Source organism: Amblyomma mixtum, chromosome 3 (genome assembly GCF_055824585.1).
Source record: "Amblyomma mixtum isolate Tamu chromosome 3, ASM5582458v1, whole genome shotgun sequence".
Taxonomy (NCBI): Eukaryota; Metazoa; Arthropoda; class Arachnida; order Ixodida; family Ixodidae; genus Amblyomma; species Amblyomma mixtum.
Genome location: NC_143014.1, coordinates 379,693,933 through 379,765,136, shown reverse-complemented (window position 1 = coordinate 379,765,136; position 71,204 = coordinate 379,693,933). Strand labels below are relative to the sequence as shown.

General features: G+C 45.9%; 3 protein-coding genes across 10 annotated transcripts; 1 reads left to right on the top strand and 2 right to left on the bottom strand.

Moving 5' to 3' along the window:
• Positions 1-38,627: 38,627 nt before the first annotated feature.
• Positions 38,628-43,584, bottom strand: LOC149356969 (uncharacterized). The gene is made up of 3 exons (XM_089584378.1): positions 43,230-43,584; positions 42,917-43,138; positions 38,628-42,393 (listed from the first exon to the last, which is right to left on the bottom strand). Exons 1-3 carry the CDS (start codon positions 43,350-43,352, stop codon positions 40,213-40,215), a joined length of 2,526 nt encoding a protein of 841 aa, XP_089440504.1. The 5' UTR covers positions 43,353-43,584; the 3' UTR covers positions 38,628-40,212.
• An 18-nt stretch (positions 43,585-43,602) lies between these two features.
• On the top strand, positions 43,603-49,335 carry LOC149356968 (BEN domain-containing protein 5-like). The gene is made up of 8 exons (XM_089584379.1): positions 43,603-44,183; positions 45,151-45,248; positions 45,337-45,568; positions 46,192-46,337; positions 46,816-46,954; positions 47,061-47,135; positions 48,820-48,940; positions 49,191-49,335. The coding sequence occupies exons 1-8, from the start codon at positions 44,000-44,002 to the stop codon at positions 49,213-49,215; spliced, it is 1,020 nt and encodes a 339-aa protein (XP_089440505.1). The 5' UTR covers positions 43,603-43,999; the 3' UTR covers positions 49,216-49,335.
• Positions 49,336-59,680: 10,345 nt separating this feature from the next.
• Positions 59,681-66,928, bottom strand: LOC149356967 (uncharacterized). Of its 8 annotated transcripts, none has more exons than XM_089584370.1 (6): positions 66,840-66,928; positions 66,582-66,751; positions 66,075-66,202; positions 64,889-65,165; positions 63,646-63,804; positions 59,681-59,962 (listed from the first exon to the last, which is right to left on the bottom strand). In XM_089584370.1, the coding sequence occupies exons 4-6, from the start codon at positions 65,154-65,156 to the stop codon at positions 59,880-59,882; spliced, it is 510 nt and encodes a 169-aa protein (XP_089440496.1). In that variant the 5' UTR covers positions 65,157-65,165; positions 66,075-66,202; positions 66,582-66,751; positions 66,840-66,928; the 3' UTR covers positions 59,681-59,879. The 8 variants fall into 8 exon arrangements, with proteins under 8 accessions (XP_089440496.1, XP_089440498.1, XP_089440501.1 ...); XM_089584372.1 differs by lacking the exon at positions 66,075-66,202 and adding an exon at positions 65,182-65,292 and having other exon boundaries at positions 64,889-65,099; XM_089584375.1 differs by lacking the exon at positions 66,075-66,202 and adding an exon at positions 65,182-65,292 and having other exon boundaries at positions 64,934-65,099.
• Positions 66,929-71,204: the final 4,276 nt, after the last annotated feature.

The window sequence follows — 71,204 nt, the reverse complement described above, 5'->3', positions numbered from 1 at the left end:
GAGCTAACATGAGTCGTTTATCATACCAAAATTTACATCACTGGTAGTATTGAGACCAGCGACTTCAGTTCCTGTCAAAAAAGCCTGGAATACAGCAGCGATCTTTCGCACTGGATGTATTTTGCGGAGGTTACGGCGCACAAAAAATGGCGCAATTGAATGGCGCATAGCGCATGGCGCATAGTTTGTCATAGCGAAATGCCGCCTCGAGAGGATTTCGAATATTTCCTAAATATTTCGTGTGCCGAATTTGTTCCCTATACGACGTTTACTTGCTTCTAAAACTCAGATCAAAAAAGCACAGTTTCTAGGTTACGACCAACTTTGAACAATGAAAACTAAAAAATTATGACATGTAGCTCAATGAGATTTTCAAGAATTAACAACATGGGTACTATCTACAATCCTGCTAAATATGTTTGTGATTTATGAATTGGACTAGGAGTTATTAATGCGTCATTCTTTTAAATTTCACACTTATTTATGGCACCAGTTCTAAATAACTACCCAATATAACTCAATGACTTGCCTGTAAGATTCTCGAGTCACACTTCATCTAAAAGCTGCAGAAGCAGTTTTCTTTTCGGAGCAGTAGTTTTCGTAAAAATCCGGTCCAACGCAGGCAAGTCGAGCACAAATATCGTTTTATGCCCCTCGCTCTGTTGCTCACTGCTATTATACTAACGTGAATAGCTTTTAGCGACACATACCATCGCAAAGAAGACACAATTATCTTTACAATGCGCTCAATATCATTTTTCTAGCGCAAGTGGATGAGCCACACCGCTCACACAAACATGACGAAAAACGACTGCTGGCCGCCGCTAGCGTGGTACCGCCGCCTTAAGCGGTTGTTCAGCAGTGCTTCCTGGGTCAGCCACACCAGTTTAACAAGACATTCTCGAAGTCTTCAGAAGATGTCATTGATGCACTTGCATATGTCTATATGCTACCTTGATTTTCCTGTGACTGCTTGCTACAGACATGATTACTTGCAGACTGCAAAGCTGGTAAAGCTACGCTAAGAACAAAGATAATGGGAACAACACCACTGCACAGGGTAGCAATTCTTGCTCTCTCGTCGTCCCTTAGCACAGTTTCAACATTCCAACTTGCCACCGGTTCACCCCACAGTGCACTATGATTAAGTTCTGTGAAATTTACATTAAGCAACAATGTAAAAGGAAGCAGGTTGTGTAGGTGTATCTGTGCATGCTGTGCTGATAGCTTCCTGCCTCATCATAGTCTGGCCCCTCTGTGTTTCTTACCTTTCATAACCCAGCACCTATGGCCCATTTTTGTGGCATTGGCATGTGCCGCAAATCACCAAACACATTTCATAATCTTGCCCCTGCTAGACTGTTGTGGCCCATTAAGTTTCTTCATACAAATCGGCAAGCTTTTAGAAGACATTTCTGCAATAGCCAACTTCCTCTTGTTCTTCACGACATGCACCTTGACTGCAACATCCCCCTGTGATGCTTTCTTCTTTTTCTTTGAAAAAGCATGCGATTCCTTTATTTATGTAAGGCCGGTTTTCTCATGCTTTTAACTTGCATTCAATAGTTCTAAACTGGATCCAAGCTTAAACAGCCAGCCGTTGGCAGATTTCGCTTGCCAATTCTCATGCATCCTGCCTTTTCCTGCAATCTCGGGCGTCCCCATGGCACTCTCTTGAGCCTGAGTTTTTTATTACTTGCATTATTACCTTCCCTCCAGTGTTTTGTCACATGCCTTCATTGACAGCTTTATGGGGTCTGCCACCTTGCAATCAATACCAGCATTTCAGTTCTCCAAACTCCCCGCAGGGGGGCGTCTGCAGCATGCAGACGTTGGTGAGTTGTGACACCACGGGTACCCGAGCATCCGCAGGGACATCCCCGCAGGGGCATGATGGTGAGCAATGCGTCACCACGGACGCGAGCATCCACGCTTAGCCGTGCGTGGCATCACCGTATCTGGGGAAAAGGGGATACTGGTGGTTGAGCCGATGCCGAGCGTTTGGACCTTTAAGGCCCCTCGGCGGAGGCAACACACCACTTTGGCCCCAGCTTCCTATAGATGGCACCTCTGGCCTGACCCGACCGGGGGAAGTCGGCAGTCGCCTTTTCCTATCCTCCCCTTTATCTTTCACTTTCCTATCTCCTTTCTCACAATTTTCCTGTACCCTCCTACCTTCATGGTTTTTTTCCTTTTCTTTCCTGGCGGCGAGGGTTAACCTTGTGTGACCAACTACCCTGAGTTGAGTCATATTGGGTTATAGTCGGGCTGTACAGCTGGCGTGGGCAGGATTTGCTTGCAAGCTCCTGTCCCGTCCCCTCGTTGGGCTCCATGGTGGGCGGCTGGCACCGTGGCCGAACAATACACATATTTCATGGCTCCCCCTTCCCAAAAAACTGATCGCCCTCAGAACAGAGTGCGGACCAATGTAACAGCTCAGTACATCCAGAAGTCTAAAAGAACTTTCACCATATTCAATGTTCTCCACAGCAAAGAGACAGATAAAACTTCCCGAACGATATCCCCATTCTTGGTAGCGAAAAGCTTGACCGATGCCCTGGGCACGGGTTACAAGCTAAAAAAAATGCCTAGTGGCAACCTCTTTCTGGAACTTAAAGACAACATACAACTTTCCAAGCTGTCCTCCATATTGTCAGTCGGGGAAACCCCAGTCTCAATAACTCCACACCGTTCCTTGAACAGTGTCCGTGGCGTGATTTCCGAAGCAGACTTTGTCTGCCTCACTGAGGAGGAAATCCTTGAAGGTCTCCGTGACCAGAATGTCACAAATGTGCATCGCATTAAAATAAGGAAAGACGACAAAGAAATCCCGATGAAACATATTGTTCTGACATTCAACTCCAGCACACTTCCAGAGACCATGGAAGCAGGCTGCTTGAAAATAAATGTACATCATTACATACCGAATCCACGAAGGTGCTTCAACTGTCAAAGATATGGACATGGGTCACAGAGCTGCCGTGGCCACAAAACGTGCGCTAAATGCGCCTCAAAAGACCATGCTTCCGAGAACTGTGAAGGAGCAGCACTTCGCTGCACAAACTGCGAAGGTGACCATCCAGCATATTATAGGTCACGTCCTTCCTGGAACGCTGAGAATTAGATCATAACATTGAAAACAAAACAAAACATCACTTTCAGGGAAGTGAGAACTCTACCACGCAAAGAACACCTTCACGTTCTCCACAAGAACAAACATTGCTGACGTGGTGCGCAGGGGCGGTGCACCACGCAGCACTCCGGCATCTGCCCAGGCCACCTTCACGGAGCCTGTGGCAGGGTCATCCACACCCCAGGCAGGGACAGCGAAGGCTGCCCTGCCATCTCCAAAGCAGGGAGTACCGGCCCACGAGTCGGCACCCCGCAGGACTTCCCCCCGCTGGGGGAGGCCCGACACCAACGCATCCGCGGCTTTGCGGTCCTCCAGCACCTCTGGTGAGGTGATGGATACAACTCCCACTCCGCCCGCTTTGCAGCGGCGGACCGGCTCTCTCGAGCGAAGAAAAGACAGAACCCCAGTAACGGGCCCAGAACAGTAAATTCCTTCTGTTCCATTCCCACCCAAAAAAAAACACATGACATTTGTGGTTCAATAGAACTGTAGAGAAATGTTGAGGAACTACAGTGATCTAACACATATTCTAGGGTCAGTGATGCCTCTAGCTTTGTCTTCAGGAGACCAATCTTGGTCCACAACATGCAAATATCTTAAAACATAAAACTTTTAGGCGTGATCGCGAGCATGCAAATAGACTCTCGGGAGGCGTCGCAATCGTCATTCAAAGCAGCGTCCTGGCTCAAGAAATCAAACTGAAAGCTAAATTTGAGGCGGTTGCGGTTAGCGTCATCAGCTACAAAACCATAACAATATGTTCTGTATATCTTCCCCCATACATCACATTAACATGCCAAGATCTAGAAGGCCCGATCGATGAACTGCCGGAGCCATTTCTGGTAGTTGGCGATTTTAACGCTCACTCTCCGTTTCGGGGCAGCGAACGCTGTGACTGTAGAGGCCAAACAATCGAAGATTTTATACTTTCGAATAATGTCTGTCTTTTAAATACGGGAAAAGCCACATATTCCTGCCCAAGCTCAGCAAAAGTGAGCTCTCTCGATTTAGCTTTCGCATCACCATTACTTTTTAACGATTTTAAATGGGATGTTTTAAATGACCCCATAGGCAGCGATCACTTACCTACTGTCATCAGGCTCTCATCATCTACTCCAATCATCCCCACAAGACCACGGCACTGGAAAATTCACCTCGCCGACTGGTCACTTTTCACAAAAAGTGCCACTCTGGAAAATGAATTTTGTGACCACCTCAGCACAGATGAAATTAATGAGAAGTTTACTGAATGTATAATATCGGCTGCAACACTCGCTATACCACAAACAACAGGACTTGCACAAAAGAAACATAAAGTGTGGTGTACACAAGAATGCACATTAGCAAAAAAAAAAAATCTCTGCCTCTCCCGTAACCGAGAGTAGAGTAAGCATGAAATGTTTACGGGCCTAATGTCATCTCGGTGGACACCCGAACCGCACCGTACAGGAAGTGAGGAACGCCACCACCCGTTCAGCGCGATGCCTTGCCATTTGAACGCAAGGTTTTTTGAGGAAAGGAAATGGCGCAGTAATTCTCTGCCATCTCGGTGGACACCCGAACGGCACCGTAATGGAAGGGAGGAACGCCACCACCCGTTCGGCGCGATGCCTTGCCCTTTGAACGCAGCGCTTCTCCCCCGGGCCCCTGTGCGCCTGCGCGGCTTTGCTTCGATGCGCGAAGCCCCTAAGAGATCACGTATGACAACGAAGTGTATCGTGGCATTTATGTGCTTTTTGCACGCGTTATTAGAAATCGGAAATTATAATTCCGTGCATTATCAAACGCACAGCGATATCTTGATAAGCATTGAGAAGGCACTGGCAGCAGTTATTTTTTTGACTCCTTTGGAGACCAACCGGCGCTTGCATGCCGGTCGCGTAGGAGGGCTTACAGAGTCTCGTTAAATCTCGTTAAGTCTCGTACGGTGCCCGGATGTTCTCGTTTCAGAGCCCGGATGACTGGAATTCAGTGCCCGGATGACTGGAATTCAGTGCCCGGATGAGTGGATTTTAATGCCCGGATGAGTGGATTTCAGTGCCCGGATGATGGCTCTCGGTCTCGGCGTGACGTCACCACACTGCCGACAACGGGGGCTAAAAGAATTTCATGCTTAAAAAAATCTCTGCCTCTCCCGTAACCGAGAGTAGAGTAAGCATGAAATGTTTACGGGCCTAATGTCATCTCGGTGGACACCCGAACCGCACCGTACAGGAAGGGAGGAACGCCACCACCCGTTCAGCGCGATGCCTTGCCATTTGAACGCAAGGTTTTTCGAGGAAAGGAAATGGCGGAGTAATTCTCTGCCATCTCGGTGGACACCCGAACCGCACCGTAAAGGAAGGGAGGAACGCCACCACCCGTTCGGCGCGATGCCTTGCCCTTTGAACGCAGCGTTTCTCCCCCGGGCCCCTGTCCGCCTGCGCGGCTTTGCTTCGATGCGCGAAGCCCCTAAGAGATCACGTACGACAACCAAGTGTATCGTGGCATTTATGTGCTTTTTGCACGCGTTATTAGAAATCGGAAATTATAATTCCGTGCATTATCAAACGCACAGCGGCTGAAAGCTTGATAAACATTGAGAAGGCACTGGCAGCAATTATTTTTTGTGACTCCTTTGGAGACCAACCGGCGCTTACATGCAGGTCGCGTAGGAGGGCTTACAGAGTCTCGTTAATTCTCGTTAAGTCTCGTACGGTGCCCGGATGTTCTCGTTTCAGAGCCCGGATGACTGGAATTCAGTGCCCGTATGAGTGGATTTCAATGCCCGTATGAGTGGATTTCAATGCCCGTATGAGTGGATTTCAATACCCGGATGAGTGGATTTCAATACCCGGATGAGTGGATTTCAATGCCCGGATGAGTGAATATCAATGCCCGGATGAGTAGATTTCAATGCCCGGATGAGTGGATCTCGGTCTCGGCGTGACGTCACCACACTGCCGACAACGGGGGCTAAAAGCATTTCATGCTTAACAACAAAACAAAGCCTGGAGCGCTCTGCGTCGATATCCCACTGCAGAGGACTTAGTTACCTTTAAGAAGGTAAAAGCCAGAGCGCGGTATGTGCGAAGAAATGCAGAGAAAACCTCTTGGCAGAAATATGTCTCCTCAATAAACAGTTCAATAACATCAAAGAAAATGTGGGAAAATGTTCGTAAATTTACTGGTGACCATACCCCTTTCACACTTCCTCTCTTGACAGCACCCGGGACACAAACATCTTTAGAAGAACAGGCCAACATATTGGGCGAGCATTTTGCTTAGATCTCAAGCTCATCCAACTACACAAACACATTTCAGAAACGCAAAGCAATAGCTGAAAAACAAAAATTCCCAACCAGAGCAGGTATACGTGAGGATTACAACTAGCCTCTCACACTGCAAGAATTAAATAAGGTATTATCTTCTGGAAAAAAGACAGCACCAGGACCAGACAACGTGCATTACGCTATGCTTGCCCATCTCTCCGAGGCTGCCGTAGAGGCACTGTTAAAATTCTTTAATAAAATCTGGATAACTGGAAATATACCTGACCAATGGAAAAAAGCAGTCATGATACATTTTCTCAAACCCGGATAACCACCAAGTCCTAGCAGTTACAGACCAATAGCCCTCACCAGCTGCATTGCTAAATCTTTTGAAAGTTTAATAAACATTAGACTGACCTTTGTACTCGAATCTCGGCAGCTATTAGATACACACCAATGTGGGTTTAAAAAAGCATGCGCGACCACAAATCATCTTGTCCGCCTAGAAAACACCATCCAGGAGGCATTCATCCACAGCAGCACTGTATTGGGGTCTTCTTCGACCTGGAGAAGGCCTACGATACCACGTGGAAGTTCAACATCCTGCCGCGGATACCTAGCAGAGCTAGGTATCCGCGGCACGGATACCTAGCAGATCCACGGATACCTAGCAGAGCTAGGTATCCGTGGCAGGATGTTGAACTGCTTGAACGACTTCCTGGCTAACCGCACATTCCGAGTCCGCCTAGGAGCAACTCTCTCCATGATTTTCACCCAAGAGAACGGCATACCCCAGGGGTGCGTTCTAAGCACGACACTCTTCATAGTAAAAATGAATTGACAACTTGCAGAATAACGAGCGCCTTCTACAATTTTCCAACCGAAAACTCTCGTTCGCAGACGGCAATCTCGCATTCTTGTTCGAAAAGGGAGAGGGGAGGCCACCATCTCTATGAGAGGGAAGTTGTTGAAAGGACACAATAGACCAGGGGCGCGAAAGCGAGGCGCGGGTCGAGACAGGTGCTCGTCAACGGAATGCCTCATTGTAACCTTTCGACAACAACCCTTTACGCTGTATCTCGAAAGCAGGTGGTGACCAGCGGGGCTTCAGGTCCACGCAGATTTGGGGGCCAGGCCCGCATATCTTTTCCAAGAAGGATACAGTGGAGGGCTGCTGACAAACCTCCCCTCACGCTAACCCCCTCGGGCAGCAGGGCAGGAAGTGAAAACGTGCCTGTGCATGAGAGTTTTTGGTTGGAAAATATCTTCCTGTAAGTCAGCTTTCCTGCAATTTTGCAAGTTGTCCATTCCTTAGCTAAAGCAATACCCAAGTCCATAATGTATTCAGTTTATGTAGATGACCTACAAATAGCATGCACGTCCTCCAGCATATCAACTTGTGAGAGACAAATACAAATCACAATAAATAAACTAGGTGCTTGGGCAGACAGAAATGGATTTAAATTTTCTCCTCAAAAAACAGTAGCTGTTCTTTTTTCATTGCGACGTGGCCTACAGGTCGATCCCAATTTATACCTGAATCACACTGCGCTATACCAATTAAACAAGAACACAAATTTTTAGGCGTAACTTTCGACAAGAAGCTCACATTTCTATCACACATTAACAACCTCAAAAAGAAAGCTTCTCAAGACGCTGGTTCGATCCCGGTCGCGGCGGTTGAATTTCTTTGGAGGAGAAATTCTAGAGGCCCGTGTACTGTGCGATGTCAGTGCACGTTAAAGAACCCCAGGTGGTCGAAATTTCCGGAGCCCTCCACTACGGCGTCTCCCATAGCCTCAGTCGCTTTGGGACGTTAAACCCCGTAAACCACACCAAACCTAATGGCACATGCCACAAATCTAACTTAAAATCCTGGAATTAGTTCAGACCTGAGCTGCTTGTTTTATTCTCTCAGGCTATTTCTGAAGCTCCACTGTAACAGCACTAAAGGTGAATCTTCAAATTTCTGCATGTCTTGCAGAAACTGCACATTTTTTTAACCGTTTATCGTCACATAACCAAAAATCTGTTCTAACTCATTGTCACAAAGTGCGCGCATGCCTTATCTTTCTTTTTTCTTCTCCGACCAAATTGGCCACGGCTGGCCACGGCGCCGGTAGTATGCGGGCATGTCGCGACGCAGCGGCGATGACTTTGCCTCCCCCCCGCGTGGGCGTTGACTCCTCGCGACGCTGGGGGGTCAAGACTACGCCGCCCCCCTCCTCAGGATTATCGCCGGGAAGCGAGTGCTTTCGCGAGGGGGGGACGGGAAGCGGCCGGTGAATGCCCTAGCACCCGTCCCAACCTTGGGAAGTTAACATCGCTCCTCGTTAGGACCATACCTTTCCTTCGCATCCCCTTCAGTTTCTTCATGTTTCTTCTCCCCCCTTCTCAACATCTGTAAATCGTTGGTGCACGGGGCCGAGAGGATTCGTTTGCTTTTATTTGTTTTTTTTTTGTGGTTTGTCACGTGAACACGGTGGCGGGAAAATCACGACCGAGTTAGTTGGTTTAGAGATTTCGGTGCGTGCCGACGTGTGTGGGGTCAGCCAGGGAAGTGCTCGGCAAGCGAGGCTAGGCGGTGTCTGACGCGTAGAGCGCGGCGACGGCGGCCCCGAAAGACGCGTGGAAGACGCGTAACCCGGGGCCCAAGTTCGCCCGTATCCGCACCCCCCCCCCCCCCCCCCCCCATCAGCACCGCGCGCTTCCGCAGCCCGACGCTCCCTGCGACCGGACCTTGCCACTACGCAGCTAAGCCACCGATTCTCACCACTCGCTTTGCTCTTTTCTTTGTTCTGTCGCTGTTCTCGTCCTATTCTTTTGTATATTGCTTTAATCGTGTAACTTTGTTGTATAGTTCTCGCCCTGTTGTTTTCCTTCTTATTGTCAATAGTTGCTTGTGTTCTGATCCTGTGTTTATTCGCGTCGCGCCTGTGTATTTTCGTAATATTGCTTGGTTTGTTTTGTAGCCGTTTGTTCTTGTTCTTACCCAAGTAAAAGGGTTGCTGAGGAAACTTGCCTCTACGCCTCATGCCTCCGGTCAACGGCTAATCAGGCGTGGCCCCTATCGCCGGTCAGCAGTCTAACCTCATCTTCCGCACGCGGGGTGGAGAGGTTTGTCGCTCCTCCCCCTCCGAATTTACGGAGAGTGCAGTGGTGGGCAGGTTGGCCCGATTAATTATAATTTCGGCGCCAATCAAACATCAAGCCGCCCACCATATCGTGACAACTGGCGTCCGCGACAGGACTTGCTGACCACGATTGCCCTTGACCGCGAGGCATAGCGTTAAAGTGAGATAGCGCGTGCTGTCCCAGCTAAGAGCATGTGTACGCTGGATGACTTAGAGAGCATCATCAGGCGAGGAAAGGCTCTGGGCCTCGAGGGACCTAGCCTTCGGGAATATTTCTTCAAGGAGCGGAAGGCGCAAGATGAGCGTCTACGCGACCGTCGTCGCGAGGAGGATGAGCGCCGTCGTCTTGAGGACGAAAAGGATAAAGCGCGCTCCGCTCGTCGGCTAGAGCTCTTGAAAGGTGAGGAGCAGCGGCTTCGCGAGGAGTATGAGCGCCGTCGTCAGGAGGACGAGCTAAAGAAAAAACGCTCAGCGCGCAGGATGCTGGAGCTGCAGAGAGAACTTGAGGATATCCGAGCACGAAGCAAGGCTATGAGGAGCGAAGGCTCTGATGCCGCTTCAAAAGAAAGCGAGGTAACTCGTGAGGCAGCACGGAAGGTGCTTGATGCCGGCGAACGAGATTACCGGCACGGCGACTGCAGGGCGGTAGCAGAAGTGGCATCGGCAGCAGATCAGGTGCGTTTGCCGACGCCTCCCGAGCATGGGGAGCTCACGTTCAAAGGGGGTGAACTTTGTATCGTCAACGGACGAAGTGGTGAGCTCGGCCATGCAATCGGGGTAGAGGTGAGTTCGGAAACGCCTGAAGCGAACACGCTGAAAGAGCTGTTCAGCCGAATGCCGGCACCGCCCTCAGACGGCACATTGGAGGCAACAGTGTCGCCTGACCTGGAGGACGGGACACTGGGGCACACTTTCGGGAAAAGAGATCCCGTCTACGTCACGGCTCCCGAGCGGCGGACAGTGCAGCGAGCTGTGGAGCGCCCCGAACCTCATGACGATGAGGAAAGAAAAGCAGAGCTCGACGGACCGGTCGAAGTCGAGGAGCATTGCTCGGACTCGTCGGCTGTAGAGCCTGACAGAGAGGATCCTAGGATTGTCTCGGTTCCTGAGAGGCTGAGAGAGCCGCAAGGAGGGGAGTGTGACGACCTTGATGTCGTCGAAGAACCCGAGGCCGAGCTCGACGGAGCGGTCAGAGTCGAGGAGCATTGTTCGGACGCGTCGGCTGTAGAGCCGGACCGGGAGAACGGAGCCCAGTTGTGCCCCGTAGGGGAATCAGCGCATCATCGTGATGCCGCAGTTCCCGCGCGGCTAGAACCGCGACAAGCGGCCGAAACAGGATCGGTCGCTTTGACGGGTCCGTTCTCGGAGCAGCGGCCAGGTGTGCAGATGGATGTACAGTCATACGTGGGGGTAGGGCGAGCCGGTTGCTGCGAGACTGCCGTTTCCGCACAGCCAAGCGCACAACCGGCAAATGACGTACAGTCAGTAACTTCTCGCCAGGGTGGCTATTCCCATGAGCGGTCAGGTTACAATACTCTGGCCGTGTACTGCTCGCCGAAGGAGACGAACAAGCCTAGCAGTAAAGGACAGTACCCGCTTCCTTTTATTGCATCGCAGGAAGGAGGAGAAACCTATGAAGGGTTTCTCAAAGGCGACAGAGAAAAGGCGCGAAACGATCGCATGCGTCTTACAAAGCTATCCCAAAAGCTAGACGACCAGAGACGCGCTCGCGTTAGAGCACTACGGTGGAAGCGTCATATCACCGACGCTCGAGCGATCTTTCGCGATAACTGCCGCACAGTCGAAGTAGGCGGAGGAAAATTTCTGTGTGGAAAGCTCCGCACCAAGAGGTACGGTGAAGTCCCACTCAGTGCCGTGCTAAAGGAAGACAACAGTCCGGCACTCATTGCACTCACCGGAACCTAGGCGATCACGAGCCCCGAAGCTCCTTTCCGCCTAAGTGGTCATTCCTTTTCTTTGTCTTTGTTGTGGATTTTATTTTGTGCTTGGAATGTTTGGCAACGCAAAATGTGCGTATGTTGTGTGCAGTGTTGAACTGTTTCGACTCCAAGTGCAGTGTGGAACAGTCTGCAGTGACTGTGACGTGACTGCGTGAGGTGTGCAGTGCGCGATCTGGCGAGCCGTCGGGGAAAACTGATGAGGCGACGAGATGGTGCGCGCTGGTGTCTGTGAAGTGCGCGTATTTTATCTGTGTTTCCTTCCTCGGCAAGACGCATTTGTGCATGCACGACATTTGTGCATTTGATTTTGAAATGTTATTAAGAATAACATTCTTTTCGTGGGGGTTGTGTCACAAAGTGCGCGCATGCCTTATCTTTCTTTTTTCTTCTCCGACCAAATTGGCGACGGCTGGCCACGGCGCCGGTAGTATGCGGGCATGTCGCGACGCAGCGGCGATGACTTTGCCTCCCCCCCGCGTGGGCGTTGACCCCTCGCGACGCTGGGGGGTCAAGACTACGCCGCCCCCCTCCTCAGGATTATCGCCGGGAAGCGAGTGCTTTCGCGAGGGGGGGACGGGAAGCGGCCGGTGAATGCCCTAGCACCCGTCCCAACCTTGGGAAGTTAACATCGCTCCTCGTTAGGTCCATACCTTTCCTTCGCATCCCCTTCAGTTTCTTCATGTTTCTTCTCCCCCCTTCTCAACATCTGTAAATCGGTGCACGGGGCCGAGAGGATTCGTTTGCTTTTATTTGTTTTTTTTTGTGGTTTGTCACGTGAACACGGTGGCGGGAAAATCACGACCGAGTTAGTTGGTTTAGAGATTTCGGTGCGTGCCGACGTGTGTGGGGTCAGCCAGGGAAGTGCTCGGCAAGCGAGCCTAGGCGCCCAGACAACACAAGTACATCCTCAGGACGTCCTGAGGATTAATTTTTGAGGACATTGTGTTGTCCTGAGGACGTCCTCTTCTAATCCTCAAAAGGTCCTCATTTAGTCCTGTTGTCCAGCCTCAGTATGTCCTCAGGACATCCTCAGATTTCCTCTGGAGGACTTTCTCAGTCTGTTTTCGGGACATCAGACGATGATGCAGCCCAGGGAATGTGGGTCACTGTTTTCTTAATTATTGTAGGCAGTGTGCACAGGGGTTGTGAAACAGCTTTCTTCGTGCTTCTTTTGTCTTGCATTTTAGCAAACAAATTTTGCAAACGTTTCGCATACTCAGCAAGTAACTGGTTCGTTCACCATATTTGTTGGCAGTTACAGGTTATTCTACTTGCAATATTTTCCTACAGCAATGACTATATAACTCTCACAGGAGTTGAAATCTGTCGCCTCAGTGGAATAGCCAATCCAACAAATTGGCCGGAAATTTGCACACTCCAACCCCATCAGAAGCATGCAGTACATGTGACCAGGTTTGCAAACCAAAATAACTGCAGATATGTCCTGAAGGCACACAATATTTTCAGTCAGAATGGTTTCCTACATTACATCTCTATTGTACACAAGTATCTTTTAATAAACCTGAACTTTTTACGAAATGAAAGCCGAGTGCGAGAGATAAAGCTGGTTTCATCTCAGTTCAATACCACAATATTGTCCTGAGATAGGACGTTTGTAGGACATTTGAGAAATTTTCGTCCTCGAGTCGTTCCGCGAAGTACAAACTGAGGACATCCTCATGAGGACATTTTGCTGTGATGCACTCAAAAAGTACTCAGAATGTCCTGTTCGGGATGAGGACGTTTTGACCATTTGAGGACGTCCTCAGGACGTTTGGTGTTGTCTGGGCGGTGTCTGACGCGTAGAGCGCGGCGACGGCGGCCCCGAAAGACGCGTGGAAGACGCGTAACCCGGGGCCCAAGTTCGCCCGTATCCGCACCCCCCCCCCCCCCTCATCAGCACCGCGCGCTTCCGCAGCCCGACGCTCCCTGCGACCGCACCTTATTTCCACTACGCAGCTAAGTCACCGATTCTCGCCACTCGCTTTGCTCTTTTCTTTGTTCTGTCGCTGTTCTCGTCCTATTCTTTTGTATATTGCTTTAATCGTGTAACTTTGTTGTATAGTTCTTATTGTCAATAGTTGCTTGTGTTCTGATCCTGTGTTTATTCGCGTCGCGCCTGTGTATTTTCGCAATATTGCTTGGTTTGTTTTGTAGCCGTTTGTTCTTGTTCTTACCCAAGTAAAAGGGTTGCTGAGGAAACTTGCCTATACGCCTCATGCCTCCGGTCAACCGCTAATCAGGCGTGGCCCCTATCGCCGGTCAGCAGTCTAACCTCATCTTCCGCACGCGGGGTGGAGAGGTTTGTCGCTCCTCCCCCTCCGAATTTACGGAGAGTGCAGTGGTGGGCAGGTTGGCCTGATTAATTATAATTTCGGCGCCAATCAAACATCAAGCCGCCCACCATATCGTGACACTCATGGTTCCTTCTGCACTAGTTGCACAAGCAGTGTTGTGCCTCAGTTAGCTCAGGCCACTGCATTTCAAGTTTTTGTTTTTGCCACAAAGGGCTTGGAATGGCCTTCCAACTCACAGGGCTTACTAACCTCTTGTCCTTTGAGCTAGTCACTGCAGAAATCCATGCAGTAAGTGATGATGTTCATCCACTGAATTAGGTAAATCCCCTAAGGTGAAGATTTGTGATAAGGGAGTAATTACTCAATAGCATCAACTCGAGCGAAGACATAAGGCTACAAAGAAAACCGACAAAGCTTTCTTTTGTAATGGTATGACTTTACTTGGATGTCAGTGGTTAATTACTTAATAGTAAATTACAAACTCATCAAGTTCCTACTTGACGTATCGTGTTAGCTCACAACTCAAGTGTTCTCCTTTAGTACTGTTTAGTTATAATAAATGTTAAAATAAATTGTTCTAAGGAAGTGCTCAGCCACTTGCTCAGCTCAGCAAACCAATACAATGCTATCTTATGTGTAAGAACTTTCCTCACAATCTTTTTCAAGTAATATAGGGGCAGATTTACACAATAGTTTTGTCGGATGGTATAGGGGTCAGGAGGGGTCATGGCACTGTCCTCGTGGCACAACGCTCAACCGTCATGTACTTCCAGGTTTTGCTGTTCACCGTCCTGGGTGGCCTGTCGCCTGCTGACCCTTTCTGTTTTGCCGAGCCACCTCCCGATGAACCGGCTGCCTTTCTGCACCAACTATCAGCGAACTACAGCCTCCCATCAAGCCCGCCGCCACGGCTCCCGCCAAGTCTGGCCAAACCGCTCGCTTTCGGCTGGCCACTGGAGACAGCATCGGCTCGCCCTTTCCAGCCCCCCTATAAGCGCGCTCACTTCAACGCCCCTTCGGGTCACGGCACTGTATTCGTGGCACAACGCTCAACCGTCATGTACTTCCAGGTTAGTTACAATGGTGCTCAGTGTTATCGGGACGGCGACGTTTGTCTTGTAGCGGTGTCGTGGCCCCCCCATTGTTTCAAGCGCTTCCGTGCTGTACTTGGGTACCTTCGGCGTCTCTTGCTACTTGGCGGCAATATCGAAGCTAACCCCGGACCTATGACCAAAGCTCAGAAAAGACAAGCTTGACTATCTGGCGGAGGTAGTTACGCGTATAGACGCTGGTCATGCAAACATTCTCGAATCTGTTAACAAAGTTCTGAGTATTCATATTGCACTTAAAACCGAGATGGAAGCCCTAAGCAAGCGTGTCCAGGAGCTTGAGTCAAAGGTCGAATCGTCGTCAAATGTCCCTGCCACCAGGAATGTTGATCAAGGAATTTGTAAAATGCAGGACAAAATTGACGACCTTGAAAACCGCTCTCGTAGGTCAAACATACTTTTCTTTGGAATCGAGGATTCTGATGAGTGAAAGCTGGGAAGCCTCGGAACGTCTCGTTAGCGACTTTTGTGCCGAGACGCTTGGTGTCACTGCCTCTTCCATCGCTAGAGCTCATCGGCTGGGTCGCTTTTCAACTGACAAATGTCATCCTATAATTGCTAAATTTTATAACGACAAGGATGTAGAGGCAGTCATAAGTATGGGCTTCAAGCTAAAAGGGAAAAGGTTCAGCATTTCGCAGGACTATTCCGAGGCCGTCCGTGTCAAACGTCGCAAGCTACTGCAGTTTTGTAAAACGGTTAAAAAAGAAGGCGACCGTATGCGTCTGGTTTTCAACAAGCTTTTTATCAGTGATGACATGTATGAATGGGACACTGATGCTAATCATGCTGTGTGCGTCTCATGATGCAGTGCGGAATGACATTGCTCACGTAGTCAATCGCTCGGCAGTTCACTACATTCTTCAAGCCAACGTCCACCTGCCCGTGTGAACACTGTGCTTTTTGTACACTAACATCCGAAGTGTTTTGCCGAAGAGCGTTGCGCTGTCATCACTCATTGATTCATGCTCTGCATCACTGGTAGCCCTTACCAAAACGTGCCTTAATGATACCGTTCATGATGACTGCATTTTAGTACAGGGGTCATTCTTTAATTTTTTTAGGGGCCATAGGAACTCTCGTAGGGGAGGCGGCGTCCTTCTCGCTATCAGAAAAGAATTTATTGTTGTTCCAGTCACTGTTACTTCATTTCTCAAGTGCGTTTTAGTGTCAGTGCGGTGCGGGACAACTAACATTATAATTGGTGTTTTTTATCATCCCCCTGACCTAGTGGCTGGTTTTTTGCAAGAATTTTCTCAAATTCTGAGTGAGGAGTGTACGTGTTTTCCCAACAGTAAGTTGATCATCCTCGGCGACTTTAACTTTCCAACCATTAACTTGAACTTATTAGCCGTCCCTCCCAGTAACACTGAAGCTCATGCTTTTCTCCACTCCTGTCTTAATTTTTCTTTAACGCAGCTCGTTCATCTGCCTACGTGATCCTCTACTAGTAATGCTGACATTTTGGATCTTGTGTTGTCATCCGATCCCGACATCTGCTCCGACTTCAATCACCTGAATGGGCTTTCTGACCATGCCATTATAACTGGCAATCTATCTTGCTCTTCCAACAAAAAGAACCTAAGAACAAAACAAATCCGATGCTACAATAAAGGCGACTATGTGACTATTAATAACAAACTGCATCTTTTTCCTCTGGAGTTTCTGGATGATTTCTTATCTCGCTCTGTTGAAGAAAATTGGACACTTTTCAAAGATACCCTCACTGACCTTATCAATAACTTCATCCCTGTAGTTACAATCAAAGAGAATAAATGTGCACCTTGGTTCAACCAACAGCTTCGTTGACTAAATAATAAAAAGAAGCGCCTTTGCAGGCAAGCAGATAAGAACCATCTTTCGAGGGCATGGAAAAAACATAAGGAACGCGACAAGCTTTACCAAATGTCTCTCAAGTCAACCAGGGGGCACTTTTTCTTTAAGGACTTATCATCAATGTTAGCGAATAACCCTCACCGATTCTGGAAAGTGATAAACCCAATTAACAATCCCGATATAATTCTTACTGATAATGATGGGATTCCAGTTCCTGAAGCCCACTGTGTTCAGCTATTTAACGACGCGTTCTCTTCCGTATTCACTAATGAAGATGCCTCGTTAGCACCTTGCTTAATTAATTTTCCTAACATATCAATGTCCGAAATATTAGTTAGTCAAACTGGTATATTATGCCTACTAAATAATCTTAAGATTTCTACCAGTTCTGACCAACATGGCTTCAATCATAAAATACTTAAAAGCATATCGCACTCCATTTGTTCAATAATAACTGCCCTGTTCTCTCAATCATTGTCTTCTGGTCTCATACCTCATGACTGGCATGTTGCCAAAGTAATACCGATCTTCAAAACCGGTGATCGTTCTTCTCCGCTTAATAATAGCCCTATCTCACTAACGAATACTTTCTGCAAACTTCTCAAACACGTCATTCATAGTCAAATGTTTAAGTACTTGGAAAACAACAACATAATTTTAAAATACCAGCACGGTTTTCGCAAGGGCTTCTCTTGTGACACACAACTCGCCAGATTCGTTCATGATTTGCATTCATCCATTGATGCTGGCGAACAAATTGATGCCGTTTTTCTCGATTTTTCAAAAGCTTTCGACCGTGTTCCTCATCATAGGCTTATACTCAAACTAACTCAGTTGAATATTCACCCTACTGTTGTACTTGGATTGCGGACTTCCTCAGTGCTGGACTTCAGTTCACCTCCATTAATACCTACAAATCCACTCACTCTAAAGTCACTTCTGGGGTACCACAGGGGAGCATCCTTGGCCCACTCCTTTTTTTAATATATATTAATGATCTACCCAACTCTGTGACTTCTCAAATTAGGCTCTTTGCCGATGACTGCGTAATATACCGAAATATTTCATCTATCACTGACCAACAATGTTTGCAAACTGACCTTGATGCAGTAACCGCATGGTGCACGGCTTGGCTTATGCCACTTAATACTTCCAAAACTAAGTTTTTGTCTTTCACTCGCAGCGCTCACATTCCCACAACTTATTTTCTAAATAACTCTGTCGAACTTGCTACTACCTATAAGTACCTTGGAGTTCATCTGCAATCTCACTTAACATGGCATAACCACATTAATATTACTCCGCCAACCGCTCAATCGGCCTACTAAAGCACAATTTCAGACAAGCTCCCCCCCACCTGAAGAAACTTGCGTACCTCACACTCATTCGTCCGAAGATTGAATATGCATCAGCCATCTGGGATCCTGAACAAGCCTATCTCATAGCAAACATTGAGTCCTTGCAGAACCATGCTGCGCGTTTTATTTTTTCAGACTACTCACATACTACCAGTGTCACTGCCCTAAAACATCGTGCCGAATTAGAAGACTTGTCTGTCCGCCGCAAATTATCACGACTAGCTCTTTTCCATAAACTGTATCACCATCCATCGCTCCACCACGATTTTTTCCTATACTCATCAGCCTTCTTTCCACGGCTCGACCATCTGCACAAAGTTAAGCGCATCGCGTGTCGTTCATCTGCATTTGCGAAGTCATTCATACCACGCACTATCATAGAGTGGAACGATCTACCAGCACACATAGCCACTGAATCTAACGCCTCCACATTTCTCGATCTCATCCGCAGCGACGTTGGCATCTGAAATATACTGCTGATTGAAATGTATGTGATTTATGGGCAATACGTACACGCTGTGTACGTTCATTTCTGTTATGCCTTATTGTTTTCTCAAACCTATTATTATATTGCTTTCTATTAGCCTGTTTCTTTATCCTCTGCTGCTTAATTATTTTCCCATGTTATATTTAGCCTATTTATTGTTCATTTGCTTGTTCATAATGTTCCTGTTACATGTGACCCCCCCTATGTAATACCCTCGAATGAGGGCCTTTAGGGGTATGTTGAATAAATAAATAAATAAACAGTTCCATTTAGGCTAACTTGCACACTGCACAAGCTAGGTCTAGCCAGCTAAACTCGTGCACTGAAAACCTAAGCATGCATTACTGTGCCTATCTGTGTCAGACTTCCCTTATTGCTTCTCTCTTATTGTCTCTTCAGCTAAGCAAGACATCGACTTCATAACATGGCTTAGTGAGAATGCTGCTAATGCATACTTATGCATGTGACTTTTATATATTCAGGATAGTGTTAACAGGACTGTTGGTTCATCTTAAACACAAAAGCCGTCAACTTCAAGTTGCAGTATAGAGATGCCAGAAACGACAAGCCATCACTGCTTTTCTGTTTTTCTTCGGCCTAACTTCATATTGGTCTTTTTCAAATTTCTGTTGCCTGTCAGTTCCTCAGTTAATTTCTTTCTTTGAAAGAAGACAGGCAATGATATAGGTATATTTTGCTGAACATGTTGATAGTCAGCAACTAATACACTCTAAAATTCAGCATATGTTAAGTGGTATGAACATCAGTTAACAGTTAGCAATGCTCACTTTTGCTTGGTGCCTTGGGAAATGGTCATCATTACATTCAGCCATTCTACATTTTACTGATCTGTGAAAATAACTTTAGACATTGCTTTAAGGCTGTATCAGAGAACATATGCATATATACCTGTCACATAATTAAAGAGCCTATTTGTAATTTCATTTTATTGCACAACATCATAGCTTCCTTAATGGAAATCCAATTCTACAAATTCTGCTTGAGTTGTTAGTGTTTGTTCGGGACAACGAGATATGGCCATCATACCTTGTTTCCCTCACTATACAAGTATTCTTTCTCAGCCTAAGCCGGGAGCCGTGGCAATGTAAACCCTCCAAATTGGTTCTTGCATTTACTCTACCTGTAATCCAGTTTACTGGCTCTGACATCTCATTATATTTATATTAATGAGAATGTCATGCACAGACTTCTATGCAATACGAAGGCACCAACTTTGTTTTGCATTCACAGCGACATTTGAGAATGCTTTGGAGTTGCACAGAGTATATGCCAGCTTGTTTTGTACATAGAAACAATGACATGGCCTTCAGCAGAACTTTCCATACTTGTTTTCAGCACTGCATTCTGTCTTGTGCAACTGCAATATGAGCTCAGGAAGGAATGCTAAACCACAACTTGATGGCCCGCTGTCACTGTGCAGAACAAAGCCATACACTTTTAATAATGGCCTGAAACACATGACAAAAATCAATCACTATTGTTGCAGTGTCACTGTTCTGTGAAATGTGGAACTGCTTTAATTACAACTGATTTTACCTGTTGCAATTAGCTGGAAACATAATTTCTCATGTTCATTAGCATTTGTGTTTGACAGCAGTGTTGGGCTAAATTTTGAATGTTAAATGCATGCACAATTCAGACACACACACACACAACGTAAATATTGAATAGGTAAGAATGTCTTGCTGTAACAGTATAGGGAGCCAAGGAGAAGGCCGTTTACATATTACAGTGACTGTGAAAAATGCTTGGGAAAGGCTGCAAGTGCAATTATTTTTTTTTCTCTGTCAGCAATGCAAAAACACTGCAGTGTGCTATTTTGATAACTGACTAAAAATTTTAAGTATGTAATCTTAACTATTCAAAAAAATGTGATTATACCGATTGTAATTACGGACGGTTGTTAGCAGCCTGTACTGCAGCTTGGCCCGATCGAGAATTCGCAGTAAGAATCACGTCATCGCTGTGAAATCGTCGGGGCAGCGTAACTTTCAGAGCAGGCCGCATTCTGTTATTTTGGGGCAGGAATCACGGGCCTTTGTAAGAACGCAGCGTCGAACGAGGAGGAGTGCTCGATTGCAATGTGACGCGTTTTTTAGTCTCTTGGGTAGAAATGGTCCAAACATGTATCCTATTCGACGACATTGCTTCAGATGAGCAGACTCGCCTTCGATCTTGCAAAGTTTTGTCGTGAATTGGTTCACGGCCATCAGGGTCGTCAGAACCGAGATCCGTGCCGTCCCAGCCCGAATCACAGCTGACCACCATTCTACCTTCGACGAACCGAGATCCGTGCCGTCCCAGCCCGAATCACAGCTGACCACCATTCTACCTTCGACGAAAATCAAAAGCAGCAAAAGAAATGTTGACGCAAGGGATATTGTCTTGAATACGCCGCAATCAATACGGACAATTCCTACCGCAAGATATCTGCGTGTTTCGCTACAAACACATGCCTGTACCGCCGTACGCGATTAGATGGGCGGCACTGCCGGGATCGCCAATCAGAACATTCGAACCATCCGTCTTGTCCGCCAGCAGCAAAGTGGTTGTACAACACTATTCCGCCTCACGCCTGGGCGGAGGCTGAAAGAAAGCAGTCCACTCGCTGGCGGATCTGCCCAAAAAACGATCGTACAATGGCCTTAAGCTTGAATCCGGTGCTGGCACCAGACGTCTTCCTAACCTATAGTTCTCGACGATTTCCGCGTATATTTGCAAAAGTTTTCCTTCGTCCTTGCATTCGTCGATCCCCTGGCAGTCGGTCGGCCGGTTACCCGGAAGTAGAGATCTCGGGCTTACGCTTGGGCCGCCTCCTTACCGGGAACAAATGTGTGTGCTTGGACCCAAATCATGGTGATCTGGCGATCGATTTTGGCAGTGGACAGGATGCGAGCTGTTTCCGATGAAGCCCTGCCCTTTCTGATCTTCTAGATTGCAGTTTTGCTGCCGCTAAGAACCAAACTAGACTTGGTTCTGGAGCAAGCGAGCTCTATTGCAACCTCCTCAGCCGTATCTACCTTTCTACTCTTAATGCAGGCGGCAGCTATTGGTGCACCTTGGCCGTCGACAACCGAGGCGACTGCTGCCCCCGATCTGGCACTTGCTGCATCTACGTAAGCTACCTCTCCTACCCTAAATTTCCCGGCCTTTTTAGCCACTGCGTCTGGCCTCTTGTCCCGCTTTTGCTCATGGTGTTCTGGGTGTATGTTACAGGGGAGGGGGGAACTACGATATTCTCGCGACACTGTGGCGGTTGGGCGACCTTGTCGCATATACCCCTATCGATTTTTTGGCTGACCCACTCCAGAATGGTCCAGCCCGTACTCATTGTACTCACTCTTTCGAGCTGGGCGATTTGCACCGCCTCGGCGAGTTCAGTCCAACTATTATGCACCCCCCTTTTCCAACAGGCGGTCTGTAGAGATGGAGATAGGTAAGCCCAGCGCCCTCTTGATGCAACAACTAATAAGTGCATTGATGCTATCTTTCTCGTTCACCCTAATATCGAGGAACGACGTGGCGTAGCACATTGTGCTGGTGATATATGCCTGCATCAATTTCAGGAGGCTACATCCTTTGAGGCATCTGCCCCTGAGCGTGACCCTCCTGAAGATACCCGTTACTTGCACAGCGTAGTTGCTGAGCTTCTTGATAGTTCCTTCGTTATACCCATCTTCTTAGATAAAGAGTCCAAGGATCCTGATTTGCTTGACTTTCGGCACGGTTTTGCCCTCAAACTTAATTTCGAAATTTTAGTCGCACATGCACCGGAGTGCTTTCGGATTGTATATGAAGAGTGGATCTTTGCGGGGAACACGCAAGGCCCCTTTTGGCCATGTGGGACACTGCAGTGTCTGCTGCTGCTTGAAGGCGCTCTTGTATCCTGCCGTCACTGCCACTGTTCATTCAAATGTGAATGTGATCCACGTACATGCTAAACTTTAGGCCTTCTATGTCCCTGAGGGCGGCGGGAAGGCCCCTCATCAAGACGTTAAATAGGAAGAGAGTACCGAGCCCTGCAGCATGCCCTTACTTCCTGCAGGTGGACAGTGTTGGATTCTAGGTCCTAAAATTTTAGTTTTGACGTGCTGTTTGATAGGAAATACTTGAGGTAATTATATGTCGTCTTGCCGACCCCTATATCTCCTGAAGCCCCACAAGGATCGCCGCATGCTTAAAATTGTTGAAGGCTTTGGTTAGATCTAAATCTAGAATTGCCTTCGCGTGTTTGGATCTTGAATTTATACTGTTGTGTTGTAAAGGAAGCATCAGGCCTTGCATGCATAAGCCCGGCCGGAACCCTACCATCTCGTGCAGCCAGAGGTCTTTCTGCTGCACGTAGCGCGTCAGTCTGGCCTGCATCGCGCGTTCCATAAGCTTTCCTATGCACGAAGTTAGGGAAATGGGTCTGAGGTGGCCCAATTTGGGAGGGTTGGCCGGTATAGGGATTAGCACCACGTTAGTAGTTTTCTATTGCTGAGGGAGACGGTGGCTAATCCACACCTCCTGCATGTATTTGGTGAGCGCCATTATATACGTGTAGTCCAGATTACTGAATGTTTTGTTCGAAACCCCGTCAGTGCCGCAGGCCGATTACGTCTTTAAACTCAGATTAAACTCAGAATTTCAGCCCTGACCTCAGCCTCCGTGATGGGCACATCGAGAGTCTCGTTCAGAAGGCCCTCCTACTGCGGGAGGGGGAGCGTTCTCGTGTAGCCAGTGTAGGTGTCCACTAATTTTGCCACGAGCTCCACATCCGTCCCTTGAATGCGTGCCTGGCCTTTGCCAGTCTAGTGCCTGATTGTGTTTTTGCATTGTCGAGGTCCAAGGGGTGTCGTAGCATGCCCGTCTTTGAAAGGCTCATGTTCTCTTCCATTTCATCACACCTACTGCACCAGTTTTATTTGGAAAGTTTAATTGCACAATCCTCAATTTCCTTATCATGCCTCGCTATTCTTCACCTCAAATTTCAGCTCCATCTCTGCGTGCGTAGAAGCTTTTGCATGCCCCGTTTAGCTTCTCACATGCGCAGGAGTTTGCTATCGGCGGTCGCTGGCGCGTCATCCTCCAGTACCTAGGTTGTGGTAGTGGGTCTAACATGGTGCATGAGGGCCCCTGCCCATTGGTCAATATTCTGAACATTTCCCCCTACAGCGGAGGTTTCCCCGATTTGCCCGAATTTATCCCATTCAGTTACACTGGGTTTCTTTTCGTGTCTTTACTTGATTGGTTTGGTTTATAGGGTTTAACGTCCCAAAGCGACTCAGGCTATGAGAGACGTAGTGAAGGGCTCCGGAAATTTCGATTACCTGGGGTTCTTTAACGTGTCTTAGTTTGACTGCCCTTATAAGGGTTAATGTGAGGACCTACTGATCACTCTCAAAGTTGAGCTCGGCGTTTCTCCAGCTAATCTCTTCCACGCAAACTGGTTTGATCTACAGCCCAGCAAGCCACAAACCTCCAAGAGATGTCGGGATTAAGTCTAAACGTCAATGTACCGAGGCATAATCTCTGTGATGTCTTATTCACCAATCTTTTTTCGGGGAAAATCTGGAGACATACCCACGACATTATATATGCCTTAACCTAGACTCCTTGTGGATATTACATGCGACATCCTGGGAATGTGAGATATGATTTAAGAATTCCATATTTTTCAATCATTCGATATTTCGTGTTGCCTTACTGCATTTAAAGTTGGAAATTGCTGTTGACTGCAAATAGGTGGCATGACCAGCACTGCCTGTATTTTTGCATGTGTGTTCGTGCTTGCTTCATGGAAACATTACCATGCCTAAATAGAAGAAAAAATATTGGAAGTAGTAAAGGCAAATGCACACCCATCAGAATTCTGACTCAACTGGACGCAGGTGGTTTAAAATGCCAGTCACTTTGGTCAGGATTCGCAATGTTATTTCGTTACTATTCTTACTTTTATACCTTGCGCTGCAGCCAAATCAAGCTATCTCATCCCCGCAGGGAGGCGTCTGCAGCATGCAGACGTTGGTGAGTGGCGACACCACGGGGTTAACCCGAACATCCGCAGGGACATCCCCACAGGGGGATGATGGTGAACAATGCATCACCACGGACCCGAGCATCCGCGCTTAGCCGTGCGTGGCATCGCCGTGTCCGGGGAAAAGGGGATCCTGGTGGTTGAGCCAATGCCGGGCGTTTGGACCCTTAAGGCCCCTCGGCGGAAGCAACACACCACTTTGGCCCCAGCTTCCTGTAGACGGCACCTCCGGCCTGACCCAACCGGAGGAAATCAGCAGTCGCCTTTTCCTGTCCGCCCCTCTATCTTTCACTTTCCTATTTCCTTTCTTACAACTTTCCTGTATCCTCCTCTCTTCTTCGTTTGTTCCTCTTTTTCCTGGCGGCGAGGGTTAACCGTGTGTGACCAACTACCCTGAGTTGAGTCATATTAGGTTATAGTTAAGGTGTACAGCTGGCGTGGGCAGGACTTTCTTTCAAGTTCCTGTCGCGTCCCCTTGTTGGGCTCCATGGTGGGTGGCTGGCACCATGACCGAAAAACCTTAAATTTTTATGGCTCCCCACCTTTCGAAACCTGATCGCTCTCTCAAGAGAGGGCGGAACGAAGCAGAGTACTTTTTTTCCAAAAAGAAACCAACATTCGCCAAATTCCATGTCGTCCACAGTGAAGTGCAAGATAAACAGGCCAGAATTCTATCCCCCTTCATCGTATCGAAATGCTTAACAGAGGCTTTGGGCCCCGGCTACAAAGTATCAAAAATGGCCAGCGGCGATCTATTGCTGGAACTCCGAGATAATGTTCAAACTTCCAAACTCGCAAACATAGTGTGTAAGGGGGAGACACCTGTCTCCATCAGAGCACACCGATCCCTCAACACTGTCCGTGGCGTCATCTCAGAAAATGATTTTCTACATCTTACAGAGAAAGAAATGCTGGAAGGCCTTTCCGATCAAAATGTCATTGATGTGTACCGAATCAAAATCCACAAGGACAACAACGAAATAGATACCAAACACCTGATCCTGACTTTCAACACATGCACATTGCCAGAAACCATCGACGTTGGATACCTCAAAGTAAATGTTAGACACTATATCCCTAACCCCCGAAGATGCTTTAACTGTCAGAGGTTTGGCCACGGCTCACAGAGTTGCCGCGGCCGCAAAACTTGCGCGAAATGTGCATCAAAAGACCACCATTCTGAGGAATGTGACGCAGCTCTACGCTGCGCTAACTGTGAAGGAAACCATGCTGCGTACTCCAGGGCATGTCCGTCCTGGAAGAAAGAGAAAGAAATAATCACCATAAAAACAAAGGAAAATATATCATTTCGAGAAGCAAGAAAGCGATTCGCAGTCACGAACACTTTTTCTTTCACATGAAGAATACAATAGTCTAATTACCCTCCAAGAAATCAATAAAGTACTATCTGCCGGCAAAAAAACTGCTCCAGGACCCGACGAAATACATTATGAAATGCTTGCACATCTTTCCGAGCCAGCCGTGGACGCACTTTTAAGATTCTTCAACACAATTTTCATATCTGGGAAAATACCGGAAGCCTGGAAGAAAGCTATTATTGTACCGCTTCTTAAACCTAGTAAACCCCCAACCTCTCCTAGCAGTTATAGACCCATAGCCCTGACCAGTTGCCTCGCCAAATCCTTCGAAAGTGTCCTAAATATAAGACTAACCTTTGTTCTTCAATCTTGTGAACTTCTTGATATCCATCAGTGTGGATTTAAAAAGGGATGCTGCACTACAGACCACCTAGTCCGCCTTGAAAATACTGTCAGAGAAGCTTTTATACACAAGCAACACTGTCTTAGCGTCTTTTTTGATTTAGAAAAAGCATATGATACTACCTGGAGGTTCGGGATTCTCCAGGACTTAGATGAGCTTGGCATCCGTGGCAGAATACTGAACTCAATTAAAGACTTTTTGACTAACCGTTCATTTAATGCCCGTCTAGGCTCAACCCTTTCAAGGGATTTTATTCAGGAAAATGGAGTGCCTCAAGGGTGTATTTTAAGCACAACCCTTTTTATTGTAAAAATGAATTCTCTTAAGAAAATAATACCAAGGTCCATAACATATTCAGTCTATGTTGACGATCTTCAGATAGCGTGCACATCTTCCAATATATCTACATGTGAAAGACAAGTACAACTTACAATCAACAAACTGGCAACATGGGCAGACAAGAATGGTTTCCAGTTCTCACCACAGAAAACAGTAGCCTTACTTTTTTCACTCAAACGAGGCTTGCACACAGATCCCACATTACACCTAAACCAAACCAAACTGCCTTTAAAAAAGGAACACAAATTTCTAGGCATCACCTTTGATAAAAAGCTTACTTTCCTTCCTCACATAAACGCACTAAAGAAGAAAGCTTCGCTATCACTGAACATTCTTAAATTCCTTTCACGCAAACACTGGAGTTCTGATCGGGTATGCCTTCTACAGATTTATCGCTCTGTAGTACGTTCCGTTTTAGATTATGGCTGCATAGTGTATGGATCAGCACGGCCATCGTACTTGAAGCGACTGGACCCTGTGCACAATATGGGTTTGCTTCTTTCAACTGGTGCTTACAGGACATCACCCATAAAAAGCCTTTACGTGGAAACCAATGAACCACCACTTGCAGACAGACGAACAATGCTTACATGCTCTTACATTTTAAAGATCCGTTCCCAGCCTAAACACATCTGTTACCCACTCGTTACAAAGTGCCCATCCCGAACACTATTTACCAACAAACCTCTAGCAATCAGACCACTTCTTCTCCGCTTTGAAGAGAAATGCCAAGAACTAGACATAATGAACATATTACCTAATATTGCCCGCAAACCTGATCCACTCCCGCCTTGGTACTGCCTACCATCTGTGTGCGACTTCACATTAACACAATTTCGGAAAAAACATACACCACATGAACAGATATTACAAGAATATTTAGCACTCAACGAAAAATACGGAGAATACGAAGCATTTTATACCGATGGATCAAAATCGCCGCACTACGTGGGAAGTGCTGTAGTTCAGAATAATTGGGAAAAAATAGTATGGCTACCTGAGTGTACATCCATTTTTACCGCCGAGTGTTACGCAGTCTTGGTGGCTCTAGAAAAAATAATAAATGAGAACATTCAGAACAGTATCATTTACACTGATTCTCTGAGCATACTAACCTCACTTCACCATAGCAATGCAGTGATGCCACTAATCGGGGATATCATACATAACATAAAGAGCGCCACAATACAGGGACAAGACAAAATTTTGCTGGGTTCCCAGCCACATTGGAATCGCTGGCAATGAGAAAGCAGATGAATATGCTGGAAAAGCTCGGAACAAAGAAATAAAGAAAGTGAACATTCCCTACAAAGATGGCATGAAGTTAGTACAGTTTAAGCTCAGAGATAAATGGCAGTCTGAATGGAATATTGAAGGTAATAATAAGCTCCACTTAGTAAAACCATTTATAGAAGAATGGAAGTCATGCTCCCACCAAGAACGTTTCATCGAAGTTATTTTATGCCGCCTCTGTATTGGACACACACATCTCACACACAACTTCCTACTTACAAAAGAAGACAAACCTGTTTGTGAAAAGTGCGGAGATGATCTAACAATAAACCACATATTATTCTCATGTACAGAACTTGAATCACTAAGGAAAAAACATTTTACTGCCTTTTACAAAGAACACATTCCTTTTCATCCAGCATTGATTTTAGGCGAAGATGCACTTGTCAGTATACCCTGTGTTTTTAGCTTTTTAAGGGAAGCCAGTATTCTTCATCAACTCTAATTTACTCACCCCGTTCTTCACTGCATACAGTTATACACCTCAGCCACTTTCTCAATCATGAGAAGGAGGCTGAGGTCTTTTTCTGAGTTGTTGGGAGCCTCGAAATCCTTGCCGAGCCAAGGATGTCTGCGGAGGTAACCCAACCTTTAAAAGTTTCTCTATCAGACATTTTTAAAATTCTTGTCTTTTATCAGCTAGTTAGTAAAAATAACTTTTAGGCCCTTTACACCAACGTTTTTATCCACTTTGTTTTCAAACTCTGCTCAAGCATATTTTTTCCATACCTTGTTCTTGGCGCATGATAGCCTTAGCTGCTTATGCGCCAATAAACCCAACACAACACAACAAACACAAGCTATCTCAGCTTAAGGTGCAAGGCCACACTAAAAATTTTTTTATAAATCAGCAGCCAGGATTATGATAACCATTTTTTTCGATTAAGCGTGTTTTATTCAACATATCCAACTATTTAAAGTACAAAAATTGGTTCAATTCAATTTTTTGGAATAAATTTTTTTCAAAAATATGCTAAAACTGGTAGTCGTGCTAGCAATGATAACTACTGGTAAGTTGAACTGAGGAAAGCTTTGGCATTTGTGCAGATGAATGTGTGACCTCATCTTTCTTGAGAGTAAACCACCAGCCAATGTCCAAAAATCGCCAGCCAATGTCCATTGCTGGCCAAAAATTTCCCCACTTGACCCTGTCCTGTGCCAGCGGCAGCCTCCCTATCCCAGCAAACCTCCAAACCTCACCTGCCCACCTGACCTGATCCTTTCGGCTGTGCTTGCTATCTCTCTAAATCCAGCCCATTACCCTTAATGACAATCGGTTAGCTGCCTTCACGTTACTTGCACTGCACATGCCTGTTTGTTATTTCGACTAGGATGTTTTTAACTTAAGTTAATAACATCGTAGTTGAAATAAAGCCGGCATGGGTCAAGGAAAAAATGCAATTGTGTTTTGAAGCGATAGCTTCACTACGCCAGCCACTTTGCCTCGTCGAGCGTGGTCGCACCCCGGCTGTATGCCCGTGGCTGCAGTGGACACCCGTCATCCCTTTGTAGAGGAAGGGAGGAAGTGGGAGTGAAAGAAGAAAGAGGGGCCGTAATGAAGAAAATGAATTTGAGGAAAGGAAATTGTGCAGTAACTGTGAATCCACGTCCAGGGATGAAGATGAAGTAGGAATGCCCAGCAAAATGCAGCGGCAAAAGACTGACTTTGCAGTTCGACTCAGCGAGTTCCACTTGGCCAGGTGTAGCTATCGTGTCACTCCAGGTTTAACCGGAGATAAACCACAGTTAATTTTTTTTTTCGTAAAGCGTGCATAATTGTGCAAAGCATGGGTTGCAAGCACCCATGATTTATGTGCTGCATTACAAAAATATAAGGTCTTCATTCCTCTGTCCCTTGAGCATTTTTTCCCGTGACAGTCCGCTGCCATTGTGAACAGAATGCTTTTGCAACATAATGCTCTTTGCATTATGTTAGCATTATCGTAGCATGCTATAGTGGCATGGAAGCCTCTAGGCAAGAGATGACTCAAAGAATAGTAGGATGAGGACATCAACAATTTTTGTAATGCAGAATTTTTCAGTTATTACAGCTGCAGTATTTAAGAGAAATTATTGGTCTATATGTAGTCATATACTCTTTATATAGATGTCTAGACTACGTAGACTGGGCATGCTTACACTATGCACAAATATCTGGTAAATATCGAGCTAGATGTCTGCACAAGGTACTATACCTTGGACTGGACACGAATTTTGGTGTTGTAGGTACGTGGATTTTTGGTAAACGGTACTAAACTGGAGGTCTGGTGGAGGTGTCTAATGTCCAGCGTAAATATCCTGCTGATGTCGATGTGAGGTTATATCGGTTACTGGGCATTTAACCTGCCAGCCTTTCCTCCTCCTCCTCCTCCTCTGCGCTTTTCGTGAAGGTTAGGTCTGGGGTAGTGCCGATGCTCACGCTGTTGCTCACCCTGGTCGGACAGCCCAGGTCTGTTTGCAGGGTGAGGCCCAGTTCGCGAAAGTCTTCCCACAGCTGCCTTCCCTTTGGGTCATGCGTATTGTATCCTCACAGTTGGTGGTCCGCATTAAAGTCCCCTGCAGTTAGCAGGGGATTGGTTCCTGCCACCTTGATCGCTTTGCGAACGAGGGCCCTGAACCTAACCTTGTGCTGATGGGGGTGCTGTGAATCTTTAGCAGGAAAATACAGGCCTCCTCTTTCCTACCCGTGCGAATTTCGATGAGAACTGTCTCAACGTCAGGAGAATTGATTTCGTGTGCAATTGCCGCTGCATTCCTTTTGAAGAATGTAGTAGCCTGAGATTTTTTCCCCGCAGTCACTAGTAAACGCTTGATATGAAAATTTAACCACGCCCTTGCCCGCTTCCTGCAGGGCTATGGCCAAAGGATTCTGAATTTCCTGTTAGAGCTACTGTAGGACGAGCGCTCGCATGCGTGGGAACCCTTGGCAGTTCCACTGCCACAAGGTCGAGTTTTCGCTATTGAAGTTCTGGCCATACTGGGATTGGTCAAATCTTTTTTTCAACTATTGCCTGCCTCTCCGCAGCAGAGGCCGCGTTCATGTGTTTAAGGTGTTCCTGAATCTGATTTAGGACAAGGTGAAAAGTTGGGCTGGTTGGTGCAGGATCTTGTGGCAGGAGCAGTGCACCACGAGACAAAGAAGAGAGTGGCGGGATATGACGCTAACAACCAGATTTTTAATGCACGTTCATCGAATATATACATCTCGCTCATTCAAGAAGGAAAGGACAGAAGTATAAAAAACACAAAAGATGTACACGGGGTAAAAGATTAAAACAAATCACGCAGATAACCAATTTTGCTGTCATGAAGCACTATGGAAGGTATGCTGACGCAAACATTGCTCTTTTGTCGGATGTTCAAGGCTTCTTGAATCTCCCTGTTCCGTTGATAAAAATATGACGTGATGACCATTGTGTTGCTAAGCTGTGGAGCGCATTCATGCTCGCTGCAATGTTTTGCTAATTCACTGCTGATGGCGCCCTTTAGGGATCTTTTGTGTACTTGAAGCGGTTCATTCAAACAGCGCTCTGTTTGGCCAATATAGGTGCGTCCACATGACAAAGGTATTTCATAAACCACACTTTTCACACAATTCACATGTTATGACCGGTGCTTTTCTTGCATTGATTTTTTTCTTTGCTCGCTGTTAACTTTGGTGCACAGGCTTCTTAACTTGTTGGGTGCTGACATAAACACTTTATGCCAGCTCTCAGCATCGTGTCTTGCCTCACTCTTCTTTGTCTAGTGCTGCACTGCTCCCGCCACAAGACCTGTTTTAGGACACCCATAATTTCGGTCATGCTGATCTCGATTCTTTCGAATCTGGCCTGAAACTTGGCATCTAGTCCGTTCTAATGCCACCAGCTTATCCGTCTCCCCACCCCTCCATTTCTGCGGGGGGAAGGGCGGGGGGCTAATTGGTACAGTCCCAATGACCATCTTTTCCTTGACTGTTTTACTGTCTCCGGTGCCGGGGATGGTTTGACCACATTTTAAACCTGGAGGGGGGGGGGGGGGTTGCAGGTTGAGCTGCCCGTTTTGAGAGGAATGCCTGCTGAGGTGGGGGGGACCCTGAATTTGCCTGTAGTCTAGGTTGGTGAAGCTCCTGAGTGATTTCCTTAATGACCTCCTTAAGTTCACCGACTTCCTTCTTTAAATTTTCTATTCCCTTAACCTTCTCATTTTTAGCCTGAGCGGCTCGGCTACCGAAACAGTGCCCACGGGTTCAGTGGGTTCCTGAAGCTGGCCCTGGCTCCGGAACCGGATCGCCTGCTGCCACGGGAGCTTGGACGGCCCCAACTGGTAGTCTGCATTGATCGCGGCAAGTCCCCGCTCCGTGTTCGAAAGTCTCCGCTCTCAGCACGGAAATCCCCACACCGGCCTCAGGAGTCCCGTCATCTCGAATTGCCTTCCGGAGTTCCGTCAGATATTTGCTGCTGCTGTTGCTAGGCAATTTTTCGCTCCCACTGCTGTTTCTTGGTGAGATAGGAAGTCCTGTAGATTTCCCTGCATTTATTGTCACCAAGGAGGTGATTTTTGCCACAGAGCTGACACTTCACTTCCCAAGTATGGCCCGATTCCAGACTCTCCATTCCGCATCTTCGACACTTGACGGTGTCAGGGTCCGAGCAAACATCTTTGTGGTGGCCCAACTGTCCGCATGCGTTCCACACCTCATACTTTTGAAGCGATAGCTTCACTACGCCAGCCACTCTGCCTTGTTGAGCGTGGTCACACCTCGGCCGTACGCCCATGCCTGCAGTGGACACCTGTCTTCCATTTGTTGAGGAAGGGAGGGAGTGAAAAAAGAAACAGGAAATGATGAAGGAAATGAATTTGAGGGAAGGAAATGACACAGTAACTGTCTCACATATCTCTGTAGACACCCGTAATCCACTTGACGACGTCAGAGATTACCCAAGGAAATCATCAGTAGCATTGCATTGCTTAACCACAGCAAAGCCTAAGCGTAGTCATGTCCTGTAGCTCACTAATTAGTGATGCAGTAATTCTCTGTCATCTCAGTGGACACCCTCACCGCACCTTACAGAAAGGGAGGAAGTGGGAGGGAAAGAACAAAGAGGGGCCTTAATAAAGAAACTGAAAATTTTATTTGAGGAAAGGAAAATACGCAGTAACTGTCTTGCATACCTCGGTGGACACCCGTCATCCGTTTGTATAGGGAGGGAGGAAGTGGGAGTGAAAGAAGAAAGAGAAAGAGGGGCCGTAGTGAAGAAAATGAATTTGAGGAAAGGAAGTTATGCAGTAACTGTGAATCCACGTCCAGGGATGAAGATGGAGTAGAATGCTCAGCCAAACAACGAATGCCCAGCAAAACGCAGCGGCGAAAGACTGACTTTGCAGTTCGACTCAGCGAGTTCCACTCGGCCAGCTGTAGCTATCGTGTCACTCCAGGTTTGACCAGAGCTAAACTACAGCCAATTTTTTTTATGTATAGTACGCACCTTTGCCATGCAAGCGAGTTTCACCCACAGGAAGTTGTGGAGGTGGATCCTATGTATCGGCAAAGAATTGCATCGAGGAGTTCCTGTTTTGAACCCTCACATTTACGACCAAATTTCTGTAAATTTTGTCGCTGTGTTAACTTTCTACCATCTGGATTCAGGAGATGATGAAGGAGGCTCCATGTTTTGGCGAGCGGGATGTTGCCCTCCATATGGTCGCATATTGTTCCCCAGTTGTGATTGCAGAGTTGAAATGGATATTCCTCGATCTCTTTGTTATGGCATTTTAGGCGTCTTCTGAGATTGCAATTCCACTTTTGTTTCTTTAATCGCTTTTCCATACTAGCTTTGGCCTCCCATATATGAAGGCAGCTGTCTAGTACTGCATTCGAGTTCTGCATTGCCATTGAGCTAAGATGAAGGACAGTGCACAACAAACGATACGCGTCACTCAGTGGATTGGTAACAGGAGGCATGGCATGAAGGCGCACAATCTCTTTCAGCTAGTACAGGCCATCGTAGTTAGCCATATCTCACGTGCTGCCCACTTCTTCCATCTCAAAGGGGCAGAAAAGGAAAAGACAGATGGAATTATCAGGCAGTGCATGAAGTAAAGCTCTATGGCTGCCTTCCATACATCCACTCACCGCCTCCTAGAGCTAGGCATGCACAATACCCTGGAAAAAATTATGCAAGCGGTAAGAACGTCCCAAATTGAACACAACCGGCAGGGCCATTCTAGACTCCATCTGAGTCAAGACAACAGCACAACCGCCAAAGTCGACAGCTCGAAGAAGTTCAGAGCAATATCGTACCACCACTACCCAGGAATATGGATTCTATTCATCACTCTTTCTGTGCCAGGCCAAACGGACAGAAGAGCGTGAGAAATACTTCAACTCCTGCAAAGACGAGGACGTGGTCTACGTGGGTGCCATGGAGCATGGTAATAATACAATTACCCTCGCAGTCGTGAATAATAACCAACTCCTAAAAATAAGTGCCTCTATATGGGGCGACGGTCAGACCTGTGACGCAGCGGAGGGTGTTAAAAATCATTGGCTCTGGACAGGTCACCATTCGAAACTGAACCTAGCAACATTTAACGCGAGAACCTTATCCCGTGAGGCTAGTTTAGCACTGCTGTTGGAGGAATTAGCGGGCATTAATAGGGATGTCATAGGGCTCAGTGCACAGCTACCATAGTTCTCCATAAAGTCAGCAATAAAATCCCAATAAGGAAAGGTGTCCGGCAGGGAGACACAATCTTCCCTATGCTATTCACTGCCTGTTTACAGGCAGTATTCCGGGGCCTGAAATGGGAACAGTTGGGGATAAGAGTTAATGGAGAATACCTAAGTAATCTGCAATTTGCTGATGACATTGCCTTGCCAAGTCACTCAGGACGTGAACTGCAAAGCATGATCAATGAATTAGACAGGCACAGCAGAACAGTGGGGCTAAAAATTAACATGCAGAAAACCAAAGCAATATTCAACAGTCTAGCAACAGAACAGCAGAATATGTCTATTTAGGGCAGGTAGTGACTGCTGATCCGGATCATGAGAGGGAAATAACTAGACGAATAAGAATGGGATGGAGTGCATATGGCAGGTTCTCTCAGATCATGAATGGCAGTTTACCATTATCCCTCAAGAGAAAAATATACAACAGCTGTATCTTACCGGTACTCACCTATGGGGCAGAAACGTGGAGGCTAACAAAGAGGGTTCAGCTTAAGTTAAGGACAAAGCAGCAAACCATGGAAAGAAAAATGATAGGTGTAACGTTAAGAGATCGGAAGAGGGCGGAGTGGGTGAGGGAACAAACGCGGGTTAATGATATCCTAGTTGAAATCAAGAGGAAGAAGTGGGCTTGAGCAGGGAATGTAATGTGAAGGCAAGATAACCGCTGATCCTTAAGGGTAACGGAGTGGATTCCAAGAGAAGGCAAGCGTAACAGGGGACGGCAGAAAGTTAGGTGGGCAGATTTGATTAAGAAATTTGCAGGAATGCGGTGGCTGCAACTGGCGAAGGACAGGGTTAATTGGAGAGACATGGGAGAGGCCTTTGCCCCGCAGTGGGCGTAGTCAGGTTGATGATGATGATGATACTGTCAACTAACTCAGAGACTGCAGAGGAAGTTGCCGTAGCACTGGCTTGTGTTGGCAGAAAAGCAATGTATATCATCAGTGACTCCATTGTTGCCATACTAGATTTCAGCAGGGGTCGGATTCCCCCCCCCCCCTCCTGACGAGTACAGTTCTAAGCCACCAAGTAATAGACCAAAAAATTACGCTAGTCTGGACGCCAGCACATGCATCCCTGCACGAGTTGGCCCGAGGCTTTTCCTTCCGGGCGGACCTGAGTGAGGTGGTCTTGACAGACAGGGATCGCAGGGTGGGATACAGAGAAATTACGCAGCACTATCATTTTCAACGAGGTAGACTCCTCCTGCAGGCAGGTTCTTAACTGGATACGAAGCCATCAGCTCACGCTGGTTAAGACTTACACATTTCCAAACCCAGCCCTCTGGAGTCTTATGTACCGAGGGCAGTTGTCAGAAAAATGCCCACACTGTGAACTTAGGGCAACCTTGGACCACATATTATTGGAGTGTCCTCATGCCCCTCGGGACGACGACACATAAAGTCGAAAGACTAATGGGAGGCCTCACTACTGAGCTCCGACCCGCAGACAACTACAACTAATCCGACTGGCTGAAGCCACCTCTGAGAACCAAGACCTTTTTGTCATTGTCTAGGCGAGTAGCCCTCTAGCTGCTCTCTTTCTGCTGAACATTGAAAGTTTTCATATCCTATTATTTGCAGCGAGCGCTTCCTGAATGTAGTCAATTCACACCAAAATTCCAAGATCCGGTGGCCGAGGTAGAGTGGATGCGGTCATAATCGACATACCCCATCGACGGCAAGTCCACTCTCATCTAGCAGGCGGAATCACTCAGAGTATGGTTGCCAGTGCATGATGCGAACGTTCAGTGTAAGCTTGAGCAGGAAAGGTAGGAATTTCAGAAACAAGGGTTTTTGGGTTGATCCTTACTTGCGTCCGCCACCCCACTCCCGCATTCCTTCATTCACTCTTCAAAAGCGTGAATTAAAAGTAACACATTACGTGTACAGAAACAAGTTACTGGCTTGGAAAAAGCAAACTGTTTATGTAGGTTACTCAACCTCCACCGTAAACACGGTACTGGAGTTGAAATTATGCAATTAAGAGAACTCATTGCTCTTACTTGATCTGACGTAATTTTCATTGTGCTCATCGTCTTCCTGCACGTTGCTGTGAATGCTTTTACTATTTTTTTCTTTTAAATACAGCTCCTTCATATGCTTGCTCATTAGTGTAGAATTCTTAGCGGCAGCAGCCCAGCGAAGTGTAAGAGAAGGTGGGGGGGGGGGGGGGGCTAAAGCTAAGTAAGACACAGCAGCTTCTACGTTAGCGTAGTCCAGTTGTTTTCAATACCTACAAATAAAAATTCAATGCCAGCCACGCTGTACACCATTGCATTTGTCCTTCTGCCATATATCTGCCGAGCGATTGCCAACGCACTCTTTTCTGCGTAATTTGAAGAATAATTATGGGTACCACAATTCAGTCTACGAATATTACACTACAAATTCTGCTAAACTTTTTCACATTTATCATGTCCACTGTGAAATGCAGATTCACAACCAATGCATTTAGTTGCATGTTTTACTGTAATAATGTTTGACAATCGATAGTCGGATTGCTGCCGCCGCCGCACAAAATTAATGAGGTCACATGACCAGCACGAGGACCGCAACAACATCAGACTCATATCGCAGCATGTGATTAGGCATCGCCACCACTGGTGCCAGTGGTGTGAGTCATGTTTAGGGAGTCTTCATACGATCATGTGATCGTACGAGCCTGGAGAACGTTTGAGTGTATACTGAAAAATAAATTCAACTGAATCGAAATCATCTTAGTTTACAGCCGTGACAACTACTGTCCAGTATGGAGATGCAACATTTTTTTTTTACATGGATTACGTATAGCACCTTTATGGACTCGAAGCTTGTAAGAAAGGAAAGACAAATTGATTGCTTGGAAGGGCACAAAGATTGGCAGGAAAGATGAATACTCCACCTGCTCCTCTGCATTGGGAAAGTGGAAGAGGAGAAGAAAGAGGGCCAGTGACGATGGGGTGAGAACAGAATTGAGAATATGTGCACGCACATTCGTTGGCATCAAAATCGCGAGTCAGCGCCCGTGTCGCTCAAAATTCATGCATGCCCACATAGGCTGCATAGCTTTCCAATTCTGCAGCCAAGCGCGTAGCAATAGATCCTCTGAAGGTGGCCTGTCCTAGGAGAATAAGTGGAAAATGTGAGCTTTACTGTACCCTCCTCAGACTGTTTATCAGCAGCCGTCGTCTGGCAAGAACTTTTATCAATAATTTCATCGGCGTGGGGCGCCTGAATACAGCCAGCAAAGCATGCGCATAGCATGCATCTCCTCGTTATCGGCAGTTTCATTCCATCACAAGAACCTACGGATATGTGAGAAAGGATGTGCTATTAAGGCCATCACAAGACGGGTATTCTGCACTATTCTGCAGCATTTCATACAGACCCAGTCAAAAAAAACCATTGGAACCAATTGGAATTCCAAATGGTTCCAAATGGACTCAACTGGTTCCAATTGGAATCACTGTTCCAATTGGACAGTCCTACTGGATCTGCAAAGGGTTCCAATTGGAATGGAAATTCCAATTGGGCAGTCCAATTGGTTCCAATTGGAATCCTAATTCCCACTGAAGAGTCCATTTGGCCTTGCAACTGGTTCTTCACATCCATATGGACTCCCACTTGCATAACTCTGCAGGCATTGAGTTTAACACAATGAATTCAGTTTAATTTGTTTTTGTCAATTTTGCTAGCGGAGCACTTTTTCTGAAAAGCATATTTTTAACACAGTAATTATTTTAAATAACTTCAAGACCCTTTTGTATACTCCATGAGCCTAGAAGGTATTTAAAACCAGTCAAATTGCTGTGTACTTTTACAACCGCAGTCCCATCACAGCAACTTTGTTCAAAATAATGAACCTTTTTCCTCACAAAGCTGTATACTGTTGACAACAGGCATGTTACCTAATTTTTAAACTCAGTTTGTTATCAAATTTGTAAAGTAACAATGACACACAACCACAGTAATTGCTTTAGGGGCATGCACATATTCAAAAACTTTATTTTTCCATTTCCATATGACACAGTGGTGTCGAAAATATGAATTCACTTAATGATGCTTGACTTCAATACAAAACAAAGCCGCATTTAAAATATACAATGTCGGACACCAGAGCACTTTCGGAAGAAAGTGAAACATGGCACATAATATAAATATTACACATTTGGTTGAATATTAGAAAACACAGTTTCACAACTTTAGTACAACTTTACAAGAAAAACGACAAAGTACAAAAACTGGAACAAGCACACTATTGAAGATTTTCAAAGATTCAAAGCATTCAGCAAAAAAAAGCCTACAACGACGTCAAAGTTACAGTTGCTTTGTATAAACGTATATTTACTTTCCAAGGCAATACCAGGGGCAAATTCAATTAGAGGAAGAGAAGGGGACGGACATCCTAAAGTATGGCTTCCACATAAAATCCGGATTTGCACAAATTATTTTTTGCCATAAAAAGTCTAAGAAATGTGCGATTTAACATCCTCCCACCACACACAGTCTTCTCCAAGAATACGTAATAAATACACCCTGGATGACATAAGCTTAAAGTGAGAGTGAAAATTTGAGATCGGAAACGCAAGAGGCGCCCGTGTGCTGTGCGATGTCAGTGCACGTTAGAGATCCCCAGGTGGTCAAAATGATTCCGGAGACCTCCACTACGGCACCTCTTTATCTCTTTCTTCTCTCACTCCTACCTTCCTCCCTTCCCGTACGGCGCAGTTCAGGTGTCCGCCGAGATATGTGAGACAGACACTGTGCCATTTTCTTTCCCCAAAAACCAATTTACCAATTTATACTGGTGAATAGCGCAGTTTGATGAAATGGCGTGACAGGTCAAAATGGTCTCAGGTATGCACTTACAACACAAGCTGCATTTAAATGCAATCACTTTGAATGCTTGCACAACAAAATATTCACTCCAGTCAGATAGAGAGTCTAAAAAACACATGAAGGCAGTTTCATAAATGTCTTCATCTGAAGTTGAAATCGTTTAAGTACTGAGATCTAGCCAGTGCAGCCAATAGAGGTTTTCGAAGGATAAAAGCCAAAAACTGTGATGGACCGTGGCTGAGGTGCTGTTCTGCAGCTTGAGATTAGTTCTGAGGTTAATTTGGACTTTGGTGGTCACATGTACGGTGGCAAAATTAAAACAATGCCAACATGCTGTACAATGTTACTTCACATTAATGTTTCCCAGATGATGCAAATTAACCAAAACCCGTAGTAGCTAAACGGTTATGGTGCTCGACTAGTGATCCCAAGGATGCAGGTGCCATGGCCATGTTTCAACGGGACCCCGCCGCGGTGGCTCAGTGGTTACGGCGCTCGGCTGCTGTCCCGAAAGACGCGGGTTCGATCCCGGCCACAGTGGCCGAATTTCAATGAAGGCAAAATTCTGGATGCCCGTGTACTGTGCGATGTCAGTGTACGTTAAAAAACCCCAGGTGGTGGAAATTTCCAGAGCCTTTCACTACGGCGTCCCTCATAGCCTGGGTTGCTTTGGGACGTTAAACCCCAATAAACCAAACCTAAGAAAAAGGTAATCGTCTAAAGGGTGTAGGAACTAGGAACAGGTGAAATAAATACACTTCCTATGTTCATGAAGACGCAAATATTGCTGACCGAGGAAAATGGAACAACTTCACGTTTCATGGAGAATGAAACAACTTTAAACAAGTGCCTCATCTCAACAGTGCTATACTTTAACACCTTGCATTTCAGTGGCTGCACAACTGCAAAAGTATGACTGCTGCTGACAATGCGCACAATTATTGCGAAAGTGCCATCTGACAGCTGTACCACTGAGTTGTTTGTTTTTTTATTCCTGGCATAGTCTTCACTAGTAAATATACGGCCACTGTGGCACAAACGAGGATACTCAATACTATCTTCTGCCACAAGCTCCTTGTTAGTTATGCTGCTTGAAGGGACATATGGCCTACCTCGACCAAAGAAGCGCAACCCCCCAGAGATGGGCACACTTTTCTGGGTTGGTGATCTGTCTAGAGAAGCACAGTACTGTATGGCACCTTGATGAGCAGTAATCTTAAGGCACTTCTCCACCACTCCCTCAATCTGCAACACACGGCATATCTGGTGGGGAATGCCATTGGCAGCCTTCACAGCCTCCTTCAAGGTGCCATTTCCCGCCTCAAAAGGAAAAGCAGAGTGAGCCCACAATGGACCCCAGTGTCGCACACTCTTTCCAATATGAAGAAGTTGATGCACGTTATACGTCATGCACTCTTTTCCATAGAGGATCTGAGCGTGGACATAGAAGTCCAAAAGAAGGCTCTCTGCAATAGTAAGGTCAGGAAGTGACACCTTGTGTTCCAGCATGATGTGTACAGCCTCCACCAGACATGCCCAGTGCTGCAAGTACTGACTCTTCAAAATGCCCTCCAGCACAGGAACACTGTAGAAGAGCAACCAATTCTCATACTCCTTCGCCTTCCACCATCTTCTCTCCTTGGTAGGTCTAGGTGTGCGTTTCGCATCTCTGGGAGGTGCAATGGTCATTAGGCGTCTGTCAATTTCAGCCTGAGAGCGACCCAAATAGAATAGAGAGCCTGGCGATTCGAGCCACAAGTCCAGAAACTGCCGCCCCACTCCCAACAGCACGCAGTGCATATAGTCTGGAACAAAACTCCAGACTATGTTAAACTGCTGCATGTTGATGAGTGGGGAGAAAGATTTTACGCCATTAACAGGTCGCCCCTCTACTATTGCCCTTTCCATATCTGCCACCATCTGCTCCTCACTCCTCTCGGGACTGTCTTTATCCTCAACTGGGTATTTTGTTGCTCTCCCAACCCTCTCGCCTTTCTGTAGACACCAATTGCAGCCGTGGTATCCGTTAAACTGAGTTACACCCTGCATGGGGGCTCTGGCCACAGAATCAACAGCACAGCAAATGCAGAAGGCCTTGAAGTTTTGTTTTTTGCCTTTATAATTAAGGTCAAATCCTTCCTGTGATAATTTGTTCATGACCTCCACAAAGGCACCCTGAAAGATGCCCATGTGGGGTTTGTCTTTTCCAAACCAGAGACCTGCCAATACCAAATTTTTCATCCTTTCTGTCGGTGGCAGCTCATTAATAATAAGTTGGATAGGCCAAATTGATGTGCCACTCGACTTGAATACAGGACTGCCATCTGCATTCAGTGTAAAGCTGATTCTGTGGCCAGCTTGACTAGTAGCATCAACAAAGTTGCGATACATACTGCCATCATGAATGTCACACAAGGTGCTATTGGACTTCAGCGGCTTTGTCAAATCAAGAAAGGTGGATTTTTCTAAAATTTTGCATAATTGTGATGGCAGATTTAAAAGGACAAAAAAGGGTGCATCTGCCATGGCAGATGATCCGCATGGCCGACCACATTCGGAGCAGTCCAGGGATATGCCTGGCACAGCTTCACCCACATAAATTGTGCACTGTGGGCAAAAATAATGAAATGTCATGCCTGTCCCACTGCCTTCAAAAAATTTGTTTAGAGAGTACTTTGAATGCGGAAGAACAGGGCGTTCAAAAAAAGCATTGACCATGTCAATGAGACTAAGAAGTGCACTAAATGTCAGCCTTGAGTTAAGTGCATATCTGAGGACCATTAAGAGCATGTCACCTTCCGTCACAGCTAACTTTGTAGACACAATATCTCTGAAGAGACTGCCAAGTGCAGCATCATTTGAGCTGGGGCTCGTGCTCTCACTGTGGGCATGGTGTTCCTGCACACATAGAGAAGGCATCTTACTTATTTGAACACACCGCAGTCTCAGTGAGACCAGGCAGATGGGCAGGTTTGTACAAATATTTTCTGCAACATACTGCAACACAAAAGAAAGTTCTCATGCATTTAAAACAACAATGGTAATGCCAAAACGATATCTAGTGCAGCAGCTGGTTAAGTTTTATTTCGCGATTGTTTTGTTTTTTTTTATGAAGGCGGGGGCCTGAAGCAAAAAAAGCTACCCAAAAACAGCTTCAAAGAATGAAGCCCTTCGCAATAAAATGAGCAGTAGTCACAACAGAATAGCGTTTGCATCAGCACAAGCAAATATAGACAGTACGGTGAAGTAGCAGAACATTCGAAGTCACAAATAAAAATTACACATAAATGCAACAATTCATTTCGCAGCATACAGGCGGGAAAGTTAAGAAAGGCTTATCAGAGGAATGGTAAGAAAAAATGGCAGTATACGGCTTTTTTTTTTTCAGATAAAGGCTTCAACACTGAATATTTGTCCTTACCAGGTTATCATCACGTACGTCATCTGCATCCGGCTCGCAAATGGAACCGGAGTGTACGGCTGAACTGAGTGCGCCTCCCGCCGCAGCGCGTTCACAGTCACTGGTAGCGCTGGAAGCGAATGGCTGTTGGCTGATTTCCTCTTCATCCGTTGTGACGGTTTCTTCGATATCCTCTGGTGGCGACTGCAGCCCACTACCTCTATTGTCTGCCGCAGAAAGTTCCTGTGTAGCAACGTTTAAAGTATCAGTCAGCGGCGTTCAGAAGCGCAATTAAGTGGTGGGCACATACTGTATATACGCTCGAAGTACTTACGCCTTGTTCTTGCTGATGGCTTTTGCGCCAGTAGTGCGTCGACTTCGGCAGCTCGAACTTTGCGCCAGGGTTTAGGTATTCTTTGTAATTACCTCGCTTCTGCCGATTTTGTGGACGCGCCATCACGATTCCGGAGCAGACTCTGCGTGTCGCTTCGCAATGTTTAAATTTGTGCCAGCAATCTCGCAAAAATTTTAATGAGGCGAAAGTGCCAATAAATTCCAGGGACTAAGAAAATCGCGTGCAGACCAACGACCAAACATACTGTCGCACTTCTGCCGCTGGCTTGTCCTTCTCCTGTTACTGGCAGTACCACAGGCAGGTCACATGTGGCGAAGTTGCCTCGGCTACGGGGCTATGACTACAACTCGGTTTGGCTAGTTCGGCCGTATTCACAAAAAAAGTCAGTCCAGCAATCAACGCACTGAAGCCCGAGTACTGAGTAATGGGTTCTAAATCTATGAGATAGAAATAATTTTTTGTAAAATTAGGACCTGCGAATACGCGATGGCGCAATACTTTGGAACTTTGGTATCAGTTGCCTTGCCAAAAGTTTGGGGAGACAAAGAAAAAAAAAGGGAATTTTAGGCTAGGTGGCGCAAACTGCCGCCCGATACAACTGTAGTCAGAATAATCCATCCATCCGTCTATCAATGGCGGGCTGTGGCGGACGCGAGACCGGCGAGATTGAGCGACCGAACTGAGCAGTGGCCACTGAGCAGTCAATCTTTGTGTCACCTCGTGAGCACTCGCAATTCGCTGTTGACACCATGGGCACGCATGCATACGTTCGATACGAGGACGACAAGCGTTGTGCCATTGTCCCTATCGAATACGTGCGAGGATTTAAGTGTAGGGATGACGATGACTACTCTTCAACATTTTATTTAGTGAAATGGATTGAAGAAGATGGAACTGCAGATTATTATCGAGCCCGCATATTGCTGCTTGGAGGTAAGTTCGAACTGTTATTATTCTGCGCCTGCGGCAGTGACCATTCTTCGCGCGTTGCAGAGGAACTGATCACGGACAGTGGTTGCTTAATTACTGCAACACACTCCATTCTAATAAGGTTGCTTGATCGCCCAATGCGAGTCGCAGATATCGCGATATGAATGCATGAGATTCTAAGAAGGTTGCTTGATCGATCAACGCGAGTCCCAGCTACCGCGGTATGAACGCATGAGACGTAAATCGTTAAAATTTCACAAAACGCAGCTGTTAAGGCATATTTCTTTCTGTGGTGGGCCACAAATTAAACTGAGCGAAAAGCAGCCCTGTCAGTGGGAGAACACGTGTTGTAGATAGTCGACCGCGTGGGCAACAATCGCCTGTAAACTTAAGATTAAGGAGCGGCTTTTGTTGCAGCGATGATATTATATTTGTCGTGGCTGCTACCTGGCTGTCAAAAATAAGGACTTGGTAATTAGCGCATTTTTCGCTAGTTAACACGTGCTCGTTTATCATTCCTTTAGCCACAATTTCTTTTGGAATATCCCACGCCTAGAGGCACTCGACGAATAAAAAAAAAATATCAAGCCTGATCATCAAAGGTAGCTCCGCGAACGCAATTTTAAAATATTTTGTAACTTTATAACCATAGTTATAACCATAGTAATCTTATAACCAGGCCACCGCTTCAAAAGCAAAAATTAGAGCGATTTTATTTATTTGATATTGTGATGTCACTGCATCACAAAAAAAGTAAAGCATACATACTCTCTTTCTTTGAGTTTTTTGGAATTCTAGGTTTTAATTTTTATCATAGCAATAATATGCATTTGATGTGTCTACAACTAACAGCCTCCATTTCTGCTGTTTTCTTGGAATACATTTCTGTTGTGCATTTTGGCTTGTTAAAGTGTCTAGAAGACTTATACCGTTTACCTGCAATTTACTGATCTTTGTGTCAATGTTTCAGACTCTGAAGCAGACTTACAAACCAAAGTGAGACAGCGTCGTGTTCGCTTCAAGCGAATTGTTGGCTCCAGTGACAGTGAGGAAGAAGAGCGCGAGGTGGTATGTATGCTCCTCAGTGCACAGAAACTGCCGGGCTCCTAAGAGTGTGTGAGGCTGAGAAATGTCTTTGTATTTCCTTTATTTATAGGAGCCTAAGAAGCAAAAACCCACCAACAAAGAAAACCTTTTAAAAGCTCTTGCAAGAAAAAAGAAGTTAATACCACAGAGATTAGAAACAGAGCAAAATGCTCTGTCAGCTGCACTGGCAGAGGTGAATAGCCTGAAGCAGCGGTTGCAAGAGCAAGACTTGGAAATGAGGAAACTAAGAGACCTTAATGAGAGGCTCCAGGAGAAAGTTATAGGAAGAATGGACGAGCTCGGTATGATGGCTTTTTGATTCCTTAGTATTCTTAGTACTAGTTTTAGCCTGGCAGCGGCATTCAAAGTGGTGTGTATTCGAACCACACTTAAGAGACAGATTATTAATAATGTCATATATCTGCCACCATATCATCTGTATCTTATATTTTATCTGCAGAGCTTATATGCAAGACCATTTATTTCCTGGTGAAAGCCTGAGCAGATTGTGGCTAAACCATAGTTCTACCCGAAAATACACACAGGGTGTAGTTTGCCGGTGCATAAAGCTCGGTGAAACACATGGAAATTAGCTTTATATTATGTGGTCCTTTCAGTAGGTAAATTGAAGCAGTATTTTTACAGAACTGAGAGCGCTACAACAGAGATATTTGTAAAATGTTTTGTGCCAAGAAAAAATTTAACAAAAATCCAAGTTATGTTCATTCATCAAATTCATTGTCAAATATGAACTGTGCCTAGTTTGAACTGCCAGATTTTCTTGTGATGCAAAACTCAAAAACAAAGGGCCGTTTCTGACGTTTATATTTTGTAGTGGAGACATTTATTCGTTTTTGAAATTTTATAGTAAGCTTGTTGTCATATGTGCGTCATTGTGATTAATGTGTATGACTATGTTTTTTAGAATCTTCCTTGAATGCCCAAGCCCTGAAGACTATGTCTTCAGTGCCTGAGGACAAGGTGGACAAGGTGCCTTTACCCCCTGCAATAGAGACCACTGCTTCAACGTCAAATGCAGCCTTTCATCTCCTCCCCAGTCAAGACGATATGGTATACCTGAATGCTTCCTGAAAAGCCCAAAACAATAAGAATGTGCATTTGTTGTGTTTTAAGCATTGGTGCAGATAGCTGCATCTTATATCTTGAATGAGCTGTAATTTCACTTTGCATTGTGCATGCCAAATCAAAGTGCTATTGAATAATTGTCTATGCTTTACATGCTCTTGCAGCCATTGCTAACTTCTGATGTTTTGACACAGGTACATGAAAGTTACCTATGCAAACATTTTAAGTTTCTGCTAAGTATGTTCACCTTTGGAGATCCCTGGCATACTTTTTTATTTCACATTTTGCCAATACATGATGATAAAAACACTGCACGAGGTTGGCGCTTTGACTTAGATGAGGTCAGGGGAAGTTATGAGGATGGGGGATACATAAATACTCCTTTTTAAGCAGGTCGGAAGATACAGGCATGGCAAATGAGCATGTGTAGAATGTACAAGATGTTTTTTTTTTATCTGTGCAGGTGGACATTGGGCGTGGGATCCAGATATCAAACAGTGCCTGGATCAGAATAAAGCAGCTGCCTAAGGACAGCATGTTTGTAAAAGAGCTGCTGGTAGCAATCTGGGGTACGGCAGCACTAAGAAACCGTTCCCTTCAGGGTAATAACATATAGCATTGTTTTCCACCATGATTTTTGAATAGATGAAGCGTTTACAAAGTTATTTATTTTTTCTCCACTGCATTCTGTTACGCCTCTTTTCACAGGCAGACATTGCCCAAAATTTCCGGACCGCCCAAGAAAAAATGCGCTGAGCCCTGTGAAGTTAGCAGTGATGCGTGGTGAGTACAGACTGCTGTTAGGACAGTTTTTTATCTGTTCTTTGCTATGGTTGTGTCAGTGATGTGACCACAAACTTGTAAAGCTTTCTCTGGCATTGTTTCAAATCCTGTTCTTCCCCAAATGAAAGTGTGTGCTTATATAAGAAAAGGCGGTGGATTGTATGGAATTGCAAGGGTTGCAATTTTCTGTGTATACAGCTGCACTCATATTGACATAATTGTGTGTAGTATGGTTTTGACTTCAGTTTTTTTCCCACTTTCTTAAAGTACAGTTGGTAACGTAAGTCAAGACATCAAAAGAATCAGATGCAGAATCAGTACCACAATGTAGGAAGAAACCCACGGGATACCTGATAATGATACTTGCAGGGCACAACGTGCTGAAACTTGCAGACAACTTCACAGCACAAGATATGCAATGAACCCATTCATAAAGGGACTAAAATGTGCTTTTGTGTGAAGGGAAAAAGGGTGCTATTTTGGTTTCCCCAGCTTTTAGCCAAGCTGCAAGCAGCCGTGCATACGATTGAGTAAAATTTGCTACCTGATGAGGTGACAATTTTCTGTGCACTCATGTTAATCATTTTGCCCTCTTTTGTAGAGGAAGGATTTATCATGAGGTAATACAGGAGTTGCTAGCTTCCTTTCTTTATCAATAACTGATAGTGAATATGCTAGAAACCTCTTGTTAACAGTCGAGACTTCGGCTAGGTGGTGAATATCAAGCATAGCAGAAATGGGTGCACGAGGTAGGACAAGAAAGAGACTACACACTATTGTGTAGCGTAATTGTACTATTAGTTGCCCTTTGGCTGTGCTCCAGTTGTGTGTTCTTGCATGCTGCTTCTGTATGGATGTTAGGTTGGCATGTCCATTGAGCACAAGTACTTCTCACCAAATTGCATTCTCCGCTTCATCCAAAAAGGTGGATAAAATTTGACAGCAAACTGGACAAATGCCCATGGGAGATTATGCACAGCACTTTTCAAGATGAACTACCCACTGTTTAATGCTGAAACTCGTTCTGACTTAGGGGACTGCTGAAACTGACAGAACTTAGGAACTTTTTTGGGGTTCCTCATCGATTCATCTTTGTAAACCTATCACTTCCCTTGTTAGACTTCCACTTTCCTGCATATAGAACCTGATACTGGCCACTCTATATTTTGTGCAACATTTATGGCAATAAATTATGCTTTGCCTGCACCATTCCTCTGTGATGTCGGCAATTGTGGTAGTCTACAACAAATTAGGCTTGTGTGCTTTGAGTAAGCTATCCTTGGGAGCCTTTGACCGTTGGTTCCCTCACAGTGTAATATGCATTTGCACCAAAATAGTGCAAACTAATGCACATTGAAGGTGGTTTTCTGGTTAGCCAGGCTCAGTGTTTCAAGACACAATATAAGGACAGCATTGTGACAACACTTAATTTAAAATGCGGTTGAAAAAGGTAGAATGAGTGCTTGTGTTCATGGGAGGTGTGAATGTAAGGTTATGTGCAAAGGATAAGCTGCAAGCACAAGTATACTGGAAATATGCAACCAGGTCTCCTTCTGTTTGCATCATGGTTTGGAAATCTACTTAAAACAGTACAGGCAAGATAGGAAGCTTGCATTTCCAAACTTAGTGAATGTCCTCTGATTTCTTTTTGTAAATAATGTACTGCTCCTCTTGATGTCAACAGAATGCTACAGGGAGCGGCTGCAAAGCAACGGCGTACCTGCTCACATGCTCTCCGTGGCTGTGAAGCAGCTAAACCACTTCGTCGTTGAAAAACTGGGCGACATTGAGAAGCTGGCAAGGAGGTACATATAATTTATTTTTTAAATAATTTTTGAATTTCCACATGCATTTCGTTGAGTCTGTGTAGCTGTTCTGGACGATGACTGTGGATGAAGTGGCAGGATTTTTAACTATGTTATGTAATTTTTTTCATTATTGATATTTATGAGCACTTGCACACTCCCTCATTTAAGTTGCGCTACTAAAACTTGGGTACGAAAATTTTTTCACTTTGTTTTGTCATAATTTGGCTTGGGTGGTTTCATTTTGCAGGCAGGAGCAAAAAGAAGAAATGTAGAGATGAAGCAACAGCGAAATGTGGATGCAAAGGCGATGGAGTGTCAGGAGCACAGACCTTTGGGCTAGTTGGTTCATAGCAGACACGTACAAGTGCAAAAAAACACGGACAGAGTAGAGACTTGGACAACACGAGCGCTTACTTTCAACTGAAGGTTTATTGATACACAAGCACAATTATATACACCTTGCTGCATGAGGTCAAACTGATAGCCCTGCCAACATCACGTGGCTGCTCCCAAAAACATTATTTCCTTTTTAGTCAGTGTGACAGATGGTGGGCTGACGCAGGATGGACGGCTTTTCTAATCAAATCTGCCTCTATTATCTCTCTCACATACTGACAACTATGTTTGGCCACAATCTTGCATGGGCTGAAGACAGGTTTACATGGTTTCTTATTCTTTTCAGCGCAATCATGACAATGTTCAGAACGATGCGCTGAAAAGAATAAGAAACCATGTAAACCTGTCTTCAGCCCATGCAAGATTGTGGCCAAACATAGTTGTCAGGATGTGAGAGAGATAATAGAGGCAGATTTGATCAGAAAAGCCGGTCCATCCTGCGTCAGCGCACCATCTGTCACACTGACTAAAAAGGAAATAATGTTTTTGGGAGCAGCCACGTGATGTCGGCAGGGCTGTCAGTTTGACGTCATGCAGCAAGGTGTATATAATTGTGCTTGTGTATCAATAAACATTCAGTTGAAAGTAAGCGCTCGTGTTGTCCAAGTCTCTTCTCTGTCCGTGTTTTTTTGTGCTTGTACGTGTCTGTGATGGAGTGTCTGCTTTTTTTTTGCATCTGCCATGAACAAGATTTGTTCCAAATGAATTTTTGTGTTGTCTCCATTTATTTCAGTATCTGTTGGATTCAGCTAGTCAGGCCAAGTGGAAACAAATTGATTTAGGGGGCAAGATCAGTCAAATGTGGTAGATTGGACCTACTGGTTACAGTTTGTCCAACTAATGGGTGCAATTGGTCTGTCTCTCTGAATTCATGGTACCCAGTGGGCCTGACCTTGAGTATCCATTTGATCTGGCCCACTGCACCCATTATACCCAATGGGCATGACCTGACGAAACCAATTGGTCTGTCCCATGGAACCCGTTGTTCACATTGGGCGTGACCTTTGGATCCAACTGGTTGCTCCCTCTATACCCATTGTATAGAATGGGAATTACCGGTTGTATCCAACTGGTGAGTTGCACTGAACCCATTGTATCCAATAGGCATGACCTGTTAGATCCATTTGGTTTGTCCCTCTGAACCCTTTTCAGTCAATGGGTCTGTCCTGTTGGATCCAATTGGATTGTCCCTCTGAACCGTTTGCAATCAATGGGTCTGTCCAGTTGGATCCAACTGATTTGTCCCTTTGAACCCTTTGTAATCAATGGGTCTGTCCTGTTGGATCCAATTGGATTGCCCCACTGAACCCTTTGCAATCAATGGGTCTGTCCTGTTGGATCCAATTGATTTGTCCCTTTGAACCCTTTGTAATCAATGGGTCTGTCCTGTTGGATCCAATTGGATTGCCCCTTTGAACCCTTTGCAATCAATGGGTCTGTCCTGTTGGATCCAATTGGGAGTCCAAAAACACCATTGGAAATTTCAAATGGTTCCATTTGAAAATTTCCAATTGGTTCCAATGGTTTTTTTTGACTGGGGAACACACCCGTCGCTATGATTAACACTACAGAAGTCATTTCACACAGTATTTCTGCACCCTCCCTCCATTCCTATACAGTCGTAGACTGCGTGTAGGCTCTATAAAACGTGTGAAGAAATATCTGTAGCGGTTCCTTCTTCTGCCGCACATGCGGCACTCATCATATGGCCATGTATCGAGGCACTTGATTAGAGTTTTCCAAACTCTGCACAGTAATTGCGTTTGCAGCTTCACAATTACAAAACACAAATGTATAGCAATTTTAGATATCATCCCGTGTTTGCCACCTGCAATTTGCATAACAGGTAGTCACCGCCTGGTTATGGCCAATCCCCCTTTGTGGTATGGGCTATTTTATGAGGTGAACAACAGCAGCAAGAGACATTTCAGAACACAAGGAAGTCGGTGGGCACTAGTCACAGAAAGCTGGTGGATTTTGCAAAAGCTACTGTACGGGCTTAGTCACTGAAATACAACAAAGTATTTATCGACAATTAAAGTTACATTTACTGCCCCGTCACCGACAGCGTATGTGAGCTCTGTATTGGTGGCGCACTTTCCACAGACAAGACTAGCTTAATAACTTCTAGTGCATCTGCCCCTCCGTCGTCACCGTAGCTAGATGTTAGCAGACATCGGTCGTTCAAATGTAGCTTCTCTTTTCTTTTTTCTAACATTAGGAGCGTTAGCAATAAACATGATTCCCTGTCAACATTGATTTACACCTGTTCAGCTGATGTGGTGATTCTTACAGAAACTTTGCTTTCCGCAAAAAACAACGATAAAGAATTCTTGAATTGCAAACGAAAATATAAATTCTACAAGCGTGATTGGGGAACGCGATTTGGCAGTGGCTTTTTGATAGCAGTCGATAATGACCTTGTTTCCTTCAATGTTTCTGTTCTTTCCCCGCTTGAAATGGTTTGTTTGAACATCTGCCTCAATTATAAAGATATTATTTTCGTCACATGTTATCATCCTCCCAATTCATCTAATGGTTTCTCGTCGGATGTTCACGATGTTCTAAGCAATTGCACACCAAGTTTCCATCATCACCCAGCTTCGTTCAGGGCGACTTTAACTTTAACGTTCCCAACATTAATCGGGACATGCATCTTCCACTTGCAAACTGCAGCTCCTCCAAATGCATTTCCTTTCTTCGCACATGCTCTGACTTAAATCTTTATCAATTAGTTAAAAGTCCAACGCGTGTTACTCAATCTAGCGCCAGTATTCTTGACCTAGTACTTGCCGTACATCCGGACCTCGCTCACTCACTTTCACTTCTGCCTGGTTTGAGTGATCATTCCATTATTCATTTTAATATTATGAACGTTTCACCTCGCCAGGAAGTAAGCAAAAAGTTTACTAGGGACTATGGGAAAGTCGACTATACTTCTATCAACACAGGACTAGCAGATTTTTCAAGCAAATTCTTCAGAGTTTTGAGAGCGTTCAGTGCAAGAAAATTTGCTCACCTTCAAATCGAAAATCATCTAGCTTACTAACCAATTTATTCTTTTATGCAGGATAAAAAAATTCTCTAATACCCCTTCGTTTACAACATCACTCTAGCGATTACTGAACAAAAAAAAACGAATTTTCCCATAAAGTCAAGTTATGTGTGTCTGAAGAAAGATGAGAGGCTTATCATCGCACAGCAGCAGAGTACACTAAAGGGCTTAGAAATGCGAAGCGCACATTTTTTGAACGAACGCTGCTGTCGATGCTTGCCTCAAACCCGTGCAAATTTTGGAATGTTGCTCGCGGTGATAAGTCAGAAATCGAATTACTCGCTTCTGACAAAACTATTGTTCCCAAAGAAAGTTGTTGCCCTTCCTATTGTTTCCCATTTTTATTACCAGACCATGGATCTTATCATAGATTGGACTGGAATAAGCAGATTAATGCATGAAATTAGCTCTTCTTCACCAGGCAAAGATGGTATCAGCCCAAAATTTTTGAAAAACACTGAAGCTTATTCTTCGATACTGTTGTAAAAACTTCTTTCGCAGTCCTTGGAATGTGGTGAACCTCTGGACGACTGGAAAGTGGGGAAGGTGGTTCCTATTTTTAAGTCAGGTGATGTTAAATTCCCCTTCCAATTACAGACCCATCTCATTAACAAGCATTCCTTGCAAACTACTGGAGCATGTTATTTATAGCCATATTATAACTTTCCTTGAGACTAATACCCTTGTTACATGGGCAGAGTTAACCGTGGTTACCAAACTTGACTGTGGTTATCTCAAACCGCGGTTCGCCGTTGTCACACTGCTCGCTACCGTTCTCGGTTTTGGCATCCACTGGCCGGGTGCAACGAACGAAGTGACACAATGATCAGCAGAGTGAAGCAGCATTTGCAAATACCTTACAACGCAGTGTCTAGAGTGTCATCCGACGGTGCCGTCCGGTGGCAGCACTGCCTCCACTGCCATAGTACAAACATCGGCGCACCTCCTGAAAAACCGTCCACGCCAAGGCAATGCCTTTGCGACGGAGCCCTGGCACCAGCATCTGAAAATCATGCTATGCTTTCATGCTGTCGTAAATAATAAGCCCTGGGATAAGGGAATGTCAAAAATGATTCCTCTTCGAGGATCGCTGATCTGTACCACGCTGACTGTAGGAGTAATAACTCCGATACAAGCTAGGGCGTACCAGCTGCCGCTGGTGCACTGTGGCTCACCCGATCTCTTGCATTCTAGCTCCGCTGCTAAGCCGTCACTGAAATTGATCATATATTTTCTTTTAGCATGAGACAATGGGGTAGTCAGTAAGGCAGTGCAATGAGTAGACCATTTACTGTAGCGCTGGTAAATTCAAAAGCGCAGCCCACTGTGGCTTCGATGCGAAACAAGTTAGGCTTAGCAACGACTAGGGAGTAGCGCACTGTCAGAGCGCCATCGTCCGCCGCGCTCGCAAGCGGCACCACCGCAGTCAGCTCGTGAAATCTGGTGCAGCGAGTGTTGCGCTCTTGTCGCCTGCTTTAAAGATGCGGTGCAGGGAGCGGTCCTTTTTCAATATTACAGCGCTACAATGTGCAGCTCGAGCATTGTGGGACGGTGCTGCAGTACACTGTTGCTGCGCCGTCAGACGGCACTCAGAGGCTGCACCAAAGCGCCATCGGACGGCGCTTTGGTGCAGTCTCATTTAATGTGTTGCTCTTGAAACGTGATTTCACGCGAAAAAAGTATGTTGCTGAAGTGCACCAGCTCATACGCTTTTCAAAACTCTGACGCCTACGGGCACTTTGTCCACAGACGCCGCCATGTTCTCGGTTAATGACGCAAACCAAGGTCGCCAAGCTCGGTTCGCGAGAACCGCGGTTAGTCACGTAACTGTGGTTTGGTCTGCCATGTAACATACGCTAACCACGGTTATGATTGACCGTGGTTATGCTAATCGCAGTTAACTCTGCCCATGTAACAAGGGTATAACTCGATTTCAGTGTTCAATAGCACGGTTTCCGAAAGCACTATTCTTGTGAAACTCAGCTCTTAGCCTGCACGAATGACTTGTTTTCCGCCCTTGACTCTTCACTCATTACTGACTGGATTTTCATTGATTTCGCCAAAGCTTTTGGTACGGTTTGCCACAGACTACTACTTCTGAAACTAAGTAAGCTTAATCTTCATCTTAACGTTTTAAGATAGATCGAATGCTTCTTGTCTAACTGCACACCCTTTGTAAATGCGAATGGCCGTAGCTCTGATTCTTGCAGTGTGGACTCTGGGATCCGCAGGGATCAGTGCTGGTAACTTTGATATTTCTTATCTATATAACCCGCCGCGGTAGCTTAGTGGTTATAGCACTCAGCTGCTGACCTGAAAGAGCGGCCGAATTTCGATTGAGGCAAAATTCTAGAGGCCCATGTACTGCGCGATGCTAGTGCATGTTAAAGAACCTCAGGTGGTCGAAATTTCTGGAGCCCTCCACTACGGTGGCCTTCATAGCTGGAGTCACTCTGGGATGTTAAACCCCAATAAACCAATCAGCCAAATCTTATCTATATTAATGACTTGGCTAATAGCATATCTTTCTCCACGAAACTTTTTGCCAGTGATTGTGCTATTGTCAAATAAAAAGCTCTGCTGACCACCTTACCCTCCAATCAGACTTTAATCAGATTTCTTCTTGGTGTAACACTTGGCTAATGAAGTTTAATGTTATTAAGTGCAAGTTAATGAGAATTTACCGTCATGTATCTAATGAGATTTCTTGTGATTATTCACTTAATAAAACTCCGCTAACACAGGTTTCATCTTATATATACCTCGGTGTTCATATATGCAGTAACCTTTCCTCGCAAGCTCAGGTGGACTACATAACAAGTAATGCTAATCGTACACTTGCTTACTTACGTTGGAATTTTTCTATAGTGCCCACAAACTTGAAACTTATACTTTACAAAACACTAGTTCGGACCAAAGCTAGAACATGCGTCATCAGTAAGGGACCCTCAACTTTCCTTACTAATTCTAAAAAAGATCGAATCCATCAAAAACCAGGTGGCGTGTTTCACTTTTTCCAACTATAATCGAAATGCTAGTGTAACCGGAAGGAATCTAGGCCTTCGTGATCTTTCCATTCATCGAAGAATTGCGTGTTTGCCTGTTCCATAAAATCTACCATTATAACCCTCATCTCAGAAACTCGCTACTTCTGCCGGTTTCATATATTTCTTCCCGCAGCGAACATCAGTTCAAAGTTGAAGTGCCAAGCAGTCGCACGAACATTCATTTCGCATCTTTCATCCCAAAGACAGCTAAGGAATGGAATCACTTTCCCACTTCCACTGCATGCATTACAAACTCAAGAGTCATTTAAGAATGTTGTTAGTGATTATATAATCTAATTCTAATATGCCAATATTGTTCTTGTATATTTTTTATTATTACCCACTTCTTTCTCTAATGCTTCGGCCCTGAGAGTAAATAGAGAGTTTTAGCTGAGCGGGTTTGTGCGCTCGCTCCGCTCAGCGAGCTAGCGGGAGCGCTACTGCGCATGCGCGAAGCGCTCAGGCGGGAGCGCGCGAGCGGAACGGCTCCTCCGCCCCGCTCCCGCGCGAGCCAAGCGGAGTCCGGAGCGGGCCGACGAGCGGGCCTCGCGCAAAGCCTTCTGGGCTCGCGCTAGCCGAACCAAACGTAAACATTCAACATGGCGGCCGCCAGCGAGGGTCTTGCCGGATACTTTTTGGCATGGCGAACAGATCGCAGGCGGTGTCGGATAACTTGCGAACGTAAATCGATCACGATCGACGCTCGCACGCGTAGAGGATGAATGCACACGCTAGACAACGCTACAAATGCGTACAAGCGCACGCTGCGAGGGGTGACCTGCGTGGTCTTGGCTTGGCTCTCGCAGTGGCAGACATTTAAATTTGTTTTGTAATACGAAAGCTTCACTGCTAACACCAAATCTCTGTTGTTACCAGAAAGCATACAGCAAACGTAAACAACTATTATTTATTTATTCACGCATATATCAGAGAGGCCTACTTATGATCATTTTCTGGCAAGTCCAGTTACCACCACTAGGAGGCGTAACGAGTCGCCTCGCTTGAGCGGACGGGGAAGACGCAGTGCTAAAACTCTATGCGATGCTCCGCTGTGGCTCCGCTGGGAACTGCGAGCGGAGCGGATAGTAAACCCGCTCAGCTAAAACTCTCTAATATGTATATGCAAGTTCGTTGGCACCACAATCGCGAGTCGACACCCGTGTCGCTCAAAAGGCGTAAAGAATCCCGCATGGGCTGTGCAGCTTTTCAAGTCTGCAGCCAAGTGCCTAGTAAGAGGCCCTACGAAGGTGGCCTGTTCTATATGAATTAGTGGAAAATGTGAGCTTCGCTGCACCCTTCTCAGACTGTTTATCGTCAGCCATCATCTGGAAACAGTTTTGTCAATCATTTCAGCGGTCTGGGGCACCTGAATACAGCCAGCAAAGCATGCGAACAGTGTGCACCTCCTCATTATCGGCAGTTTCGTTCCCTCACATCATAAGAAACTACGGAACGTACAAGAGAGCGTGCGCTATTTAGGCCATCTCAAGATAGGTATTCTGCACTATTCTGCAGTATTTCATGTAGAACACACCTGTCGCTGTGATTAACGCAACAGAAGTCATTTCATGCAGTATGTCTGCCTCATCCCTCCACTTCTATGCAATGATTCCTATAGACAGTTGTAGACTGACTGTAGACTGTGTAAAATGTGTGAAGAAATGTTTGAAACGGTTCCTCCTTCTGCCGCAGGTGCAGCACTGATCATACGGCAATATACCAAGTCACTTGGTTAGACTTCTACACTCTGCACAGTAATTGCGTTTGCAGCTTCACAATTACAAAACATAAATGTATAGCAATTTTAGATCATCCCATGTTTACCACCTGTAATTTGCAGTACAGATCGTCACCACCTGGTTATGGCCAATCCCCTTTGTGGGTATGGGCAATTTTATGAGGCCAACAACAACAGCAGCAGCAGCAAGAGATGTTTCATAACCCGAGGAAGTCGGTGGACACAAAGGGATTACAGACTCGCCAACGGTGCTGACGGTGGGGTCCTGCTCGCCGGTCGAGGACGAAGCATCAGGGAAGGAGAAGAGGGGTTGAAGCCAGCAAAGGTGACTGCACTACTAATTATTCGGCTCACGCTGGGCCGTCACCACCGCAGAACGCTATACGACAGACCCAACGGCAGTGGCAGCGGCAGCAGCGGTGGTCTATGGGTTGTGGGTTGCTTCTGGAAATTCAGGATCCCTTAAGGCTCGCTAAAGAACCCGTGACAGTGTGAGATGACCATAGAGTGCGTGTGCTATGTTCCGACTTGCTGCTGAGTCCGAGGGCAGGGTGCAACTTTGAAGGGGTTGGTGCCACCTCGGGACACCAACTATGGATTTGATTGATGATGATAAATTTTCAAAGGAGATCCACAGTGCTAGCAGCACAGCGCAGGAAAGTGAGAGTGGTGACTACGTAGTAAACTTGCTTAAACAGTTCTCGTGAATATTTAGAGTCAAGTGGGCGCGGCCCGAAAGACCATCTCCTTTCTTACATGGCCACGGTGGTTGTGAGTGATGTTCCGAATTTCAAAAGGTTCGCTCCCAGAACTCGGCCATAGTTCACTTTTAATAAAGTTTTTAATGCAGTACTTCATGGCAGGCATTAAAAATCTGTTTTTGTCACTTCCATATCTGTTTTTCTCACTTCCATGGCCAACGATTCTAGACAATAGCATTTTTGAACAAGAAACACTTCACATGCAATTTTTTCGTATTATGCAAGATTCCATAATTACAATATATCCACCAACCACTTGATGGCGCTTTGAATCTTTCTCTGCTATTAGAATTTTTGCTATCCTCAAAAGCATTCCCTATCGGTTTTGTATGGTTTTTCATTTGTGCTTGGTACTCCAGTGCAAGGCCTCACTCGAGTGCTGGTCGACAACTGCTCCCTGCATCTATGATTTTTTTAAGCACAATTTATTCCTGCATCAGTTCTCTGTATTCTTCTTATAGCGCTAATTTCATAAAAATAATTCCCTTTGTTGTTTTACATTCCTCTACCCAGAATGATGCAATACATTACCGCTACTTGCTGTAATGGTGATGCTGCCTCAAAGCTGCGGGCATGTTAATATCAACGGATTATTGCAGAAGCCCACTATCGTCGATGCGACGATTGTGAACATTAGGCGATTTTGCAAGAGTTCCGTCACCCTTCTGGCCCAAAAGAACTCGGTTGTCCTAAGATAATTGTCTTCAACTCCCAAGCAATCTATGGGGATCGCTAGTGCAGCAGACAAGGAAATTTTTTTCCCTTTAGAACACAGGGAGGCCTCTCCGTGATGCATGGACAATTAAGCAGGGCAATGCGTCACTGTAGTCTTTTTTGGCATAGATCAAGCGTAGCGAAACCAAACATGCTACACGTTGGACTGCACGAATACATTGCAAAGCACACTCTCTCACATCTACGCTTGCATCGAATGCAGATATGCAAGACTGCTTCCTCCTAGCTCTAACGGTCTGGAAGTGGCCAGACACAGTAACAAATTATGGGAGTACTTATCCGTCATTCTGTGGTGGCAATACGTAAGCATTAGGTATCCTCCTTCCAATTCCTCACATCTACTTATTGTTTCTTCATAATTTCTTACATACTTTGGTGTGCATTTCTTTTGCTCATTAATGAAAACTGCTGAGCAACTTTGCTGGGCTCTTTGCTCAGTCATTCTTAGTCATTTTTACTTTTGCTGAGATTTTCTAGACCTTCTTAGTCTTTTGTTCTTCCTGTACTAACCACCTTTCGGCCTCGCCTCTTCTACCCTACAAGTGAAGAGGGGAATGTCTCCCTGAGCTTCCCACTGTGTGACAACCATGGCGGGCGGATGGCAGTTGCACGTGGCCCCACCTGCCATGTTGCACTAGTCAGGACGTCGACTGACACGCTTTTTCATGGTGGGGCTTCAAATGCTAAGGTATTCAAATGCATCAAGCGCTACAAACACCTGCAAGGAACTGAATGTAAGGTTCGGTGTGTATAATTTCACATTGTACTGTCATGGACAAAAGTTCGGGGTATGTGGATTTTTGGGGAAGGAAAAACAACAATCCTGCGCAGGCTCACCAGTATATCAGCTGGTATTATTCCAGTTTATGCAACAGACATGTTGCCACGCGATTCATTGCTGTTACTTGACGTGTTTTGGCTGACTGCGCAGAAATATTTTGCATCGAAACCGCATACTGCAAGCTTTCGGGCATGGTTAAGTAATAAGCACACGCACAACACAAATTTTTGGTCCGCAATATATGTTGCGTTTTACAAACTATAAAAAATACAAAATATGCCACGACTTGTAGACATTCTATACATGGCAGCAAAATACGCCATCGCGATCAATCAATTCCAGGCCAAAAAGCAGTCACTTGGCTCCTAAGTCTCGGAAAAACGCCATGTGGTTGCTGAGTGCCTGCGGCCAACAACTCCAGTCTCAAACGTTGCCACCTGTGGCGGCTCTCCTCTGGTCTCCGGAAGGCTGCCGTGCAACAGCCATTGTCCAACCTGGGGAAGACCCTGCACGGCAAGATTCCAACACATTGCAACACAAACTCACAAACTATAAGATTTGGTTTGGTCCAAGTGTTAATGTGCGAAGCAACACTCATTTCTCTTCCGCACGTTTACCAGCACACGGCTCAAATCACCAGCAGAACATCTGGGAATCTAACACAAGCATTCGATATGAGAACAGGCTCAGTAACATCGCTGGGTTCTGCGCGCTACTGGAGATACTACAAGGGCATCACTGAAGCATGTGCTACAGGTCCGGAATATCCCCAATCTGTAATCTTTCGTGATGTCTCTCCCACAGGAAACACATGATGATCAGCTCAGCTCTGCTAACTTCAGCTAAAGAATCTGTTAAATAGAAAGCCAGCCAGCAAGAATTTCATTTGTCTTACCTGAACTGTGGGGGGCGAGGCTGAGGGGGTGGGGTAGCAATGTGTTGTGGGCCACAATGTGAAATCCATATCAGTTAGAGTACAACTTTCCATTGCCCAACCTCCTGACACCGTAAGCCTCACAAGACCTCCCCAGCTCCTGCTGGCACACGAAAACAGACTGTATTAGAACTGCAACTGAGGTTGAGGCTGAGGTAGTTGCTACAGAAATTGTCAAAAATATATAGACCACCTGGTGTGTTTCTAGCCGGGGCCTCAGGCTTGTTTTGCCTCTTGGGCGTTCTGAATCTTTCGAAGGTGGCGGCAGGACTTGGCCTAAGCGGTCCTGAGCATAAATCTTCAAAAGGTTAACAAGAGCCGCACCACACGGCTGGAAAGGAGACCATTTCAGCTTTCTGTTAAAGCGATAACATTAATGTTTCCATTCTGCAGAAATTCCGGCGGTGGCCTCAGCGCAGTGAGTGAAAAATCCTCGGAGAAGGAGCCTAGATGAGCCACGTTGGTCAAGTGATCTAGAGGCATCACCACAACCTGCCCACCGGATTGAGAGCAAACTGACCACTGTGGCAGGTGGCAGCTCAGTTAATAGAGAGTTTTAGTATAGGGTCACCCTATCGCTTTGGGTCATAGGGGAATAGCAGGATGCTACTGCGCATGCGCAGAACGCTAACGGCCCTTGGGTGTTTCGGTGAGCGGGCGACGCTAACGCAAAATCGACGAAATAGCGTGCACCCCAAAGCCCCTCTACGTTGGGTCAACATGGTGGCGGCCATCGAAGCAGGCCGTCTCGTTTCATCACCGATTTGTCGTTGCTGCTACTCTGTGGCTCACGCTCACGGCAAACTAAAGGTGCCCGAAGGTTTTGCTTTGGCTGAAGTTGGCTGAACAACAAAATTCTAACGATATAACACACCAGATTCTCAGATTGCTTCTGTGTTTACAGAGCTGCTAGGCTTAGCGAGTACATGTCGATTGACGTCAGAAAGCGCGGGAGGTTTGAACTACTGATCTCCACAAACAGGTTTACAACTTTGATCTTCCTATGTGGATAGTCTTGGCTCAGATTGAACATGTCCGCATTATAAAAAAATATTTGCATCATTTTCCGCATTTCCTAATTAGAAATTGGTAACTGCAACAGTTTGCATGTCGTTTTATTTACGCATTGGAAAAATACAGCATATATATTAAGTGATTTGTTCTGAAAGCTTCCCTTTCCCGCCGTTATGTCGCTGCCTTCAAGCAATGCAAAGCGACCATCCACCACCCTATTCTAGACAGAAAACTTGAACCCGTTTCCTTAACGCTGAGGACATGCAGATAGGGTCACCCTATTCACCCTGACCCTATTCTAAAACTCTAATAATTTGTTGCAAGAGATTGCTCGGAAAGAGCAACCTGAGTCTCAAGCCGCACCGACGGCAGCACCTGCCATCACCAGGCAGTGGTGCATAGCTTAACTCCTGCACCACTCTGCCAGGGGTGGCATGAGGGCCCCAAGGGATGGACGAGCGTGAAGTTGAGGATGACCAATTCCGCATATAAGGGCAATGACCAGTTACTGCTATCAGACTTATTACCTGTTAACAACACCGCACTTATCGCAATGAACGCTAAGGTGGCGCTTAAGTGTACCCTCCAGGTTTTTTTTTTATATAATGATTGTACATATCTATAATGAGTTCACTGTAAATGCTGCGACATGACACCAAATAAAGGCGGACACAAGCACAGCGGTGTCAGCGTTGTCTGTGTCCTGTCCTTACAGTCATGATGCATATACATACATATGCGTACTGACCAGTAGGGAACAGCATCGGAATAAACTTCGAAACAAATGCTAATAGGTTTATAGGGTTTAATGCCCCAAAGCGACTCAGGCTATGAACGACGCCATAGAAAATTTCGACCACCTGGGGTTCTCTAACTCTAGGAGGTCATAATTTCTGGAGCCCTTCACTACAGCATCCCTGATAGCCTGAGTCGCTTTGGGATGTTAAATCCTATAAACCGATTTCAATTTGTTGCCAAAGACCAAATGAGACATGTGTGATATAACCGTTATAAGACTACATAATACAACAAACTGAATATGTGCAGATGATATGAACCTTGCTTCACCAGAAGCAGCTAGTGTCCATCGGCAAAACCCCGATCTGGTTGACAGAAGCGTTTGCGGAGACAACACGTCCCACCGGCCACCTTCCAGACCTCACTCCCCAAGCTAGGGAGCTCCCATCTACGCACCGCCACCCTCGGTCAACCTCCTCACCCCCGCCCCCTGCCACCCACCAGAGGTGCCATTCACCACTGAATTCTACTTTCCAGATGCACCACGCACCACCAGCCCTGATACCTCTCCATCCACGAGGCCTCCTTTCCCTAGAAACCCCTGCAACAGCTGAACCAAAATGTGACGGTGAAATCGAAGTTAAGGAAGCAGCGAGTAAATCTGCTGGCCTCCAGAAGCGCTATCCACCAGGCTCTTCCCCGTATCTAGGGGACTGCCCCCCACCCGCCGCCAACCTTCACCCCACCTGCACCTTCCACAAATCCACCCACCATTACCCACTCATATCTGCCCCTATTTGCCCTCCAGAAACCCTCTTATCACATCTGTGAAGCCTCGGAGTAGAGCAAAAGCATTCATTAATGTGAAAACATGAAACTAATAACTAAGGATGAATCTAACTGCTTTCACAGAATTGGCACATCATTTGTCTGAATGTCCCGTAATTTTTGTTTTTTTCCTTTTTGAAACTGTGAGCCAACCGCACAGAACAGAAAACTTGTCACCAGACCCAACAAGAAGACTGCGCACCCAAAGTGCCCCCAGTAGAACAACAGGAGACCTCTTGCATTCAAAAAAGAACAATTAGAGTATAAGGTCAGAAAAAACACAGAAAAACGAAAACACTTCTAAAAGTGGCACGAATATACCACCGCCGAGTGCTCCATTTTCATTTGTTCACTTAGATTATTTTTAAACATTTTGGGAGAAGATCCTGTGTCACTGTTTTTTTTTTGTTCTCTGAGTCAAGCTTCGTATATTTCCTGGCACATGCTAGGGGACATAAATTTGTGCATTTTGTTTCAAGATTCCAAGCAATATTTCACACCGTTGTGTTGTCGAGCTTTCTTAGAGTGCCTTAAATGGATGCTTTCCTAGTTTTCAGCACGGCCATTTTCAATTTTTTCTGTAATGCCACTGCGATACTGTCATTGAGAATTAGTGTCCAAAAAGCACATTCCGTGTGGCGACCCAGAGGGAGCTATCGATGACTTAGGCATTACCAGCTTCTTCTCGCAACCAGCTGGGGGCAGTGAGAAGTCGCAGATCTTCTCCCACGGCCGGCACAACATCTGGAAGCGCGGCTCCAACGCACTGTGGATGCGCGTTTTGAGTTGCAACGGGGCACCCACACACAATGTGTGCAGGCCATTCTTTTCCTCCTGTGGGAAATCAAATTCACTTGCGTTAGACTGCATCTTTTGTTTTTTCATGGCCTGCTATTAAACAAAGCGAAAGTGAAATGAGAGTAAAAAAAACAGTGGAAGTATAAGAACAATATTGAAAATAACTATCCACTGCTCACATCTTTTTACAATATAATCTATAGATAAGAACCATGAGGCTTAAGGAAATTTCAATAAAGCTCGTTGCTCTGATTCTTTTTTCCCCTCCACCTCTTGGTCACTTTATGCATTGCTTACGATAACATGGTAGCTTTGCGTTGTTTTGCTTGTGAAAGTTCAAAAGCACATGGGAAAAAAAGGAAAAGAAAAAAAATCAGAGCGGTCGTCTCCCCCCCCCTTGGGTTATAAGTCGTCGCAGTGCTTTGTTCACGAATGCTGCAAGTGCTGTTGATACCATGCTAATAAGTATGCTTCCTTCCCCTTTCAGCACCCTTCACTCTTCGGGCATGTTTCGCCATTTGGTTTTTGAAGAACATATTAGTGACGCTTTCTGATGATGAGAAATGCAGGCGGCTGGCAGTCAACATTAACATTTGTTTTTACCATAAGAGCTTCATTCGTACACGAGCATTTATTATCTCTAGTACTGAGCAGAACAAGCATGAGGAGAAATTTAAAAAAAAATTATTGGAGAATTGCAGTCTGCTGTATTGCATAAATCAGCATTTCAATATCAGGAACTTATTTGGCAAATCATCGTTGTCACGTTACTCTTATCACGTGACCCTTGGATGGTTTTGGCAACTTTTCAATGAGAGAGAGAAACTACGGATGTTTATATTAGTAAGCTAAAGAGTTTACTAAGCTTTTTCTAAAATAGTTATTGAATTATTTTTCTTTGTAACGTTGCTTTAGAACTGTGGAAAGAGTGCACTGTTGAAATAAGTATTCAATCAAATTACGCCTTTGCTTGTACGTTCAAGGCCCGGAACACTATTTCGCAACGTAATAGCTTTGGAATATTACTTCAAAATGATGAAAAATGCTCCTTTGGCCACAGTAAAAGAACAATAATAAAACAAATTGAAGATATGTCTTTAAATTTATTGCACATATTTACTGCTCTCAAGTTGAATCCAAGCAGCTGTCGTTTGTCGACAATCACCTGGAGTATCATTCTTGTTTGCCATGAAGAAGCCAGATAGGTTGAGCCGGTACTTGGGCACCACGACCACCACGTCCACTCGGCCCACCAGTGTGATGGCTTCCTGAAGTCGCGGCTTCTTGCCGCTGAGGAACAGCAGGAGCGCCGGCGTGGAGGCTAAGCCAAGCTGCGGCATCAATATACCTTCGTGTAGGCATCCATTATGCTGCTTCAAGGTAGCCATCTTCGACAGCTGCATTCAGGCATACCGTAGGAAAATGTTACGTAGTGAATCAGTTTTGTAGAAGTAGGAGCCATGTGTTGTGCATCCATAGCATCTGTATCACCCACTAGCAATTCTGTAGTAGCACGCAGTGCTGCTGTAAAAGAAAATTACAACAATGAATTTAAGTCTCCTTAGGAGCAGAAACGGAAAGGCCTTCCCTTTTCCACTATTTCTCCCTCCCTTTTTCATTTCGTTTACCGTTTTTTCTTATTTTTGTTTTTCTTTATTTAAATTTTACTATTTTTATTTACTTTTTCATTGTTTCTCTTTTTTCAACTTTTCCTCATTGCCTTATCTGTTATTTTCTATCTCAATCGCCTCACTATCACAGACTATCACTAACGCTATAATCATGATTTCTATCACCAACTAACAGTATAGCTGTCATCATAATATCTGTAGTCTTCACTATCTAGTGAATATATCAATTGCTAAGTAACTTTCACTACCATCACTATCTCTAGCAGTAACTGTCACTATCAGTAGCTACCATTGTCACTATCACTATTTTTTACTATCTACTTATCATTCCTAAAATCATTACATGTTGCTGATCAACTTTTACATTTTATTTATTATCATATGGAACTAATGATTGACAGTTTGTGTGGACACGTGCGGACAGCTTCCGTCCACGCCACTTATGAGGCAACAAAGGTTCACGCCCTAAAAATGGCAGATGGTTTAGCATGACAGCGTGGGGTATCGGGCAATAACACCAGTTATGATGAGCACTTATGGTCCTCATGTGCCTTTAACATAAAGGCCTTGAGCCTAAAAAATTTTTGCCTCTGGTGTTTACTAGGAAGGCATTTACCATGAAGGCCTTCACTACAAGGCCTTTACCGTAAAGTCCTTTACAATGAAGGAATTTACCTCGAAGGTATTTATCCAGGTGAAGTCTGCGGCACACTGTATAGGGAGGCTCTTAAGGTGTGCCACGGCGACTAAGTGTCTATGGCATTTAGATATCGGAAACGGATTGTAGGTTGTGTTGGACACGCCTGCAACATTTTGATTGAAAAGCAATGCAGAAACACTCGCTGTTAATGAGCTCAATCGAAGTCCTAGGCATTGTTGCGAAGCCTCCGATCACAGAATGCTCAGCGCGAGTGAATTACTGGCACGTCGTAATTAAATACAATTACTACACACAACGCACTACCGTTAGACGCTATTGCACATATGACGCTCATTTGGTAGCTTCTGCGGGATGAGGCGACATTAAGGAAGAAAGTTTTTCAGCATCAGAGCTCGGCGGCTAAGCCTAGCCAATTACAGAAAGTACCAAAGTCTTCCCGGGCCGCCGGATGTTTTAGAGGCCACATACATTATGATTTAGTTTTGACGGCAATTGCAATAAAATAGGCATGCATTGATCACCTCCAGTCTGTCCAGCGAGGTAGTTGAAAGGCGTTCCTCAGTATGAGCTCAGAACACTAACGTCTGGTAGCAGTGCGGGGCTCAGAACCTCAACACGTGTGCCGTTCTGAGAGCGCTGTCAAGCATAGAGGACGCAATGGTCAAGCGCGCGTCTTCGTCTTTCTCTTCGCCTGTGTTGGGGGAAAAATCTCAGAAACGCCGCTGAAACACCAGAGAATAGTGAAAAATGTAATGTAGTGAAAAAATTTCAGAACCTACGATATTATCCTCCTCACATGACTCCTCAAAAAACTGCTGAAGTGATATATGCACTGGCGGACAGCCGCGCCGCGGCGCTGCGGCGCAACGCCACCTAGGGTTTAAAGATAACAAAGGCCATGTAAACAAATCTGCAGTGGAAGTTAGCAAAAAGCGATTGGAGGATTGGTGGCTGAAAAGCAGAGATGTGGCATAAGGTTAGAATTGTAGGAAACTAGGTAAAGATGATGGCGATTCTTAATGATATGCGAAATTGCTTGGCAGTCTGGCAACACCGCGCCCACAACTTCCGGTTTCCATCTTGGCTCGGTCGAGCTCGTCGAGCTGGTGCATCGTTTGCTATGCGTACTTTCTTCTTGCGAGTGGAATTTCAACAGGCAAGCTTCAGCTGCTGCGTTGTTTTCACAGCTGATCTTTGACCAAATGTAGGTGCTTTCAATAAGCGCCAGCTTACTCCTACCGCGTCCTCAGCTTCGCTTGAAGTCTGGCGCTGATGATCGCAATAATCGGCACTCGAAAGTGGGTTGGAAAGTCGAACCGTGACCGTGTGCTGTTGTCGTTTTAATGCTCGCATTAAAACACCAGTTCAAGCATCACTCATTATCATGGCTATTTTATTCCCAGGTGGACGCGAATTCATCTGGTAGGGTAGCGAGCGGTAATTTTGTGGTGAGTGCGCACGCGTGTTGACAAACTTCTGTGACAGTGCGAACTTTCGTTCACGCCGACGCCAGGAGCTTCGTGCATTGCAGTATAATCACACAAGACCCTCGACCAGCTGCGTAATTAGATTCCTTTACTGTAATGTGCAATGCGCATCCGCAATTTTCAACGTCACCGTTTCAGAGCCCGGCGTCGGTTGATTTTCGCCGCAATTCGTTGAAACCGCGTCCTGCTTAAGACGCAGTCAGTCGACATTAACAAGAGGAAAGTAGGCATGCACATGTAATTCAAAATATTGTAAGCAAAGACGCAGCTTTTTTTTTCAGATAAGCACTGAGCCACCGCGGCGGCTTGATTAGAGAAAGATGCTACAGCTGTAGGTGCATGCACGGACTCGATACGCTGGTCAAGCTGTGTGTGCAGGGGCGAAATTAGCATGTTCGGTTGCTTCCGAAACTTAATTAGCTTACTCCCAAACTTGGACAAATGGCTTTGTTGCGAAGCGAGCTGTTGGAGCTTGCCACAACGATAATAAAATCTGAAGGCCTGAAGCGTTTTCAGAACACTGTTGCACGTACTTTCTAGCTTAGAAATGCGTCCCTCCTTCATAATAAAGTAGCTATATTATTCGCTTTTTTTAGATTTTCGTCGCTGTAGATATCGAAGGTATAGGAATCCTCAAGAAATAAAGCATTCGAACCTCAGTTTTTATACGTAGGGTGTATTGCTTCACAAAGACTCCTTAACGCGCATAACATATGCGTATGGTCCAGAGAGTTTGTTCGCCCTTCTAAAACTAATTGAACACGGGAAAAACTTAACTGAACACGTAGCAAACTAAGGAGTAATCGGCATATGGTTCTTCGAGTGAACTTATTTCGCCACGGCACGAGCGATTGGCCCGCTCAAAAAAATTACCTTCTCTATTACGTTGTTCAGGTATGCGTCTACATATATTCACGCCCCGGAGAGTTGATAAAAGCACGAAATCGGCTTCTAATTTTGATCAGAGACAACAAAGGCTGTGGTCCTCATCTTAATTTAAACGCAAATCACCTCGAGAGATTTGTCAAAAATCAGCGCAGAAAGCGAAAGCTGCGCACTGATCCGCGTGCTGACACGATACCTCGCATGACGTTTTCTGTTACTAAAACTTTGGGACCGAGTGAAAAAATAGAAAAGCGAAAAGCTGGAATGCACCTAGTTGCGGCACGCATCGTAGTGTCTTTTCACAGTGGAGAGGGTAGCGCAACACTGCATCGGCATTTTACTTTTCAAACGAAGCGCAGCCGTTTTAACCCAACACTGGGCAGCGGTTTCGTTTTCTGTACCGTACCAACATGGAGGACTTAGTTCTCGGAGCGCCGAGAGATGGCGCTGCGCATTTCGCTTATCGTCAGCACAGTAAACAAAAAAAATAATAAAGAAAGAAAAGCTGAGCAAGGTGGCAATTGCCACCACCCCGTTTCAAAGGGGGCGCTCCTATCCATCCATCCATCGATCCATCCATCCATCCATCCATCCATCCATCGATCCATCCATCCATCCATCCATCCATCCATCCATCCATCCATCCACCCACCCACCCACCCACCCACCCACCCACCCACCCACCCATCCATCCATCCATCCATCCACCCATCCATCCATCCATCCATCCATCCATCCATCCATCCATCCATCCATCCATCCATGCAAACGCCTTCATTGATGTGCACGTAGCAGACGAACTGCGGTTCTGCAAGCATGTTTTCTTCGCGTGTCGCCTGCCGGTTGGAATAGGCGCGCGTCGGAGATTCGGCCGGAAGCCGCTGGGCGCGATAGCCGCACGTAACTGTCGTAAATAAATGTCGCTTTCGTGGGGCAACTCCGCATACTAGCGTTGCTCAAGCCGGCTGAGAAAACAGGCGCAGCGACGGAAGTTGCTTGCGGGTTTGGTTCCCCTCGAATCTGGGATCGAAGCTCGGATAGTGGGAGATGACAGCAGCGCTTCCGTGAAACCGAAGAGCCGCGTGTAGTTCAGGCACATTCGCGGGAAGAGATCGGTGACCCGGCGCCACTCGCTAGCTGCGGCGCGTCTGATGTGCATGAGCACTTCGGGTATATCTCCGACAAAGGCGCCGATTATGTCTTCTGTGGGAGTTCTCTGCACACAACGTATACAGATGGCCGTACTTCGGAAGGCTTGTCGCCACTCTAGGGCAGTCGTTCTTTTGCTCGAAGGTGGTCGTAGATTGTCACAGCGGCCGCTCAAAACAATGGGCTAGGTGTGCTGGGTAGCTTTTCACCCTTGCAATGAGCGCGCCATGTTGAAAAAATTCGACACGAGAGTACCTGCTAGCTTACACTTGTTAGCCTGCGCTTCGTCGGTGTCGTGTCTTTTCGTGTCTGCATGTGACAACGGTGTGCACGATGCAGAATTAGCGTCCTGCTTCGGTATAGGGACCGACGTTGCCGTGCCAGCTAGTACTACTGTGACGGAAGCGCAGATTCCACAACGTCCACGATATAAGGACGCCGCTTTGGTTGCCACGACTGCACCGAAAAACGGAGTGCATGCGCCAACTGAAAACTCCACCGAAAAATGGAGTGCATGCGGCAAGAATTCATTTCAAGATCAATTAAAGAAAGCGCGAGGTCACATATCATTTCAGTCAACATTTAAGCAAACTTTAGTGGTCGGCCTGCATTTCTTTTGTATGCACTTGGTCCAAAATTTTGCAAGGACAACGAGATCTGAAGCCTTATTATATCAAGGCCAGATATGTTGCAGAGATCGGAACTCAACGGCTTTGCGCAGATACGCAGGCCATATCTATGCAAGGAGCAGCTCAGACGCGCCGCAGCTATCGAGTGACGCCTGGTTACGGTTCTCATCCCCGCGAATGTGCTTGAACTACGTGCGGCTCACTGATTTCGCAGAAGCGCTGCTGTCATCGACCGCTGTCCGAGCTTCCATTCCAGAATCGAGGGGAACGCTGCAAGCGCCGGTTTCGTCGACAGGATCAGGCAGCGATAACAAAAGCACTGCTGTCTAATCGAAGTGGGGTTCGTTTACGACGTAGTTACGTGCGGCTGTCGTGCTCAGCGAATACGGGCCGAATCGCCCCAAGCAACCACCGATATCCTTCGGACGGCCGACAGAGGTCTATTTCGGATGTTCTGTACGTCCGCTGAACATCCGCAAACAGCCGGTAGACGTCCGTCGGCCGTCCGAAAGGTGGCCAAAGGGGCAATTTCCTCCCTGGCGTCCCAGAACCCTCCTCGCAGCGCCGCCCCTCCTCCTCCTGTTTTTCTCCCTTCTCCTCTTTTTTTCTTTCACGGCTGTTGCGCTCTTCGGTCTATTCCTCCGGCGAATCTGCCTCCGCGCCGCGAATCTGCGCGTCTTCTGGACCGCGGCCTGGTCAGCGCGCCTCTCAATGCGCTGACGCATGAACACGTAGGTGGTGGTGGAAACGTTTATTGCCAATGATGTAAATCGTAGGGGCGCCTGGTTTGCCGCAAAAGTTTGCATGATGACAAGAATTGGTCTGGGTATCGGGCATGCAGCAGTATTGGGTATTGAGCAGTCCGGGTTTGTAGTTGTCGCCAATGTGCAGCCTGCGCTATGGTGAGGAACGGAGCGGGGGGCGCGTATTCCATTCGTTTGTCTCGGCAATACGAGAGAATATCACGGAAGGAGACCAGGTAGTGCGCGGGCCG

Bases quoted from the DNA above. Each gene is read 5' to 3' on its own strand.
- LOC149356969 (XM_089584378.1), bottom strand. From the start codon at position 43,352: ATGGCGCGTCCACAAAATCGGCAGAAGCGAGGTAATTACAAAGAATAC. The intron at 43,139-43,229 runs GTAAGTACTTCG...GTTGCTACACAG, and splicing joins GCCATCAGCAAGAACAAGGC to GAACTTTCTGCGGCAGACAA. The intron at 42,394-42,916 runs GTAAGGACAAAT...CTATGTGTGCAG, and splicing joins ACGTACGTGATGATAACCTG to GAACACCATGCCCACAGTGA.
- LOC149356968 (XM_089584379.1), top strand. From the start codon at position 44,000: ATGGGCACGCATGCATACGTTCGATACGAGGACGACAAGCGTTGTGCC. The intron at 46,338-46,815 runs GTATACCTGAAT...TTATCTGTGCAG, and splicing joins TCCCCAGTCAAGACGATATG to GTGGACATTGGGCGTGGGAT. The intron at 47,136-48,819 runs GTGAGTACAGAC...TGATGTCAACAG, and splicing joins GAAGTTAGCAGTGATGCGTG to AATGCTACAGGGAGCGGCTG.
- LOC149356967 (XM_089584370.1), bottom strand. From the start codon at position 65,156: ATGGCTACCTTGAAGCAGCATAATGGATGCCTACACGAAGGTATATTG. The intron at 63,805-64,888 runs GTAAATATGTGC...GATTTCCCACAG, and splicing joins TTGGATTCAACTTGAGAGCA to GAGGAAAAGAATGGCCTGCA. The intron at 59,963-63,645 runs GTAATGCCTAAG...CTTGCCGTGCAG, and splicing joins CTGGTTGCGAGAAGAAGCTG to GGTCTTCCCCAGGTTGGACA.